Below are 60,948 nucleotides of genomic sequence, written 5' to 3'. Positions count from 1 at the left end.
GGTCATATCCAGAGGGTAGTGGTCAACAGCTCAAAGTCCAGATGGAGATCAGTGTCTCTCAGGGGTCAATATGGGGACCAGTCCTGTTTTGTATCTTCATCAGTGACATAGACAGTGGGATCAAGTGCACCCTCAGCAAGTTTGCCAATGACACCAAGCTGTGTGGTGCAGTCAACATGCCTGAGGGATGAGATGGCATCCAGAGGGACCTAGACAAGCTTGAGCTGGGCCTATGTGAACGTCCTTAATTTCAACACAGTCAAGTGCAAGATCCTGTATGTGGGTCAGGGCAAACCCTGGTATCAATACAGGCTGGGGGATGAAGGGACTGAGAGCAGCCCTGAGAAGGACTTGGGGGTACTGGTGGATGAGAAGCTCAACATATGCCAGCAATGTGCAATCACAGCCCATACAGCCAACCGGATCCTGGGCTGCATCAAGGGAAGCGTGACCAGCAGGTTAAGGGCGGTGATTCTGCCTCTCTAATGAGATCCCACCTGGAGTAATGCATCCAGCTCTGGGGCCCCCAATGCAAGAAAGATATGGAACTGTTGGAGAGGTTTTAGAGGAGGGCCACAAAGATGATTAGAGGGCTGGAGCACCTCCCCTACAAAGAGAGGCTGAAGGAGCCAGGCTTGTTCAGCCTAGAGAAGGCTGTGGGGGGAACTCATTGCAGCCTTCCAGTACCTGAAGGGAGCCTATAAACAGGAGGGGAAACAACTTTTTAAATGTGTAGATAATGGCAGGACAAGGGGGAATGGACTAAAGCTGAAGATGGGAAGTTTTAGATTAGATATTAGAGGGAAGTTCTTTACAGAGAGAGTGGTGAGGTGCTGGAACAGGTTGCCCAGAGAGGCGGTGGATGCCCCATCCTTGGAGGTGTCCAAGGCCATGTTGGATGGGGCCCTGGGCAACCATGTGTGCCTGGAGGTTGGTGGCCCTGTCTGTGTTAGGGGTTTGGAGCTCTATGATCCTTGGGGTCTCTTCCAATCCAGACCATTCTATGGTTCGATGAACCCTGATTTTCAGTTTGAAAATTTTCAGCAGCCAGCACCTTTGGACTTTTCTCCTCCCTGCAGGACAGCAGTGCATGTGCCTTTCAGTTCATTCCCCATTGGATGTTTCTAGTGGCGCAGGACGCTGCGGGAGTGCAGGCCCTTGCATACTGACAGACAACATTTTGGATTCCACTACAGAGAAGGTAAGGAATATTTATCGCAGTTTTCCTCAATTTTGAATTTTACTCATGCCAGTCAGCTGAAGAGTATTTGCACCCACTCTAGTTCTGAGGCCAACTGCCTCACACCAGCAGCCGTACTGTACTACTCAACTTTTTTATCCCCCAAAACCAGCGATCTGCATCATCAGCTGGGGCTGAGCTAATGAATGAACCACGCCAAGGGTTGCTTGGGACAATGCTGCTCAGCCCAGACCAAGTGCAGGGACTCTGCTGATGACAATTTAACAGTGTCAGCTTCAAACCTTCAGCTGTGCACCCTGGCACCTTTTAATTTGCTAGCACAGTCACAGCCTGTGCAACAAACAAAACCACAGACTGCTATTGTGCTTTACTCCTAAAAAATAATGTCTTTGTAGTGAGGTATAGTATATAAAATTCAGAACACATCCAACACAGATGTCCTTTGTTGGGAAGTTCTAGGGGCTGAGATAAATCCTAGCTAGTTTGCAACAAACCCCTATGCATCTCAGGCCATTTTTTGCTCAGCCTCCAAATTATTTGATTCTTCATTCTGTCCAGCAGATAATGAGAAAAATCTGAAATGCTTAAAATGATCATAAAAGCTTCTCAGAGCCACATTAAAGATCACTGCAGGAAGAGTGGATGTGGAAAACAAACCTGAAAAATAGAAAGTATAAAGCTGTGGAGAAGCTGAAAGAAAACAATGTAAGATTACATGGAGGGAAACATAAATTAACAGCTGTCAGGGAGATTCACAGTATATCTCAGACATCTACAGTGTTCTGAACTGGCAACTATCCATTGTTAGAGGTAGGTGAAGAGCTGGTTGCAGTTGTTTGCTATTAATCCATTTAAAAGTGCTTGAGGGATATTGCAATGGAGATGCTAGGTGGTCAGAGACTTTGTCAGACCTTACTAGGAACAGGAAGGCTAGTCGGTACATGAAAAGCACAGAAAAGGATCCGTATTTGGGATTTGAGCACAATCCTTCTTGCTATCTTGTTCTTATCTGGTGAAAATAGGTCCATCAGTGGGAAGGAGGAACACCCAGTTTTGAAAACAGTAATATACAGCAGCGCCCTTCATTCATGGTCCAAGTGTGACGTAAAAGGTATCAATCTGCTAAACGTGGCAGATGCGCTAGTGTAGGGAAACAATACCCAATGCGCTGTCTGGTTGCTTCATGAAATAGAGGGGGGACAGTCGGTACGTTCCATGTTGAGGAGAAAGGAAAAAATTACTATTCTTATTAGTTATAAACCAAATCATCCATTGAATTTTGTAAGAACTTTGTGCTGCAGGCTACTTCCTACGTATATCTTTGTGGGTTTTAGGATCTACAGACCTAAAGCACCACCCCACCACGAAAGGGTGAACCCAGTGCCAATACTGAAGCAGCCATCATACCAGAAGTGTCATTGCTTTCACTTAAAAGATCCAGCACTTCAAAGATGAGCTATGACACCCCTGTGATTGTGCAACTGTGAATGGGACACTGGCTTGACAGAGCCAAAGAGAAGTGTCCTACCACCTGTTACTTACACCTGCTGTGGGAGCGATCCCCCTTGCTGTTTCATCACTGAGGGCAACACCTTGGAAATTCCATTTCATTTTTTGCTGGCTTTCTGGATACCTTTACAACCATACTCAACTGCTGCTGTAACTGGCACTGGCAACTCCACGGTTAAAGTCAGTTTCACACACTTCGCAAACTAACGGCATCTCTACTACCAGAGAATTAACTGTCTCTTGTAATTAATTCCTATTAACATTATCCACATCCACCATCTTCAAATAATTACTGCCAGTTTTCTGTCTCACTGGGATCGTCTAACAGACCCAGCTGCCAAAAAAAAAGCCACAACCAAATCTGTTCTTATGCAACCTCTTGGAAGCGTGCCCTTTGCTGCTCGGTATCAGAATGATCTGCAGCAGCCACACTGTTCCTTCGAACTACCACACTGCAAATTCATGGCCCACACCTCCCACCTTGGCTGCTGAGGCCAAGTAACAGCCAGTGCATGGCCCCTCTATAAAGAAGCCTCAAAGCAGTAGCAGAGGTGCTAAGCTCACCAGGTCTTATCCTGACTCTCTTACCTTAATTTGCAACCTTCCACCTCACCTCAAAGGCTGGTATCTGTCGCCACTGATGTAGCTAGCAGACTTCTCAGTAACCTCTCAACGCCGCACAGACTTATCCTGTATGATCACTTCCATGACTAAAAAAAGGGCATCAGAATTTTCATCTTCTGCCCTCAGTTTCAGATGAGCCAAAACGAGACCTCCATTCGCATCGGAGAGGATGTTCTCCTGCTGGCTTTGGGAGTCTGAGCTCACTGAACCCTCTCACCATGAATGCCATGCTTGGCTGGAGACTCCCAAAAAATGCTTTCAAATTTGAGTGTAATGCATTCATAAGTCTGTGTATGTGATGTGGTAACCTTTAACAAACAGGCTTTGGATGCTGTCTCTCAGAACTACCTATAACTTCCACATACCTAGTGCCCTTAGCAGGTGAAGCAGGCAGAGCTTCCTGAAAGGCTCCACAAGTTCATCAGCACCCCCAGAAGTTATCTTACAGGTGGAAATCTGACATGGATACCCAAATCACACTTAAGTGCACAAGTGCCCTCAAGGAAGTAGAAAAAATGAAGTTTCACTCTACCAGAACTGTATCCTAGCAGGAACAAAACCAACAAAGTACCCACAGTAACTGCACTGTTGAGAAAAGACCCGAGGGGGACACTCAAGGCTTGATTAAACATGCAAAGCATTTTGCTGTTTCTCTCCTGCGCTGGTTCCCAGGAAACTCAGTTTCCCAGGTGCTGCATGAGATCTCTTCCTCCGCACCCAGCCAGCCAGATGACAGGGTCAGACTTCTTCCCCTCCACCATTCCGCCGGCCTCCCCACCTTGCCTTCCACAGAACACTGCTTTGCCATCGCTGCAGGGACCTTGCACATCTCCTCTCCCACATCCACAGGAGGGAACTTTCTTCCATCCTCACCATGGGACAACCCCCGGGTAGCAGCACTCCTCCCTCTCGGGAGTAACACACAGCCTGTGAACAGAGCCACTGAAACCCAACCCGCTCCTCCTCCATTCTCATTTACTCCTGGTGCAACTGCTATACTTGCATCAGTTGCTTAGTCTCCAATGGTTATGAATCCCTTGGTGTTATTTTAAAAGCTCACATCATCTTCAACCTTCTTTCCTTACAGAGGGTTATCAGAGGTTAGGAGGGCTTTAGTTTTAAGAAATTAGATTCTCGTGATACTTTATTGAGATTCTTTTAAAGCGAGCTTAGAAGGGCCTTCCAGCTTAGTCCCAGGGTAAGGACTAAGGCTGCTGCTTCCACAGTCTGTATTTTGTGAGGAGCTGCAGTAACATTTTATATTGATTTCAGAGACAGACTGAGGACTTTGACAAGATCCCTGCTTCCAGCCTCTGTATTATGATCTTAAATTATATTGCTTTCCATTAAGTTGTCCATTATTAGAAGATTCACACCAGACAGCTTAGCACCTGAAATTATCCGTCAGAAATTCCTTTTTTATGGGCCTAGTCTGAATGAGAATCAAAACAGTGATAAAACTGCTACTACAAGTTATACTACTGTAACTTAAATGCTGTAGTAAAATTAAGCACAATGGCCTCACGTTTCAGCATGACTCCACATTGCTAGCGTTATCCTCATCATAGCAGGTATGCAAATATGCCTCACCATTCCCATTTGGAAAAAAAAAAAATTAGACTAATTACTATCAATAGGCAAATCTGAAATGTGCTGTTAGTTAAATCCTTTTGCATTGAGAACTCATTTATAGCCACTCTGAAGGTGTTTACAAGAGCATTTTGCTGTACTAGTCAAACACACCATAGTGTCTGCATGTTCTGGATGAAATGCTTTGATGCCGATACTGTGGTGGTTCATCACAAAGGGATTAATATATCAAAATAGTCATTATTTGATTTATTATAAATGCAGAATTGGACATTCCAGCGGGCAACCTGTGGCAAGGCAATTTAGCTACAGCCAGCCAAATAACAGCCTTACAGTAAGTTCAACGTTTCTGAATAAAGCAGAAAGTGTGTTGATTACTGAGAACAGCAGTAAAAAAAGTCTTGCTTTTACAAAAAATAAATAAATAAAATATTGGCACTGAAGATTCCAGTGCTTCTCCTGAGCGTTATGCATGCAGCAATTTAACCAGCAGTGAAAACATCAGCCAAGCTTTCCTACAAATACAAAAACGATGATAAACCTTGAACCAGGAGGGTGACAGAATTCTTGCCACTGAACTTGTTTATAATCAGTCTCCTGCATCTTTTTTGTGCTTTGACTCAAATGTAGAAGTTTACTGGCTTATTTAATACGAGTTGACACAGTGGGCCAAATTGTTGCTTAAAATCTGATACCAATCAGCTGCCCAGCAGGATTCCACGAGTGATGACACAAGTGAAAATACAGGTCCAATAAAGCAGCCAGGTCAAAAGCAATTTATTCAGAAGAGGCAGACTCCTTCACATCTCAGATTATTTTGCCCTTTCTCATCTGATGACATCTGACCTTTACAGAATACAGGATGGTCACGTTTCTCAGTTGCATCTTTTTAGGGTTATAAATATAATTTTCATATATTTCCAGTAGGAATTCAATCAAAATCGTGGCTGTTGAAGTTTGATATCGTGATGTATACCTTCGGATTGTAGAACTGGTTTGATTTAAAAACCATGTTCTCCCTCGAGTCTCCATGAACACTTAAACTGATCTTACTTTCCCTTTCTAAGGCTACATTAAAAAAAAAAAAAAGCCAAACAAACCACAGAACTGAGCATACAAAAAATTACTTTTCCCATTCCACTCGAATTTTAACTTACGTATGTATGTTATTTATTCTAATAAGGGATTTTCTTTTTCATGCTACTCCTTCTCCCTTTGCCTTTTTTCCAGTTCCGAACAGACCCAACAGCTCCCACACTTTTGAGAGCTGTGCAAAACGTAACAAACCCACTTAATTTCACTGCTCTGTAGGGTAAGGATGCATTTTTCCCTAGCACTCCCCTGAAATGCTCGAATTTCATCTGCACAGTTCTGCATTCTGAAAAAGCCACCTTTGCCATCTGAAGAGACAAAATGCCAACTGTAACCTTGTGCTGACATACGCCATCAGCCCAAGGTCAGTCAAGGACAGGGAAGCAGCAGAAAGTAACAATCCAGAGAAATTACATAAAGCTACAGGAAGGGGGACCTTGAACTACTCAAGGGTGACTCCTTTTTTTTTTTTGGCTCATTCATTAAGTCTTGTTTCTGCCTTCTCTGCAGTTAAAACCAGCCCGTACTTACCAATTAACTACTTTTTTTTTTTAAACATACTTTGACCTACCCATCTGTTACATCACCACTTTGGGTGATCCCTCCAAACCTTGTGTTCGAGTAGGAAGCAGCCAGTGATCAGTCGCTGCTCATGCAAGTTCCTTCGTGACAAGATGCAGCACCACACACTTCCAAGTGCCACTTGAAACCCAAAGTACTTACACGCTTCCTGAAGGTGCCCTGAGGATCACCAGCGTCCCGCAGACTCTAGCTACGTATGCTCAAATGTGTGACCGTTCTCATTTCAAAAAATGAGTCCTAGAACTTGATATCCTGCCTCTCTGGAAACTTGACACAGGTGAAAAAGTCAGGAAAGCATCACAATTACAAAGCACTTTTGAACAAAACAGAAACATTAAGTGAAGCAGCAGGACAGTGCGTTTCATTAAACTGCACGCAGGTGGATTTTGTGGCGTCACACGCTTCCAACACAACTTTGCCACTGAACTGAATCTCCTCACCTGGACGAGGTGAGAGGAAGAATTTTGTGCCACAATTACTAGGTTAGGATGTTGTGCAATTAGTTTAAGAACCCAACCTCTGCCCACCTTTTAGGCATTTAGTCAAAGGAGCTCTCCTAAAATGTTTTGTCCAGAGACGTGCTGGTGTCTCGTGGTGCTCATACCTGAGTTACATGTAAATTAAAAGGGTCATTTCAAGAACTTCAGCTCTCTGGTTAGGATTAGGCAACTAATCTCTGTTATCCCCACAAAATGATATGAGTATACAAAACTCCTCCTCGGAGGCACAATAAACCCCTAAATTGACAAATGCTTAGAAACAGCACTTTGATGATTCTGTGAAAAAGTTCAGGCAATTAAACTTCCCATGACCATAGTGTCTAAGTTAACAGACTCTCAACAGGACCCATCAGAAAGCGCATCAGAAGCACTGTGCAGGACTAACAAGTATGTGTCACTGAGTCACAAAATGGGCTTTTCCTTCTCGTTCAGCTGTAGCTTTTAATACAGCCCTGTGCCTTCTATCACTAAAAGCAGGGACTTAGTTTTGGTAGTAAATTTAAACTAAGCTAATTTAAAATATTGGAGAGTGTCCAGAGGAGGGAAATGAGGATGGTGAAAGGTCTGGAGGGGAAGTCTTACAAGGAAAGGCTGAAGCGTTTGTTCAGCCTGGAGAAGAGGAGGCTGAGGGGAGACCTCATCGTGGTCTGTGGCTTCCTGACAAGGGGGAGCAAAGGGGCAAGTGCCAATCTCCTCTTTGGTGACCAGTGATAGAACCTGAGGGAATGGTATGACACTGAGACATGGGAGGTTTAGGTTGGATGCTGGGAAGAGGTTCTTTAGTGAGAGGGTGGTTGGGCACTGGAACAGGCTTTCCAGGGAAGTGGTCACAGCACCGAGCTTGACCGAGTTCAAGAAGAGCCTGGACAATGTACTCAGTGACATGCTCTGACTTGGCTGGCCCTGTGTGGAGCCAGGAGTTGGACTTGATGATCCTTATGAGTCCCTTCCAACTCAGGACATTCTATGATTCCACTGATGCAGAGAAACAGCCTCCTCTTAGTCGGTTATAGTAAGCCTATCACAAAAGCAGCAGTGGCACTTAATGCAGGTGTTAGCTACCATTCTAGTTAGCATACAGGGTTTTGGTAATCAATCCTCAATTTTCTAAGCACAGGGAGACTTGGCTTCTTTTCCGTTTTAATTAAAAAAGGCAACTGGAGATTTCTTCCCATAGAAGATATAGAATGCTAGGTCAGGCGACTGTCATTTATTTATTGACTTAGGCAAGCAAAAGGTATCCTGAGATGTAATGCCCACCACTTGAGCAATACAAATCAATGCTAGTAGAAGACCAGGGAACATATTTTCTCTCACCCCTCCCATCCCAGAAGTAACAACAGAAATACCAGGGGCCCTAGAGAAAAAGGAAGGAGAAAAATTATATGAGGGGCTTAGAATGAGGTGCAGAGTTGAAACCTGGACACTAAAAAAAATCATTAGCTAGCCTACCATATCATCACAATCACCTCAAAAATAACTTTCATAGCTCCATTTCTACCAGGTACCAAATATATAGTGCTGTTTAACAGCAATTTCAATGTATTAACAACTGTCCCTGCTGAAGCAGAACTGCAATTACTATTTATATTAAATTTGAGCCTGCAGATAGAAAGGTTTACATAGAGTATGATGCAAGTTAATGAAAAGAGAGTAGGGGAGATGCCAAGCTACTTTTAAGTTACTGCACGTGCCTATCAATCAAGCAGTTCATTCTGTATCGATAGCTCATTACAGCCTTGAGATCCTGATAGAGCATGGCAACTCTTACTCAGCCTGTGACAATGTATCTGAAGGATGTATCTGTAAATCCCTTGAGTTGTGGGTCACTGAAAACCTCAGCCTGCCACTCCTGGGTGGGTATGTTTTAAATCAGACATCTGCAGAAACGCAAACGAACTATATGCAAAACAACTGCTGCTAAATCACTCGGTCTTCCTTGTAGCAGCTGAAAGTATGAGTAAGGCATTCCTCAGGTTTAGAGAAAACATTAGGAGGCCATAGTTTTGCAGGCAAGGAGACCTTTTATTTTAATCCATTAAAAGAACCCAAAATAGTCAGCAGGTGGCCACATCTATCCATGTTTCATTAAAATCACATAAACCCTAAGTACAAAAGCACCACTGATTATTGCTCTAGAAAAACTGCATGAAAAATTCAAATACGCACAGTAAAAACATCACCATATGCACAAGACTTAATTTTTCAAAGCAAGTGTATGGAATGCTGATCCAATTTTACACATACCTTGCAATATTAAGTTGATATTTATATTACTTGGCAACAATGGGAATTTCTAAAAGCACTGTTATGAGAAGGGTAACGTTCATATACAGTTTAATATGTCAACTATCATTGTCCTAAAAAAATTAGCATTTACAAAATACTTGATAAAAATATCTTTTAAAAGTTGTCCAAGAGGTACATAAAATCAACCCAAAATTTTCATGATATTTCATTCATTCTTGTCACCTACAGATTCAGTTTTCTGAGCCTGCAGAGAAGAAAGACAGACATTAATTACTACAGTAAATTACCATTCCACACCCAAAGACCCAAGCTACCCTTACTCCCTTCGGTCTCTTTCTTGCAGCAGCTCGGTTTCAAACCTATGCCCGTATTACACTTACGCCGACAGAACAGGTACATTCACACAGTTTTCTTTAATTATTGGTCCCAGCTTTGCAAAAGCAATACAGGCCTTACCTGTCAGCTTCCATTGTTCATACTGAAAAGCACCACACTACTACCTGTTTCTATTCACTGCACACATGCTGAATGCTCTACCGTACCCTTAAACTTTCACTGTTTCAATCTGCCCTTTTACTGACAGTGTGCTGGGTGGGGCACCTCTGGATGTTGAAACACTAAGTTGAGCGAGAGATGAGAATCTGCAGTAACATTATGGGCAATAAAAAGAAACATTATGAACATGCTAGCATCGTCTGAAAGGCTGAATAATTAAAAAAACACTGATTCAATCAGCAGGAGGTATGTGTGGCAAGTACCTCTTCAGCTTTATTTTCACCATTTTCAGATGGTGTAGTACCTTCCTTTGCAGCTTCTTGCTTTTCATCCTTCTTCCCTTTAGCACCTTTGCTGGCCTTTGTTCCAGGTTCCTTCTGACAGATTAAAAATATGGGCATAGACATTGGATGAGTAGCCAGCACCCTGCAACTTCATCAAAAAACTTCATACGAACTTAAAAAAGCAAATCCTGGCAAGCTGAATGTGCTGGACTGAAACAGAAAACCAGGGAAAGACTACCTGCAACGTTGATACCCACAAAAGTTACACAGACTCAAAATTTCTAGAAAATGCTGAAGTCTGCTTCTTCATTGTGTCTGCTGTTCACAGGGATACAAAACCCCCTCAAACTAGAGCTGAGGTGTATATACAGAGGTACATACCAGTTACCTGTACAAACAGGTCCAATTACAGTATATTGAAAACTTATTCAGCCAAGAAAAAACAACATGCTGCTTGTGTAACAGCAATACACTTTTGATTAACATGAAATACTAAGTTAGATTTTAAAAATTAAGCATTTTTGTGGGCTGTCCTTTTGTTAGTTTGATAATATCTGTGATGTTCATTCTACGTCAATGAAAGAACCAACCAACAGACTGGGGAAGCAAACACTGATACCATTCCATCTGCAGCAGCACAAAGCAAAGAATTTATCAAAAGGAAATATTCTAACAGCTACAGTTTCATTTGGGGGGGTGGCTCTTAATTCGTGTGCTGAAGTCTACTTTTTTTCCCCCTCTCAATCTTTGCTCTATGTACATATTTATATTTGCGATCAACGGCCAGGAGAGTCAAAAGTTTAGGATTTTAAGTGCAATGGGATAAACATTTAAATGGTATTTAATTGAATATTTTATATTAGCATTTAAAGTAGCTGTTGACAACCACTTCTGAGATCTCCATGCGATCATTTTCTCCAGCAAAATGGCAACAGTAGCTGTGAACAGGGATGCTAAGGTCAGTCTCCCTTTGTTAACTACCTTTCTTCAGCAATCCCCATACAGGAGTGGGCAGTGAAGTGGGGGTGCTGGTAACCCTACTTCCAGGGCAGCCCGAATTATTCCTTTTATCTTTCAACTTCTATGTTACACAGCAGCTGTGGTGCTTAACTGAGAAGTTTAATGCTGGTGTTAAGTACAGTCCTAATTCTGCAGCTATGAAAGAACAACCTAAGGACTTCCCTTAGTAAATCCATCACTTGCAGGCTTTTAATACTAAAAATTATCTCAAATCTGTGCCATGTTTGATTATTTACTAGCAGGTTCAGAGCAACACTTGCTATTTTGTGTTTAAGACACCTAGATTAATATATCCCTTAAAATATGATCCAGTTAAAGAGTTTTTGGGGAAAAAAGATTACAGCATTAAAAAGTTACTTAGAATAATGTCATAAAGGGTTTGAATCACCTGAAATGAGCTCAAAATGTCTCTCATGCAGCTTAAATGACTCCATAACACTGAGCTCATTTTACAACGTGTACATGAAGCTATAGAGGCTGCCATATTCCTTTCTTTATGAATACTCTTTTAAAGAGGGGAGTACGATGGGCTCAGCAAGACTGTGATTTATCAGATGAAATTACCAACGAAGTGTTTGAAGTCACAGAGTTTTACTTTCACACACAGACTCTGTATCCTGATACTTGTCTAACTAAGATGCCAATAAAAGAGCGTGGAAAATGTGTGACAAGTGCTAGACTCAGTTTCCAACATGGGGTTTTTTGGGTGGTTTTTGGTTTTGGTTTTTTTTTCCCCCGGATAAAGCAATTGCTCTTATTTAACATTCCCCTTGGGCACAAATAAATCTACAGTTTCTGAAGTACATGATTTATATGCAGAAACCCTGAAAAGGTATTTCAGACACTAATAAGATTTTAATTTGACTGTAACTGGCCTAGAAAACTCAAACCATTCAATTTAAATATATTTAATTTAACCTTTAATTATAATTGTGCATTCTCAGCAACAGCCAGGCTTCAAGAACAGATAAGAGTTTCTCACTATGAAATGAAGTACTCCCCCTCTAGACAAAGAAACAGGATGGCACAGAGTAATTGCAAATCCTATTGTAGAAATTCCTAGGGCTCAGGTAGAGGTTACTCAACCAAACCTGTACACTTCAGGAAAGGTGTGGGAAAGGTAAAAGATTCTTCTTAAGCTAGGAGTTCTCTACAAACTAACACGGTCTGCATATCAAACAGGCAAGACATTTTGTCTGGGCCAGTAATGAGGCCAGGAAGGGGTGGAACAGAAAGAAAAGAATGATCTAATTTGTTTTTTTTCCGGGGGGGTGGGGGGAAGCTGTGGGAAGGGCAGGGGAGCTGATGCCTCACAAAAACACTGTGAATTGAACTGTTTGCAATGCAAAGGAGTATACTTGCTTACTACTGGCTACAATGATGGCAACTAAAATGAAGAGTATTTACCTTCGTGGTTTTCCTTGGTTTGGGTTCAGGTTTTGGTGGAGCAGGTTTCTATAAAACATTTTTATTTGCACAATGTGTTAGACATATTACCAGAAGCCAGTCAGCCACCTCCACACCCCAGCTTCCCCCCACCCCACACCTTCCCTTACTTCCCTTTCTAGAAAAACCTGAATGCACAAATGCACCTCATCATTGTACACACCCCATCTTCATTAGTTCACTCAGATCTAGGAGTCAAAGCAATTTGGGGGTCAGTCTAAGAGTAAAATGTGGAGATTAGTAGGAAGTATTAAAATAAAAATAGTCAAATACATTCTAAAAGAGACGAGGAACTAAAACCAAATACTAGCAGCGGCATCAAATGAAGTCCTTGAAGGACACCTCTTTCTCCTTCCCAAAGAAGTAGCTGCATTTCCACAACTAACATCAGCCTGCAAAAAGGTACAAAGTCATTACTGCATATAACACAGTGTTGCACTTAGGTGGGGAAATGTGTCCTTTGTCAGAACAACCTGAAAACCCGAAACCAAGAAAACAGATAACTTTAGCTCTAGAGTTCTTAAATATCCCTCAGCAAGAGTAAGAATTCAATCAAACAAAATATAACAAACCTGTTTGGTCTGAGAAACCATATGTGCCTAGAAAAGGATATACCAAAAGGTGCTACATACATACATACTTACAGCTGACAATCTTGCTGATCGTCTTGTGGGCTACAGAAAAAGAAAAAAGGAGAACACATTTTGGTAGGCTTCCAGAAAACAACCTCCAAAGCAATGTAGTATTAGTCATTCCATGGTGACAACATATAATACACCACTATCAAAATACATCTCTACTGGCGAGCACAAGTCCTCATCTTGGAGGATGGAGCACAATTTCCTCATCTTGGACAATCAAAATTTTAAAGTGATGTGAAAAGCAGTAATAAAAATTGTTCAGATACTATGTCTAAGTCTCCATATGGTTAAATATCTTTTGCTCGCCCCCATTTTACAAGTACTTCTGAGTCCCTTGCTACTCTATGAAAGGTTCACAAACACAGCTTGACACTTGCACAGGATCCTGAATCTTTCTCATAAATACTTAGAATGATGTTTCTATAATCTAGCAGATGCTACCTGAAATAGCAGGTAAAATACCATCTGATTAACAGCAGAATCAAGTTAACATCTCTCCCTAGAGAATATCAGACTGCTAAAATTTCAAAACATAAAACTTAAGTCCTTCCACTTCCTCAGTTCCCTGCGCACTCAATCCAAGAGTCCAGGTGCACAACGACAGCTGCAGGATGAGAGGGAGAAATTATTTCTTCTATTTAAGCACAAATCTCAAAAGGAAAGAAGTCAGATATTCTGTTTTCCTCCACCCTTATCACTTCAACACACCTTCCTTAACACATCTTCAATAATAAATTTAAGAAGCCTTAGAAGTAGTTCTAAGCTCATTAGTTTGTTTGCTGTATTTTTTTGTTCATTAAAAGAGATGAATCCAGTTACAAAGAATGGTTATCAAACAGTGGCATAAAAGTGAAATCACACTTGTAGCCAAAATAAAGGGACAACTCAACTTCAACAAGTATCTAATGTAACACAGCTTAAAGAGGGCATCAAAAACATTCTCTTAGTTACATACTAAGCAGTTAAGTTGAGCTGAAAAGAAACAGGGCTTCACACATCTTGCAACAGGAGAAAGCCGTTGTTAACACCTTAAGAATGCGGTGATTTGTATCAATTGGAACCGTTTAAGTATGCTTAATGGAAAGCAGTAGTGATGAGTTCAGATCTGCATCCAGCGGTATGGTTGTCAAAAAGCAACTAAAGGTATTTTCAGTTACCCAATATTTATGCATCATTAAAAAAAAAAAAAAGTAAACCTCTCTTTTCTTGGCAATTCAGAGTATGAACTGCTTGTCAGTCAGCCTAGCACTATTTCACAACAACGAGTTAAATAAAGCATTTCACTTGGTCAGGTACTCAAAGAACTCCCAGCTGAAGGCATCTTCTTTTATTCTTTTAAAAATCTGCTTTCTTAACTATGTTTTCTATCCCTCAGGATTTGGGCGTTGGAATGTTATGTTAGCATCTACTTTTTAAAGGATAGTATGTTGTTTTAGATAAATTATAATTCTCTCCCACATTCCCCAACTGTTCCTATTCCATGACCGAGTTCGTAAAGAACTTGTATTGCCATAAGGAAGTCAGCATAACCCTCAGTTCTTTAAAAATGCCTGATGGGTAAGTAATTTTAATTCTCATTCCAAGTTTGTATATATTTTGTATCTGATTATAAGGAGGGAACTGCAATCAAGTCAGCAAAGTTCACATTTTAATGTGCCTTTGGAACCTTTGTCCCCTTCCAAATATCTGCACTAACCCAGAAAATAGCAGCTCACCTGACAGTGTATTTGACGCTGGCTCACTAGCAAACATCAACAGAAAGAGCCTACCAAACAGAGCAGGCAGAGAACAACACTTTGCACTTTCCTCCCGCACCAGCTTCTGGCAATCTAAAGTTGTAAACTTTCCAACCTGGCTATTATATCCACATCATGTGTTTAATAGTCCCCGAGGGTCATTTTCTCTATAAATTTGTCTAATAACCTAGTGAACCCATTTACACTTTCAGTTTCTGTAACATCCTGTGCAATGAGTTCCCCCACAGGAGTATAAACTGTGTGGAAAAGGAAATGCTAAACCTTCCTCCACTGGTGTCTTGTAACTTATTGCCTCTTGTTTTCAGGTTACAGGAGTAGTAATTCCTTAATTGTCTTTATCTGTGTTACTGATGATTTTATCACACGTCTATTATATAGTAAGTCAAGAATCCTAGAACATCTGGGCTGTTTCTTTTTGTCCTGTTTTGTGGGCTTTGTTTGTGAGTTGGTTTGGTTTTTTAAAGCTGCTTTGCATCCTCTGTTTGTCCGACTGTACTTGGTAGGCTTTTCATGGGATCACAGCCTTTTTAAGGAAAAGTCAGGAAAAATTCATTTTGTAGTTTTACACCTGGGTGCACAACAAATGAATCTGGTGATACACTGATGTTTCACACACTGACCTCTAGTACATAGGAAGAACCTATGTTCCAGTTATGTTTAGAAGAACTGACTTTTCTAGCAAATATTCATTGTAATTTCACAATCTCTTCCTTGATTAAGAGCTAATTTGGCACCCATCATTGTGCCTACTCCCCCAATCTGTGTTATTTGCATTAATGCATAGTGAATTTCTATTTATATGTTATTACCTGGTTGTCAGTGATGTAATGACCTTTAAAGTCTCACTTTTGACCACTACTGATTCTTTCGTAAACTTCAGCAAACTTTCATCACATCTCCAGTACCTCTTCTCCTAGATCACTTATGAATATATTCAGCAGCACAAGACCAAACACAAATCCTCACAATATTCCAGTGACAATTTTCCTCCAATATGAAAATTAACTACTTCTTCCCTACTGTCTTTCCCTATCTTCATCTGCTCCCAGTTCTTGGGAAGATCCTCCCTTTAATCCATGCTAGCATCATTTCTTTAAGAACCTGCTTGAGATGACTTACCAAAAACTGCTCCTTACAAGCAAGTGAACTGCATCAATTGGTATGCTATGGCCCTTATTCCTGCTGACTTCTACAAAGAACTCAACTGCCCTGAGTATGACTTCCCTCTGCAAAATCTATGTTGACCCTCCCATTATATATTTGTCTATGTGTACCTTTTTTTTTTTTAATTTTAACTACTTTTGCAAGTTAGACTCAGGGGGGTTATTTTTCAGAATCCCTGTGAGTATTTCATCACCTTCAGTTACTCTGGTACTGATGCCAACACAAGCAGTAAATTACATACTGCATCTAACAGTTTGGCAATTGCTGGTGAATGCTGGCTAGTTTTTGCTCACACTAAAAGAATGTCCTCCAGACTCCACATCTCTACGTCCATGAGAAAAGGCTCCACTGTGAAAAACCTCTGTGAACAGAGTTCATAGCAGTTGTTTCATTGCTGTTTCTCAGCTTCACATTTGCCATGCCGGAGGGTTTCCTCCTTTTTTTGCTACTTTCCATCAATACAAAACCACCTTTCAAAATAGTAATTTTTTCCTGTTAAGCAGCACTTTTTTTTTTTTTGGGGGGGGGGGGGGGGAGTGCACATGGCACTTTTGAATAATAATATGCATTTCTGCAAACTTCAAGCATGACATACCACAAAACCCCTCAGCATCCTGAAACCATTAAACTTTTTAGCTGCTCCTTTTCATAGGCTCTTATTTTTAATAAAATTCCCTTTCTTGATATTGAATCTTACCATAGCAGAGTTTATTTGGACTTACATTCCTGCAAGGACGATGAACCTGAATATATTATGGTCACAATTACAGAACAGCTCAACAACTGTCTTTTTAACTAGCTCCTACGTACTACTGAGGACCAAATAAAGAGCCGATTATCCTTTTATTGGTACTTTGCTTTGTTCCTCCAGGGAACAAGAATTTATAGTTTTAAGTTTTTTGTCTTAGCAGTGCCATCTTGAGCCTTTTACCAAATGTCTGAAGGGTAAGTGAAGTCTCCATTAACACTATTTCTGTCCTCAGAGCTTCTCTGATCTCCCTTAACATCCCATTGCCACTTTTATTATTGTGGTCAGATGATACCTGGCACAATTCCTAAACCATATACTTCCCACTTACATATGGCTTGGCAATCCACAAAAGATTCTGCTGTACTTATTGATACGATTAATCTAGAGAAACAGTAAAGGCACGAAACACAAAGCCATTTCACCACTAATGCAGCTATGCTCCCAACCCTGTATAATTGTGCCTTGGTATCAGAGTGTCCCAACAAGCCTGAGTTGCCTGTTATATCAATGTTCTCATTCAAGGGCAGATAGTCCACGTCGCCCACATTTAGATTTGCAGCTTTTTGATTTTGGCTTGACTGCCTGTTTTCATAGGCATGAATTAAACAGGGCTTTATTTCTGAAGACTTTTTGTTACCTTTTCAAATGCAAACTTTTCTGCCTTCTGTGCTAGCCCCTGCTTTCCATCCCAACAGGGAGCTCTTGACTTCATCCTATGTGGTCTCAAGAACTTGCCAGTCTCCCCTGAGTTGTCTAGTTTAAAATAATTCTCAGTGCCACCCACACAGGTCTGTTTTTATTGAGACTGAAGCCACCCTTCCCACATAAGTTCCACCTATTTCAAAAGCTCCCATAGTTTCTAATGTAATCCCATAAATATTTGCCTCAGCCACATACTACAAGCTACAGGTGTATCTAACTGAGACTATCTTAACTTATTTTTTCTGTAGCATCTGCCACCACTGTTATCTCACCTTGACTATAGAGCTCTCATATTTCAGAGTCAGCAGGTTCTCTCCAGAGAGCCTGTGTATTTCTGTAAGCTCCTTGGTCTTCCTTTTTTATTCTAGCAATCAGGCCTCAAATTTTTAGGGAAGGAATTTTTACTTTTCTGGATCTTGAAGAAATAACTTTTAAACTTAGACAGAGAAGCACATTCATTCAGAGCAAATAAGATTATATTTTTACTACTGTGTTGTCAGCCTTTTTATATGCCATGAAAAAAGAAACGAATTTTTTTCCGAGAAATTTCATAGGAAGATACTGAGGTATCAAGATCTATTCCTCTCAGGTCTCATTTTCCACTTACCTGTTTTTTTTCCTCAGGACTTTATAATAAACACTACTATCGTTTGAAATAGTTTCACTTTTTCACTGTACCATCTTTTTCAGCCAGACTGACCAACAAACAACTTCCCATTCAAAAGGTGTAAAGCTTCATTAGACTATTTTTCCTCCTCAAATATGCTCAAAGATTTACTAGATGAGCAATTAATTGTTAATGCATTTTAATATTCACCCATTCTTTCCAAGGTCCTGATTTAGCTTTGCCTGCCACGAAAGATGACAACCTAAGGAAATGAATCCTTGCATTTCAGGAGCTGGGCTCAGTGGTCCTTATGGGTCCCTTCCAACTCAGGATATTCTATGAATTCTCTGCCTGTTTTTTAATTTCACCTTAAGGGCTGTGACAAACAACCTAACAAACTTTACTGTAGAGGCCAAAGTATCACCAGCTGTCTCCTTGCTTTCTCTGACAGAAGTTACTGTGCCCTTGAAAGAAATTCAGGCAAAGAAAACACACAAATGTGTCAGCTGCTCCAGTTAGAGCCTGGTATCTTAATTCAAGACACCCTTCCATCAGACACTTAAGCTAAGAATAGTTTTGAAGTAGACTGGCTGAGGTGTGCGCATTAACTCTCTTCTGCCAACAGCTACAGACACAGCAACAGTTCCAGGCAGTAAGATCCTACACTGTTGCCATAAGATCTACAAAAGCTTTGCCTTGTCAAAGCCCTAAGTGCTTCTGAAATTTGTATACTAATAAATCACACAAATCCTTAGGGCACCAAACCCAAATCACACCGAATAAGCTACAGGTGTGGTTTACTGTCACTATTCCCACTGACAACACCTCACTAGAAGTGGCAGAGCCACGCAAGACTGCATATCTCCAGCTAATTACATGCCAAAATAAATTAAAAAGGAACAAAAAAAAGAAATATACTTGCCTCTTGTTTAGTTACTTTTGCTGCATCCTTGCCTTCAGCACCCTCTGGAGACTGAAAGAAAATATTAAGTCAGTGCTTTTATTATAGCCTTAAAAGCATCCAGGCAACAGCAAAACAAAGATTACAGTGAAGATCCTTCTTTCCACACACTCTGAAACAACCTCAAGAAGCCTGGCAAATTTTCGTTAGTATTTACAGCAGCACTGTACCAAAAGCATCCTACAAGATGATAAGGACTCATCATCACCAGGTAGATACGTATCCCTCAGTGGTCCTTCCAGCCAATTACCTGAAGCATTTGCAGGCTCCAACTGGAACTCCATCTCATCGGCAGTTGGTAGGCACAACAGTTCGAGTTTGCTTTACTGGGGCTTCTGAAATCCCTAAGACATTTAACACCTTTCCTCCCAAACATGAGCTTAACTAGTAATCTGATTTGGTGTGATAAGATGAACCAAAAAAGCACATTACTGAAATGAGTGATTTTTTTTAACCTCATTTACTCTTTTATGCCTCAGGCTCACTCAGCTAGAAGCTTTAACAATATCTTTCCCTCATCTCATCTATCAGAACAGCAAAAATTAGTAAAACACCAATCACTAACAGGAAAGCTAGGGACAAACATGTTTCTCCACAAAAATAAAGTATTAACTTTATCATACTAACACTGGTCTTCCAGTGGTACTACAAAAACATTAGTTTAATTACAGGAGCAAGGCAGAAAAAGCCCTAAAAATTAATCAAGCTTCTGTGTGTTGTTTACAACTCGAGATGTATTGCTTCACATTTTGCAAATGACTATGTTTCCACCTAGGAGCAAGCAATTCACAGTGAGCAGCAGCAGTTAGAGGACAACTACAAGACTGGCACGTGTTTCAAAACTGCGTTTAACAGGCAACAGAGAAGGCAATTTGTTTGCTGTTTTGTTTTTCAATCAATAAAACAGCAGGCTAGTTATCTTTTCCCTTGTCTTTCCATTTCAATCCTAACCCAGGTCTCCCCCCAGATCGTGACATTGTTACAGCATTATGGCTTAGAGCAGGGGAAAAGACAGGCGAGTTTGTAGCAGTGGACCACCACCTTCTCCTGGCACTGGGCTCTAACAGGCTTACAGAAAGACATCGCCCCACCACAGAATAAAATGTGGCTTTGTTACTGTGCACTCTCCTGACAGAAAGGAAGCATGCCACAAAAGCTGCTGGGTTTAAAAAAGCTGAGGAGCGATCATTTAAGCAGCTAGAAAACAGCAGGAAGTTAAGCAGCACCGCGCAGCGTAGAGCGACTCAGAATAGCAACAGTCAGGCATCCAAAATGGAGCCTGACTGCTCCCCACGCTGCCGCAGCCTCACCAGCCGCCTGCCTGCGGGATCACTTCAGGTTTGCATTCCTAAAAGCCCTGCAGTTTGGTTACTAAAGAGTTGCTAAAGCTTAACGGTGTGATGCTGGGAGCATCAAATGCCATAAGGAAAACAAAACCAAGCAGTTCCATGATCCCTGTCAGGCTGGCAGTCACTGTCAGGAAAGTTGTCTCCCACATTCCTCTCCAGCTCACGCTGTGGTACAAGCTCTGGGTGCAGCTTCTCTGCAGCGCATGAATTCCTAATGTGTTTCTCCTACATGAGTTTTCTCCAGTCTAACAAACTTGCACTGCACCCTGTCCCTGGGAGGGAACTCAAACAGCACCCTTGCTATCCTGAGCACCTATTTATATGGGTGTTCTCTCCGACTTTAAAATCTTTCTGTCACGGTGGCCTAGAGGGCTAAGATTTGCAGGAGTAGGGACAGAAAGACAGCACGATGCAGTTCCTTCAGAAGCCAAGCTAAAAAAAACCTCACCATAAACTAAACAAAGTTGAGACTCCACAATCAGGCTCTTTTTTCCTGGTTGACTTTTAGGGACAGGGCTTTGAAACAGGGCTAGGTCATCACAAGATGGCACTGCCACATGCCAAGAGCCGTGCCATAATTGCCCAGGAGCAAACACTCACCCTGCAACGCTGCACAGTTAACACACAGGAATTCACCCCACTCTCTTTAGCCCAAGTGAAAGGCCAATCTTCTACACTCTGCCAGACAGGGCAGCCTGATTTTAGACGCCAATATTACTGCTTGACAACAGATTTAAAAAACTGTTCATGAGGCTAACTGCAGGGGGGAGAATTAGATTAAAATACTCTTAATGCAACCACAACCACTGTATACTTCCATGATAAATTACACAATATACTTCAATTAAATTTGCTAATTAGCCCAGCATTCCCTCTCAAGTTAGAAAAATCCAACAGCAATTCTGAAGGCCACGTAACTTTCTCCACAGAGGTACATGTGTGGTAATAATCTCAGAGGTGTCAATAAACAGCAAGGGGTTCTGACACGTTCTGATTTCCATTTCAGACCTGCTCCCTCCTCTCTGCAATCACTACAAGTCCAGGTGTTTGGATGCTGCAGGCTGTGATCATCCTCCCAGGGCCTTGCCTCTCCAGTACACTGGCAGAGCTGCGTGGGAAGCCGTGTCACGAATAAGGTAATTGATCCAGCTGAACAACAGCCTGCTGCTTAAAGAAATTTATAAATATTATAAATATATATACACACACACACACAAATTATAAACATATAGCCTTACTTGCTCCATCAGGATAATTTTATTGCACATCTACACAAACAATTGAGCCAGTACAGTAAACAAGAAGGAAGTGGCACAGGGCAGCTGCAAGCAAGCTGGGACTCTAAGCTAAGATACACACCTGTGGTGGTTTAGCCCTGGCTGGAGGCCAGATGCCCACCAAAGTCAGTCTCTTACTCCCCTTCTTAGTTGGACAGGGGAGAAAAATATATATTAAGAGGCTCAGAAGTCAAAATAAGGACAGGGAGAGATCATTCTGTTATCAACGACCTGGGCAAAACAGACCCAACACAGAGTGAAGAAGAGAGAAACTACCTAATTTATTACACTACACTACAAAGAACAGTGAAAACCAGAGTTGGGAGCACAACCAGATCTTAAAACACTTTCCCCCCACCACTAACTTCTTAGCAGACTCTAGTCAGAATTTTACTCCCTTCTTCTCCCCCCCATTTGCAGCACAGGGGGGGGCAGGGACTGGGGAAAATGGGGTTCTTGGTAGCACCTTCCCCCTACCCCTCCATTCTAAGCAGACTTCCCTTTAGCCATGACTTTGCTCCCTCCTTCCCCCTGCTCACAGCACAGGGGGGCAGGGACTGGGAAAAAATGGTTGCAAAATGCAACCACCTCCAGGTTGTTTTCTCCCATATGTGATCCCAGAGGCGCTGTGACTATCTCTCGGCTGCAACTCTGGCCTTGAATTGCCCAAAGTTTACACTGAGGCTGGCAGAAAACTAACTGCTGCTTACAAAAACCATCTCAGCAGCACAGCCTCACAAAACTGCACCAACACCAAAAAGAGTGTGTATGTCTCTCATGACTACAGTGTATTTGTGAGTGGAATGGAAACTTACTTTCCCCTCTCCGGGTCCTGCTTAGACATTCTAGTGAGTCCCAACTGATGTGGATCTTCATGCTGATTTTTTCTGAAGGTTCCCCTCTCCCTAGGGACCAGAGAGGTTTGTACACAAATGGATTTCAGAGAAGCCTAGTTCCCAAGGAACATGGCATGCCGCAAGCAGTGACCATCTGCACTTGTACCTAGAAGCCACGAGACTTTCATGCAGATACCCCCAAACACTTAAAGCCATCTTCCACAAGAACTGTTCCCCCATCTTTTGTCCTAGTGACAAACTGCTGAAGGACCTCTGGTCTCAAAGTGACCAAACTAAGTACGAGGTAACCCACCCCTTTGGCACGTTTTCCCACATGACGTAATGCCACGGCTCACCGTATTTCACATGACACCCCAGTCACATTAAAATGCACCCTGGATACCGTGCCTTACATCATAAACTAGTCAGGAAGAGGGACTGTCCACCCTGCAAGTTTTGTGCAGCAAAAATCAAAGACCAGTGCAAGCACTGTCTCCCTTCACAAGGGCAGCGCTCCAAGCTCAGTAATTCTTGAGCTATACCCTGTCATATGGCTGTATTATACCCATAAAGTAGCACCTATAGACCTGCTGTGCCTGATACTGTATGGATGCCTACAAGAGACAACCCAGATAAAATAAAAAAGCAAGTAAGGGCACAGATAATAGTAATTTTGTTTGGGTTTTCTTCCTAATCAGAGGTACACAGTAGGAAAGAAGCTGACCAGGTAACTCTAAATACGCTTTCAAGATTTAAATTTACAAGTTTTAGGTTCAGATGACCACACATTGTGTCATACCTCAATTACCACTACATATCAGAACAAAGACTGTAAATTACACAGAAGCTAAGGTCTGTAAGATCTGTCAGAGCTGCATAACTTTTACATCACAAGATTAACCTGAAATGCTTCATGGAAGATTCCCTGTGTCTATCACCAATCTGCCCATTTTTTTGCTTTTCCCATCCCTTTTTAAGGATAACCTAGAAAATTATTTTGAGAGGATTAGAAAAGAACAAATAAATATTAACAGATGACAGAGAACATTCAAAAACTTTCAGAGAAATATTAAAATAGAGCTTGTGTGCATACACAGTTCTTGCTTTTCACCACTGTAAAGTATACCTAAAAACCACTCATCAGGACAACACTGCGCTATCTGCAATGCCAATATTACGTCAAAACTGTCAAAAAACCAGAAAACTGGATAATCATTTTAAGGAAACATTTAATAGAACATACAAGTAAATTTCCTTTTTTTTTTTTTTTTTTAAATTAAGCTGTGTTACCTGATAGAGATGCACTGCAAAACAATCAAAAAAGGTTTCATTTTTCTAATCAAAACCCTGCAATACAAGCAGGATGCAATGAGAGACACAGTGACACAAAGTAGTGAAGTTATTGATCTCTGAGATCCAAAGGCACAAGTTTAAACTTGCAGTGACCAGCTTCTGGGTATTTTGTTTGTACTTAAATGAATGTACTGCTATAAAGGAGGAGTACATTAAAAAGCACAAAGTGACAATACAAGTATGTGAGAAGCAACAGTCGGCACAGAAGACTGCTTACAAAATGAAATAGATCATTCATTCTCTGAAGGATCCGATTACCAGCTGAAACTCAACACCTTGGCTCTGAGGGGACAGAAATTAGCCCTTTCATAACCAGGTGGGGGGAAAAAAAAAAAACAAACGACCATCAAAAACCAAAACTGAAAAAGCAGATACCAATTTTATTCAAACTACCACATTAAGAAGTGAGAAAGGTGGAAAGCCTTAACTGTCCCAGCACTTGAGTGCTGTCTGTAGCATTTCCTCCCTTACGTGCAAGCCATTTTGTTCAGGCCCATCAGTACACGCTGCCTGCATTGCTATTTGCCTCTGGATACTTTACACTTGGCTGTTCTAGCAATGCTTTGGTCATTCCTCCAACAGCTTTTTTCACCAGTCAAAATACAGTAAAATCTTGCAACAAAACCTTAGCAGCAAGAAAAGGCAAGGTATCAAGCCCTGAGCCTTTTTCAGGGTTTACTGCACTACTTTCCTAAGTTTTCTCCTCTTATTTCCTTGTGAGTAGTGCTGTGCATTACATTGAATTTAATTAAATTGTTTCCCCACACGTGCTAGATCTTCTAATTATTTGTATTCAGCTCTGAATTTTGTGCCAGTTCATAAATGTAATTGAAATGCTGTTTACTTCTTGGTTTAGATTAATGAAGACTATATGTTGACTAATTTAACACCAACTCCTGCAACACCCTTCTAACCACTGTTTCCTCATTTAGCTCTTCCAGCACCTTATCTTTAACCTTTGTTTATAGCTAGTTCTTTGATCTGTTTTCAGTGGATAGAACAGTACTTAGTGCCAAGCAAATGTGAATTAACTTTGCAAGTAAAATTAATTCTCCCTAACAAATACTTTAAGAAATCAGATGTTCTTCCTACTGCACCTCTTCATTTCTTTTTCCTACCAAGAATCTGTTCCTGGAAGGGAAAAAAAAGATTAAAACGCACACCACTATTTATAAAACCCCAAATAATTCTGCCAGAACAAGTGAACTACACAATAAATTTGGTTAGTGGCTGGATTTTTAAGATTTATCCAAAACCATATCTACCTTGTTCTCTTCCAAAATCCCAGAGTAGTTTATGTAGGTACATATATTCTTCTCTTAATGAAGTCCCAATAAAAAACCTGCTTAAAGAATAAATATTTAAGTACATAATATTTTAATCTTCTCTGTTAAGTAGTATTACGAAGAACCATTATACAATGTACATTTTTTAGAACTTAAACCCCTCCATTTTATATCTATTAGGAGCAGCATATTTAATTTTATAATTCTTCAGGGGAGAATGTCAAGACTATAAAGTTCTAAAAAAGACAAAGAGTACTTAAAAGTTTAAATATGAGGGAGGTCATTAATATCCCTTGGTATTAATAAGCAATTGGGGAGGGGGTAAGAAGGGAACTCAGGGAAAACTTCTCCTGATTTAAGTCTCCCTTCTTGATTAGGAATACAAACCAGGGTGACTGATTACTGTGCACTGCATTTTTGAATAATATACAAGAAAATAAGAATGCAAATAGCCTAGTTATAAATAAAGTCAGTAGGTTCAGAAAACGTATTGTATTAAATTCCTAAATTCTTAACAAGTAACTTCTGAGAGTTTTATGCTCTTCCAGATGACAGAAGAAAGAGTAGTCAAGTTAGGCCTGGGGTGTTTCTAGATATCCAAAACAAGCCAGAATAATGCTTTTCAAAAGAGGAAATTCCTTCATTGTAAATTGAGGATTTCTAATCCCACTGAAAAGAGGTCAAAGATTGACCAATGTAATTTAAAATGCCTTTAAATTTGATGGGACACTTTAGAAGTCTCACAACTGGTTTGGTTTTTCTTTTTCCTTCCAAGTTTTCTTCCCTATAGCCAGTTTTTTTAACTACGGTATCTTCTACCTATAGCACAGTGAAAAAGCATGGGCAATTTCTAAAAATTCAGATTTTAAAAAAAGAGCATTGTAATTTAAAATTAGACACCCAGTTCCTTCTTCAGACAGTGAGGTAGTCAGCTGCATCTTGCAAAATATGGATCAGCTACGGGAGCAGTGAGCACAGTGCATTTGAAATTGTTGTTTCCCCTGAACACCAAACATAAGAATTCTGCTAAGTAGTAAGTAAATTCTTGTCTCAGTATCTGCTTCACCATTTTACTGCCACCATAAATTAAAAAGGCAGATTCAAAGAATATGACTGATGAAATCCAATCTCTAATAATATTATTTCTCTGACCTTTCAAAGCCAATGCCAGTTCTGCAAGTGAGATGAAACTGATTGACTCATGCAAGTCTACATACAGAGCCAGAGTTTTTAAAACCTTGAAAATTAGGTTCCAAAATGTGCATCTAACTAGAACTGATCAGACTTGCAAAGCAGAACTAGTGCAGAGTATTTATTTTAAAGAGTACTTTAAAAAAGTCTGCTTAACGATAGAAATTAAATTTGGACAATTTTGTTTCAATAACAGCAGATTCCTGAAAACAGCCACCTCTGACAAAGAAAAACACTCTGAATGCCTAAAAATGGGTGCATAGTTCCCCCCCTCCGGGAGGGCATAAATTTGATAAACCCACGGTAATCTAGAAAAGAGACATTGTTCTTTCAACCAATTGGTACCACAGAATATGAAACCTCCGAGATGACGATAGCAGGCCCACTAGTAAGAGGTAGGTATCAAAGGCACAACTCATATAATGCCTTAGATACACCAACCTCTTGCATCCCAGTACTAATTCCAGCTGGGGTTAACACGAATGTCGCTCTACTACAGCAGCCAGGGTTGAGAGCTTCTTCAACACCTCTCCTCAACTCAACTTCAAAGGAATAAGACACCACAAGAGGTAAAAATGTCATTAGACACTTGGTTTCCAACTGTGGAGGTATGAAGGCACTCTGCTACTACTAACTCAGGCAGCATTAAGACAACAGAGAAAGCTAGGTGGGAAAGAGGAAACATACCCAACAATCCCAATAAAAGTAGTATTGATGGGAACATAGAGCAATTTTTCTGGTGCAGACAGGTCCCAGTCTTCAGGAACACTGCATTTCATATTTGCAGTTTTCACTGTTACCAAGTACACCCACTCTTTACTAGAGGAAGACAGGAGCTGTATCTCCAAGTTACAGGAGTAATTAACTGAAAATTGCTTCTTTCCAAAGACAAGGGGAAAAACAGAAAAAAAACCACAACCAAAACAAAAGCACACACACAACCCCAAAAAAAAACCCCACAAACAAGCCCAATCCCCTGACCCCAGTGGTGTAAAGACACAATCTGGCCACTGATTTGTTCTGATTATTCTAATGAATTAAAGAATACTTCTCTATGCACTCTAAACTAAGGACAACTGAAGAAAAAGCAGCTAAGTCTGCCATCTGATTAACGCCTGGCTGCTGCTAAGAGTTCTGCCCTTCCCCACCTAACCATTCCTGCCAATAAATCAGCTTAACTCTTTGTGCCAAGGTATGGGAAACTAGATCAGCAAACAGGCCTGGCCAAAAACTACCTCAGGCACATACGATATCACACAGGTTAAATCAAGAGTAAGGACAGGAATGAGGTATCTGGAATTGCTTCTTCTGGCCTCTACACACAGGCTTGAAATACCTGTTGAACTATGGTTAAAACTCTCAAGTCCCACACTTTCAATTATTTCCAACGACAATATTACAGTAGGAGCATCTTACTTCTGCAGCCAGTTGCTCGTTTCCAGTCCTACTCCCTTCTAACAGGTTACCACATATTCGTTGTGCCACTGTGCAGCATTTCTAAATTGGATCAGTAAAATGATCTGGGATAAAAAAATAAAAAATACTCAAAAGCACATTCAAACCTGTTTAAGTAAACAGGCATTAGTAGGATCATGGCCAGAAATTTAAGTCCAGCACCTGAAAACACCTTATTATTGGCTACTGGACCATGGGATAAAGCACTATGCTAGCTCAGTGCAGTAAAAAAAACAGAGAAGAGATGGTGGCCATTATGATCCTACAAAGTGCTAATTTCCAAGAGAGATCTCTGGATCTGATTTACTTACACTCTGCACAAAAGGATGCACACTGGAACATATCAGGCCTTTATACAACTACTGCTTGGATATAAAACAGCAGAGAAAGTGAGGATTTGCAAGTAAGACAAAAGAAAACCAGCCTTAACCTAAACTGTACATACCAGCTACATTCCATTTACACACAGGACTTTATTTTTGTTAAAACTTGATGATACTTATAATCTAGAACACAAAATAATATCATGCCCATTGGTATGTTGAACTACTGTGCATTAAAAAATTACCTGCACCTGATTGATTAGTGTTTAATCAAAGATGATGACTTACAAAGCAGACTTTAGTAGTGGCTACATCTCATCAGGTATGATGTCTTAATGCCCCAAGGAGCATTCCAAATCATTTTTTTAATTGACAATTCAGCCTAACCCTAAGAATTTTTAGGTTGCCCATTCATAAGGCCAATTGTATTTCAGTGTAGTCTAAGAAGAAAATTTAGAAGCATTTATCAATTGCTGATAAATGGGTCAGATTTTTACAGACCTGTATAAAATGATCAGAAACATTTTAGATCTATAAATCCTTGGCCACTGGAGCTTTTAGTCTCCATAACACTAAAAAAATGTCATTGCTAAAAGTATATAAATAGTTCTGTACTAGTTAAAGTTTATTTTGAATATAAAATGTGGACAAATATTTGTTGCATGTATTTAATAACCCTGTAAATATGATTTATTGCAACATGGCATAGCAGCATTATTCAGTGCCACTCAACACTGCTACACTGTACTATATCTAAGCGCACTAAAGCAGATCATCTGTCATCTTTTCTGCTTAATTTTTCTATGAAAATCGTATATCCTCCGATTCAGTCTGCTCAACAAATACTTGGAGTAGTCCAACTAAGCTGTTTTCAACTGCCTTAAACACATCAAGGTTTAAAAACCCCAACAGTTACAAATTTAGTACAAATTTCTAAAATTTCCAAGTGACAAAACATCCTATTCACTTGTTTTAGAAGGCTCCTTCCATCTTCTAAGATGCCCTGGCACCTCTATTCTGTTTGCCTGGATTGAATGTTAAACACACCTCTGCATAGCAATTGTTTTGCCTGTCCCTGGCAAAGGATGCCAAAGGTAGAAGCCCACCTGAGGACTCTGCTGGCATGTGTCTGGTTTTACCCCCGCTGGGAGCCGAGATCCATGCAGCTGCCTGCTCTTTAAAGGAAAAGAGCAGGGGAAGAGGAGGGGGGTGTGAGGCAAGGGAAGGGGCAAATAACAACCCCAAAACCAAGAGACCAAAAGGCCCGTGGGGTTGGGATAAGGACAGTTTACTAAAATAGCAGAAAGGTAAAATACAACAATGCTAACAGGACTTTAGAGCAAAAAATATATGAAGCTGTTGATACACAATGCAGTTTCTCACCGAACCCACAACTCAGGCCGTGCCACCCAGAGCCGTCCCGGAACCCAACCGTTCCCCAAAAACTGCGCGTCCTGGAGCCGCCCTGGCTCCTCCTCCCATCAGCCCCCCCCTATACTGAGCAGGACCTAATTGACATGGAATACTCTCTTTGACCCGTTTGGGTCACCTGTCCTGGCTTCGCCCCTCCTTTCTCATGAATAGAGAAATATGAAGAACTGAGAAAATCCTTGACTGTCTGACAGTAACTAAAAACATCAGGGTGCTATCAGCACTGCTTTCATTTTAACTCTCAAACACAGCATTCCATACACTGCTACAAATGAATTTAACTCCATCCTGACCGAAACCAGGACAGCATGTTAGGGAAGAGTTTGTCAGTCACAGGTTCCTCAGAGACACAAATGCAAAGGTGGTTATCTTCTGCTGTTTGCCTAGCCTGTTCCCAGTAGTTGCTGAATGGTCTAGGATTGATCTAACAGGCAAAGTGGAAATAGAAACTACCTTGTCAGAGCTCTGACTTCTGCTCTCAGTCCTCATGTAGCACATGAAGGAAGAAGAAAGCTGTCATCATGAAACATAGGGAGAGTTCAAGACAGTTTGGAGAGAGAAGTGGGACAGAACGGGAATGGGGAGAGGACAGCAGCCAAGACACCTGGATCCCATACTGACCCCCTTTTCCCTCCTAATCCATAATCACCTCCAGAGCAAGAAATAAAATACAGTCCTCCCACACTGCTACATCCCACTGCTAATGGAATGTGTCCTGATAGTTATCTTCTAGGACAAACTGAAGAGTGTATCCACTACAGATCAGGAGCTTCCAACCCTAGTGATGAAACAAGTTGTTGGCAAGGTGCGAATCCCCACAACAGCACTACAGCTTCTTTCATGCCAAGTAGTCTCAAAATGAAGATACCCTTAGCATAAAAAACACCATGCTACACTGATGCTGGTATGCTGAGCCAACATGAAATGATACACAGCTGAAGTACCAAACATGGACAGGGACATGAACTGGAGCCGAACAGCACTTGCACATACTTCATATTGCTGCATTATGAACACAAATTCACCTGCTTGTCTTTGCACAACACTTATACCTCATTCCATGGACCAGGGTGTCAGCAGGATCATTCAGAGCCACAGCAAAAAGAGAAGTATCTATAGAACTCTCAGCTTCATTAGTTGAATGGTGTTTGATCACATACAAGTTGCTTGAACAAAATTTTAGAGAACCAGTTACTATTGCAAGCTCCTCAGTTTCTAAGCGCACACCACCAAGCAAGAAGACAATTTTGGAGAAGTAACAACAGCAACAAATGCACCACACAGAGTGCAGGAAGTGTTTATTACAAAGAATAATAATAATAATAATAAAAAAAATCAGGATATCTTGACCTGAGAATCCAAGATGAAGGAATCATTTCAACGACTCAGGCATTTACTTCTGTGCCTCAGTGGATGAGGAATAATACTCATGACACTTCAGAAATGCAAAGTCAAGCACACAGAAAGATTTAACTAAGTAAACTGAGTTTAGGTCTAGACAAAAAAAAAAAAAAAAAATTCAAATGCTCTAGATTAGTACAGGTGAGAACATGCATTTAACCCCAAGGATTGGAAAATACATCGATTACAGGTTGGCAAAACAACCAGTAAGGTAAGAGTCCCACAAAAAAATTATCATGTTATCACTACAATAGGACAACCTTGGAATATGGCACCAACTTCCACTAAAGCAGCAGTGTTCCAAGCAAAATATTCAGAAGATTTGGTTTTCTTTAGTAAATAGAACCAACTAGTCTTTCTGACTTGAAAAAAAGGTGGATTTGCATAGCAGAACAGGAACTTGCCACAGATGTTCTCTATGGCATTTTCAAAGTATCAACTCCATTGCAGGAAACTAACATCTCTGACTGCAAGAAGGTGACAAATAGTCTAACAAAGTAGCAAATTAGACCACGATATTTATTTGCTCTGAAACAATATTCAAAACTGTTATAGTAAAAAAAAAAAAAACAAAAACCCCTAAATAAGAAAAACTTGCATCTAGTCCTGATATACGATTCAACTCCAAGTGTCTTCAAATCAACACATGAGGCACTGGTTGTGCTGTACAGTCTGACTAAATAACAAGTGGGGTGATTACAGAGTGCAACCCCAACTGGTAGGCTCCCAATTCAATACCCGACAAGTCATCCCTCAGAGATGGTGCACATTCTACATGAAGGGACAATTGTTCACCTTCATGATGACCACATCAAAGCCTGTATATGTATGCTTATGCATGTGGGTGTATGTGACCATACCATCTTTGCCATCAGGTGCAGAATGGTTCTTCATCCTTTCATGGCTAGCACTGAGACATTTTTACTGGGGATGTTTCAAGGTCAAGATTTCCGATATGAGCCAAGAGCTCATTCCAGCAAGACAAGCAACAAAACAAAACACCCCAAACCATTTCAAAGTGTTCTTTGCTATCAATACCACAACAGGCGTTCTGGCTTATCCCACACCGGCATGCCATTCTTCTCTGGAAAGGCCATGTTCACACCACAACATGCTATTAAAACACACAAACGATACAGAAATCTGACAGGAAGAGTCCGGAGTTTAACATCTTTCTGTTTCAGCACAGTATTTAACACCACATGAAGTTTTTCCTTTTCCCTGTGACCCTCAAGCAACAACTAATGATACCGCAATACATTAGGCCACAGCCCCCTAGAGAGGGGAGACAGCCTAGACTTTTTGTTTTCATAACGAACATTAGGCCAGGGACTCCGCAACTGACTCCAGTTTACACTAAGATAAAACAACAACAAAAAAAAATAATCAGATATGAAAAGAAAAGCAACTAAAAAGGAACAGCCTGTTTAGATAACTAAGGTATACACAAAACCCCCTCAACAGGTACTGGTGGATTCATGCCCTTTCTGCCGTATTATTTACTGACCCCCAAAACCGCAAAAATTTCTCATTTTGACTTTTGGTATTTATTTCCTTATAAAACTTTCAATGTTAGTCTCTTTATAAATTAGATATTTTAATAAAAGAGTTGACTGTTAGCTGCACATGATGGTTTTGTTTTGTCTCTCCTTGTGGAAGCTGGCTGGTGTAATTATCCAGCTACTGCTGCATCACTAGCTTCTCACTCTGTGGATGTTATTCTGGAATAAAATTGACTATTGTGGAATATTTACGGCAATTTCATTTTCCTCAAAAAGCAAAGCCATTAGTCACATACTTCTCGTGGAACCCGTTCTTCCCAAACCCCATATTTAACAAAAAATTTTAAAATTTAAGTGTTGACCCATAAGATGCTAAGTAAATTAAAATTTCTTGCATCATTAAAATTAATCCCTGTTGCTCTGATCCCAAATGTAATGTGGTTATTTTTTAAAGATCTTATAGAAAGACACATTCTTGTGGGCTTAAAAATCAAAGATAGTTTCTCTTACTAAACATTTCACAACAGACCACAAAATCCTACATGAGTGACTTTAACTCCACCCTCTCTTAGGAAGGACAGCCTGGAACATTATCCATAGTGTAAGAACACAGAAGACAAAGGAAAGCGGGTGGGAAGTCTGCAAGGTCTCCAAAGCTGGGGAAAGCTCTATGGACACAGACTAATTTTCAGCTATTTGTTGATGACAAGCAGCAGCCCGTGAGGCAAACGGAAGGACGCGCTGACAGAAGAGCAAGAGGAAAAAGTGCGCAACATTCACTAACTTCAAGCCCAGTTATCCCAACAGAGGCAATCAACCCCACAGTTGTGTCCGTTTTCAGACCGGAATTGGGTTCACAACTATGAATTAAATAATTCAGTAGCGTACTCAACAATTTGTTATTTTGATGCTGCCCGTAAGGGAAGGACGAGCACTTAACACGGAGCTACCTGCGCATCACCTGCAACTTCATTAAAACTGATTTCAGCCCCAGCCCAGAAACAGCCTATCAGGTACCTGGGGACATTTGGGAAATACCCCAAATCACAAATTGCTTTCCCTCGGGTGACCTAGTTAAAATTAAAGGACCGCAGCTACTCTTTTTTTTAATCGCAGCATGTATTACTGCCAAGCCCCCCCCCCCCCCCCCCCCCTACACCCCATCAGCGCCTGCAGAAGGCGGGCAGCGAGTTCTCGACCAGGGCCGGCCGGCCTGCCTTCCGGCCTCCCTCCCTCGCCCGCCCACCCACCCCCGGGGGCCGGGCGGGCACCTCCTCCGCCCCGCAGCGTGCAGGGGAGTGGGGGCGGCTGCCCCCGTCCGCCCTCAGCCTGCTTTCTGCCAGCGCCGCAAGCGCTCCCGCCGTCCGGTACGCCGCGCAGGGAAGGCAGAGAAGGCTCCGGGTTCAAGCAGGAAAAAAAGAGGGTTAAGCCCTCCTTCCCCAACACCGAGCCCGGCCGCCGATGGGCGGCTTAAGTTTCTCTCCCTTCGGGAACGCGGTCTCCCGAAGGGTTGTTCCCTCTCCCTCCCCGGGGAGGCTGCCCGCCCCGAGGTGCCCGGGGAGCAAAAAAAAAAAACATGGACCGCGGCGGGGGCCGGCCGGGCCCCCTCAGCCCCGCCATGGTTTCCCCGGCCCGGCGGGGGCCGGCCGCGCTCCCTCAGGATGCGCCTCCCCTCCCCTCTTCTCCCCGCCCCGGCGGCCGCCCCCCGCCCCCGGGGGCCCTGCCCGGATGGGCGCCGGAGTTGGTACATACGGGTCTGCCGCGGGAGGCGAGGAGAAGGGTGTAGTTTGTTTTAAACATGGCTTGCCTCTCCCCTCCTCCCTTCTACCTCGGAGCCATCACCCGGGCACGGCGGGAGGCGGCGGCGGGGGGATCCGGCCGCCCCGGTTGGGCAGAGGGGGGGGGGGCTGCCCCCTCCCTGCCGCTCCCCCCGCGGCGGCGCCGGCTGCCGGAGTTTGCAAGGAGGAAACTCCTCCCGCCGGGGACCAGGGGCGAAGCCGCAGCTGCTGCGGCGCTTCTCTCCGGCGGCGGAGGGAGGAGAGGAGAGAAGAGAAGGGAGGACCGGAGTTGTGATAGCGAGTTCACCCCCCGGGGACAGGGGCGACACCGCCCCGCGCGGCGCCGGGAAAGTAAACAGCGGGCGGCGGCGGCGAGGGGAGCGGCAGGGAGGGGTGGAGGGGGCTTGCAACAGGCAGCAAAATACCCGGGATCAGGAGCGATCCGCGGGCTCCGCAACGGAACGACGGCGGGAGAGCAGCGGGCGCCCCCGGCCTCTAACGCGCGTCTCACCGACCAGCCGCCGCTCGGCCCCTCGCCCCCGCCCGGAGGGGGCGCGGAGGCAGGACCCGCCGCACGCCCGAGGCGCCTTACCTTTCTCTTCGGCATAATGTCCCTGCTCCGGGCCGCGAAAGTAAAGCGACGAAAGAAGCTCCGGCAGAAGCGCGGATCCGCCCGGTGGTGGTAGTGGTGGCGGCGGCAGCAGCGGCGGCGGCGGCGACACCGGCGTCGCTGGTGCCCGCAGCTCTGCCCGCGCCTGGTGCCCGCCGCGCCGCCCCCGGCGCCCCGGCAGCCCCCACCGCCAGCGCCCGCCTCGCCGACGGGGCGGGCAGAGCGGGGCAGCTCCGGCTCCTGATTGGCTCCCCAATTGCGTCGCGCCCCTCTCTCTGGCGGGAGCGGGCTAATCAGGGGCAGCCCGCGCGGGTCAGAGGCCGGGCGCGCGGGGACCGTTGGGGCCGGCCGCCGGGCCCAGGCCCTGTGGGGAGCGGGGGTAGGGCTGGGCGCCCTCGGGGGGTGGCACGCCCGCGGCCTGGAGGCGGCCCGCCAGGTACCGCGGCCCGCTGCGCCGAGATTTCTTCGTTCAGGCTTAGGGAAGGAGAGCCGGAGGTCTGGGCGCAGCGGGCAAGTTGCGAGCGGCGCCCAGCATCCGCTCGGGAAGACCGGAGTGCGCGCTACACGGCCCGTTTAAATTCCCCTTCGTTTTCACCCCCCGCTGGTTCCGGTTTCCCCTCCCCGGCCGAAATACGCTGCGGTCTTTGCCTCTCGCACCCCGGGGTTTATTTTGCCGTGTAAATCCACCCATCCGCCGGCCCTTCAAGCCTAAGGAAGCCGTTCCCGAGTCCCCTCGCTACATACCCTGCTAAGCCCCCAGCCAGGCGAGCCCGTGCTGCTGAGATGCTCCATTACGAGGTGGTGTGATCAATTCTTCTGTGAAGTTCAAATGCAAGCAAATACCTTCTTTTTTTTTTTTAAATAAATTTTAATGAGAAAATTAGAGGTGATTAAGCATTGTAAGCTTGAAGCCAAGCAATCCCTCTTGAGCACCTGCACTAAGAAGCAAAACTGAAAACAGGAGTTTGGCCGCCTGCCTTTTAGCCAGGAGCTAAGCAGTTAGGATGCACACAAGAAGAATGTGGCAGCCATAGGCCTGATTTTCCTCTTTACCTGAAGGCATTTGAACTCATACCTCTCGTTCTCCCACAGCATTTATTTTGACAACAAGCTGCAGCATCTCTGGAGTAGGAGAGCTCTGATTTTCCCGTTGATACCATTTCAACAGCTTTGTTGAATTTATATTAATTAACATGTACTAATAATTCACCACAGCAGGAACCCAGCTGGGTTTGCTCCCAGTTAAGTGTGTAAGCCACCACACTAGGGAGTCACACCCACTGGTTTGCATGCTACTTCCGTACATTTAAGTTGTTTAAACAAAGTGCTGTAGTTCCACACAGAAAGACTGAGAAACAATTACTTCAGCAAGCGGTGCACAGGCTAATCAAAGATTTACATAGTGTAACAACTAGAAATTGATTAACGTTGGAAGGAAATAAGTCAGAATTACTCTATAGCTTAACCTTTCCCTATTTCTTTTTTCACCTGTTCTCCAGCATTTTTCTCCATGTGTCCATAATCTTTTATGGATGATGGAAGCGACCCAGCATCATTGTGAGCTGTCCATTCAGAAAGAGAAACAGGAGCTAGACTGCCACTGACACAGACAAATACTATTGAGAGGAGAAAGAAACCACACAACTGCAGTGGTTTCTTCCAATGCCACACAACATTTGGATTAGGCCCTTAACTAATTCCAAACCTAAGTAACTTGTGGGAGAGACATATTAATTCTTATTAGCTTTATGACTGCCTTACCATCTTCCTCATTCTATTTTATTGCTGTTTCATCTTGACCCTCTACTTTTAGACTTGTAGGATAGTCCAGGTTGAGAGGGACTTCAGGAGGTTACCAGATAGAACCCTCTGTTCCTTAGACCAGGCAGCTGTGGGCCTCAACAAGTTCAGAATATCTCTAGAAAAAGAGATTCTACAATCCCCTCAGGCACCCCATGCCAACTCTCTGGTTCTTTCCTTGCTTATGCATAAACTCAGTTATAAAACTGAACTCACCTTCTTTCTACAGTCATTTAGTCCAGCTTCTTTAAACTTTGAGCTAGAAGATGAAGACATCAATACAGAAATGTTCCTAGTCACTTCCTGTCACCACAAGTCTTATCGGGTCCCTAGACAGCGGCGGGTTGTGCAGGAGATTCACTGAGACATGAGCAACAAGTTGTTTTTCTACTACCTGTATACGTGGCCCATCTGCACCTATGTTACACTCTCTCCCTAACAGAACTTATGTTGGGACTGGCTAGCCTGCTGATGCAGCCTGCAGTTAAAAAGCAACTGAATTGTTTGGTAGTTTCTTCTTTCTGCAGCTGTTGTCTTTTTCCACCATACCTGGCCCACTAGTGTCGAAAGGTGCTTCTTACCTGAAGAACTCTGCCACTAACAACAAGAAAAATGCTGATCTGTAGGTTTTCAAAGGGAAAATGCAAAAAGTGCTCTCTTCCAATATGTGATGATGATGTCTATACCACAGATGTAGGCCATGCTAGGAAAGCCATATCTTTGGTTGTGATAGAAACTAGTTTATAACTTATTTTAACATCACAACTATTTATAAGTAAATAAGGGATAGAACTCTGAACACAGTGCCGTTTTTTAATAATAACATTTAGGAAGTACACAGATCAAAGTAACTGTAACTCTACATCACCTTTCATGCCCTAGGGATGACACCTGTATTGCAGAGCCACCCAGATAGCCAGCCTTGGAACTGCCAGAGGAGACATTATTGTGATCAATTCCTTAGAAGTGACTGTGTGGCTGTAGGCCAGTAATTCAAAATGGCATCAGTAAGGGGTTATGGATATACAAACTAAGCATCACTACACTTCTAGTCAGTTCCTCTGTTTCAAACATAGGCAATCTGAAGTCTGGTCATTATGTTCTTTTATTATCACAGTTAATATCTGTGCTCTTCAGAAATTTCTGTTACTTCAGAATTGTTACTTGTAAGCAAAAATAAATCATGCTAGTTACTTTTGAAAAAAACCCCTGTGGAACAGTTCAATTGATATGAAGGAACTCCCACAAGCCATTTAAAATTAGTTTCAGAGCAGCCTTTTGGTTGATACCAATAGAAGTTCTGGCACTCCACATTCACCATACTACTATCACAATGGTTTCCAAGCTATCAAGCTTTTGAAACATGTCACAGTTCTCAGAAAAGCCCCTTCTATGTTTCAGGGACATCTCTACCACCCTGAGCTACTGCAATCACACTTTAAACCTCTTGAACTTTCAGTCAATCATGCTTTGCACAAGCACTGCAGGGAATTGCAGAAAACAGACATTTAGTAGCTAGTTACTGCAAAATAGAAAGCAACACCAGCTTTTCTACCATACTAATCAATAAAAGTGCAATCTCTTCCACACAAATATTAGAAAAGCAGATGAATTTGGAAATCTAGGAAAACTGTCCTTTTTTTTTTTCCCACAGTTTTCTCCTGAATATTTGGAGATACATAGCAGTTGGTCCACAACATTCCCATACAAGTCAATAGGAACTACATCAATGAAGTTTGGAGCAGAATTTGGCTCCAAATTACATTTTAGTTACATTTTAGTTACATTTTAGTTACATTTTAGTTACAGTTTAGCATGTAACTCAGGGAACTTGAACTATTTTGGACACCTTCATGCTGTGGAAATTACTGTACTCAGCCTATGAGTTACTAACATTTAAGATGACAGAAAGAAAGAAGTGGGAAGGGACCTCTACAGATTGTGTAGTCCAACCATCTGTTCAGAGCAGGGTCAAATACAGCAGGTTGCTGTGTTCCATTGGATTTTGGATGTCTCTGAGGATAGAGACTCTACAACCTCCTTAAGCAACCTATTCCAGTGTCTGACCACCCTCACAGTGAGTGTTTTCCTACATTCAGATGGAATTGCATATAGTTTGGTTTGTGCCCATTGCCTCTCGTCCAGACATTGAATATCACTGAAAAGACCCTAGGTCCAATTTCTTTCCTCCTTCCCATCAGGTATTTGTACTTATGAATAAGATCACCCTGAACCTTCTGTTCTCCAGACTGAACTGTCCCGGCTCTCTCAACCTCACCTTGTACATATTAGACCCCAATCCCTTCGTCATCTTCATGGACCTTTACTGGACTCTCTGATATCTCCATGTCCGTACTGAGTAGCCCAGAAATGGATGTGGCACTCTAGGTATGTGTCACCAGGGCTGAGCAGAGAAAAGTTGCCCCACTTTTGGCAACACTCTTCCTAATGCAGCCCTGGACACTGTTGGCCACAAGGACACAATGCTGTTCATGTCTGATTTGAGTAACAGGATTCCAAGGACTTTTCCTGCCAAGATGCTTTCTAGTCCATCAGCTTCCAGTTGCTCTGGCATTGACCCCTGGGGTAAGTCAGGAGTGACTAGCCTCCAGAAGGACTTCATGCCACTTATCACAACCGTGATCACACATCACCAGGCTTTGGCCTGGCCATTCTGCTAGTTTTTAGTCTGTCTTATTGTCCACCTCTCCAGCCTATACTTCATCAGTCTGTCAAAAAGGCTGTCATGGGAGTGCATCAAAAGCCTTGCTAAAGTCAGGATAAACAACATTCACCACTCTCCCCATCAGTCTTTCTCATCACAGAAGACTATGAAGTTGAAGAGGAATGACTTCCCCGTCATAAATTCATGCTGACTACTCCCACTCACCTTCTTGTCCTTAATACATATGGAAACATTTCCAGAGTTATTTACCTCATTACATTCCTAAGGATCAAGGCAAGGATGAGCAATCTGCAATTCCTCCTTCCTGACAAGAGGAATGACATGTGCTCTCTTCCAGTCCCCAGGAACCTCTCCTGATCATCATGGCCTTTCAGAGGTAACCATGAATTGCCTCACAAGGATATCGGCCAGTGCCATCAGCACTTGCCAGTATCTCCCATCAGGTCGTGTTCGAGTTTTAGGTTGTGTTTGAGCTCCTTGCTTAGCTATGCAGGCCTCCTGCCAAGTTTGCTTGCCTTCCTGCACATGAGGATGGACGATTCTTCAGTCTGAAAGAGACTATCCCTAAAAAACCAGCCAGTTCCCCTGGACCCCTCCTCTCTCCCCAACACTATATCCCACAGGATTCTTCCAAGCAGATCCCCAGACAGTTCAAAGTCTTCTCCTCTGAAGTCCAGGGTTATGACCCTGCTTTTTACCTCGTTCCTTCTTCTGAGCTCCATCACCTCTTGTTCACTGCAGCGAAGACTCCCCTGACATTCACAACCCCAAGTCTGTACGTTTTCCTTGTTTGTATTTGTTGTGGGTTAACCCCAGTAGGCGGCTAAGCACCACGCAGCTGCTTCATCACTCCATCAACCCCAGTTGGATGGGAGAAGAGGAAAGAAAGAGTAAAAGCAAGAAAGCTTGTGGGTCGAGATGCAAATTGTTTAACCAGCAAAAGAGAAGTGGAAGAAGAGAGAAAGAAAACAAGTGATGCAAAGGCATTATCCCTTTGCACAGGCAGGCTGATACCCAGTCAGTTACCAAGCAAAATATGTCTAACTTCCCTAAACCCCTTCCTCTCCCTTTCTGTTGCTGAGACTAACATTACATGGTAAGGAATAGCTCTTTGGTTAGTCTGGGTCATCTGCCTGGTTCTGTCCCCTCCTAATCTATTTGGGGAGGCAAGAAGGGAAAAGCAGAGTAAGAAAAAAGAGCTTGATTCTACAAAAACTGGTCAGCAATAGCTAAAACAGCTATTGCTGTTATCAATAGCATTGTTTTGTCACAAATCTTAAAGCACAGCACCATATGAGCTGCTATGAGGAAAGATAACTCCATCCCAAACAGACCCAGTACAGGAACTGTCAGATCCAGCTAAGCACCTGTTGTTGTCAGCTCCCCAATGGCCTGTGTCAGGAAGTTGTCATCAATGTGTTGCAGAAATCTCCAGGATTGCTTGCACTCTGCTGTGTTACCCCTCTAGCAGATATCAGGGTGGTTCAAATCTTCCAGGAGTATCACGACCTGCAAACATGGCTTCTTCCCGTTGTCCAAAGATTTGGTTTCCTTGCTCAACAAGCCCTAAAGAATTACATTTTTAAAAGCTTTTTATTTCTTTTTTTTCCCCTCATTATTTTATTTATTCTTGATTCTCTAGAACCAAAGCGATTAATGTGAGAAAAAGTTTACCAGTTAGGTATCTCCAACATATACTGTGACTTATTAAAAAAACTCCCAAACCAAACCAAACCAAACCAAACAACAAACTGCAGGAAAATAAATTATAAAAAGCTGAGGAGAACCACAGTTCCATAACTAACAAGTCTGTTGAGTCTTGATGCATTAGTACAATAGAAACCTTCACCTTGGGGAGGCAACTACGTATTGAAGTTGAGAAGCATACTACCACATGGTTGTCCAGCCCATTGTCAAAGTAAGGCAACTGCCTGCCATTCTAGCTTTTCTACTGTATTATATAAATCAATGAGGCAACTTATGACCTATTTATACAAGCGCGTGACTTGGTGAAGCAAGAGCAAAGGCCTTCACCTGTCTCAGGTTCAGCAACACTTCCAGCCCGGTACCTTCTAAACACTAACATAGATACTACATTGCCACAACTAACCATGTTATTACAGTATCTTTTTCTCTCTTTGTCTCGCTTCTTAACTTCTAATCTCCTTGCATACAGAAATAGGACCAAGAAAGATGCCACCTTTTGAGGTGAAGTAATATTAAAATAATAAATCTTGAATTAATCTGCAGGGGAAAAGCCTTCCTGAGCTGTTTGACAAGGTTTCTAGAGAAGCAGTTCTATAACCTTATACCTTCTATTGAGTCTTTTAGTTGCAGTAGCCCTGTCTTCCAAACTCTGTCTTTAATTCTATACCAGCCCTTTACTAAAAGCACCCACATGCACATACCTGTAAAAATATATATTTCATATGTATATATATCTATATACATATTTCACAGTTCCAATGTGATATTAAGATTTGTTTTCTGAATAGAGGAGACTTACCATGAATACACCATTTTCCATGTTTATTCTTAACACATCAAAGCCCTTCTAAAATAAAGTAACTACTAAATGAGCACAGAGACATATCCTGAAGAGCTGTCCACATTGTGGTATACAACAAACAAGGAAAAATCGACCTGGCTCTTCTTCAGAAGGCCTTAACAAAAGATTTAAGTGTTGCTCTATTTACCACTGAACCAGATTAAGCTAGAGATTCCTTTTGGGCCTGTCAATATGCCAATTTATGTAGCCACACCCTAGTTCACTACTTATCAAAGAGGTTGGATTAGAAACACAAGTATTTAAGTAATTGAACCCTGTGATAGACCTGATTCTGAAAGCAAGCACAGGTATAGGTGGTTGATGAAAAGCTCAATGTGAGGCAGCATTGTGTGCCCACAGTCCATAAAGCTGCCTCCTGGACTGCCTCAAAAGAGGTGTGACCAGCAGGTTGAGGAAGGTGATTGTTCCACTCTACTCTATACCTTATGTAGAGCACTATGTCCAACTGTGGGGCCCCCAACCTAAGAATGGTATGGAGCTGTTGGACCATGTCTAGGGGAGGGCTGCAAAGATGCTCATAAGGCTGAAACACCTCTCCTGTGAAGACAGGCTGAGAGACCCGGGCTTGTTCAGCCTGGAGAAGAGAAGGCTCCAGGGAGACCCTATAGCAGTCTTCAAGTACCTGAAGATGTTTACAGGAAAGATGAAGAGGAACAGTTTACAAGGGTATAGAGTGATAGGATAACAGGTAAAGGTTTTTGACATGAAAGTGGGGAGATTTAGATTAGAAATTTAGGAAGAAATTCTTCCCTGTGAAGGTGGTGAGGTACTGTCACGGGCTGCCCAGAGAAGCTGTGGCTGCCCCCTCCCTGGCAGTGTTCAAGGCCAGGTTGGATGGGCCTTTGAGCAGCCTGGTCTAGTGGAAAGTGTCCCCTGTCTATGGTAGGGGGTTGGAACTAGGTGGTCTTTGAGGTCCCTTCCAACCCAAACCAGTCTGTAATTCTATACAGTGTAGGTTTTGGGCAAATGCACTAACCATTTATGAGGCAGGGAAATAATCTATAGCTGGGGTCAACAGACTTTAGCTGCTGCTGGGACAGCGTGTCTGCCTGCAGTTGTCCTGCAACATTTTTCCTGCCTTCTACCCTTCAGACTTTTAAGTGCAGTGATGCCCCATTTCAGTTGCAGTTTTTCTAGGTCAAGTGAACCCTTCAACCCCTTGACTATAAAAATCCTCTGAAAGCCGCTGCCCTCAATTCTGCTGGCCCAGTCTTTCAAACAGTCCCTCTCTATTTCAGTTTGGGCAAACCAAATTGGACCTGCAAAGACCTGTTATTGAAAGTGAGTAGGCCTGGCTCATTTCAACACAGGTTGGGGAGCAATCAGACAAGTTACACTGGCAGAACCTGGGAGGTGGAAATCTATCGTGGGGGTGGTAATAAGCAGCTGGGGGTGCCACAAGGATTCTTCACTTGGCCTGGCTACAGTCAGAACTAGCTGTGTGAACACAAAAAAACACCTGCCTTTAGCATCCTCTTTAATTGATGGAGAGAGCTGGGTAGCTACAAGAGGTACTTCATCCTGGTACGGTTCTGAATCACACTTTGTGTAGTGGTTTCACCCTGGCTGGAGGCCAGATGTCCACAAAAGTCACTCTGTCAACTCCCCTTTTCAGCTGGACAGGGGAGAAAATATATCTTGAGAGATTTAGGAGTCGAGAGAAGGACAGGGAAAGATCATTCAGCAATTAATGTTACAGGCAAAACAGACTCAATATGGAATTAAAAAAACACATCTAATTTATCACACACACAAAGAGTGAAACCAGAGTAGAATAATGAGAGGTAAAGCTAAATCTTAAAACACCTCCCCAAACCCCTCCCTTCTTTGTGGACTCAACTTTATTCCGGAATTCTCTCCTTTCCTCCTGTTGCCAGGTGTCACAGGGGAAGATGGGGATGGGGGTTCCTCACAAGTTGTTTTTCTTCTTAGCTGGTGGGGAAATTCCTCACACTCTTGCCCTGCTCCAGCACGAGGTCCCACCCATGGGACACAGTCCTCCACAAACTCCCATGGGGCTTTATCTCTTCACCAACTGCCCCAGTGTGGGTCATTTCTATGGGGTGAAGTCTCTCAGGCCCAGACTGCTCCAACCTGGTGCCCCATGGAGCCACAAGTCTCCCCCAGCAAACCTGCTTAAGCATAGGCCTCTCTCTCCATGGGCTGCAGGCCCTGCCAGGAGCTTGCTCCAACATGGGGTTCCCATGGGGTCACAGGATCCTTCGAGTGGCTCCACATGCTCTGGCATGGGGTTCTCATGGGCTGTAGATGGGATCTCTGCTCCCTGTCTTCATCCATGGGCTGCAGGGGGACAGCCTGCTCCACCATGGTCTGCTCTACGGGCTGCAGGGGAATCTCTGGTGCCTGGAGCGCCTCAGAGCCCTCCCTCTTCTTCACTGACCTTGGTGCCTCCACAGTTTCTTACATCTTCTCACTCCCTTCTCTGGTGGCAAAATGCATCTGCTTGCATTTTTTTTCTCCTAAATTTGATTCCCAGAGGCTGTGACCATCGCTGATGGGGTTGGCCTTGGTAAACAACGACTCTGACCTTGAGCCAGCTGCTGTTTGCTCTGTCAGGTCTGCAGAGAGCTTCTGGCTGCTTCTTGCAGAAGCCACCCCTGCAGCCCCCCCCCCTTCTCCACCAGAACCCAGCCACATAAACCCACAACACATTGAAATTGCAAAAAGACACATACGTATTAGGAGGTGATTCATAAATGTAGATGAATATTTTCTTGATAACATGGAGTACTGCTTCCATCTCTATCATGCTTCTCTGAAATACCACAGCTGATTGACAAAATTTAGGGAACAGCTTCTTTTAAACTTTACATTTTAATACTAAGTAAAGTTTATGTAAGTGGTAGGTCCTTTGTTAACATACAATGAAAAAAAAATCCCCCAAACTACTGATTCCTGTTCCACAGCATTAAGCTTTGCTGTCAGTAAATAAGAATTTGACTGGGGGGAACAGTATAAAGAGCCTAACTTGATCAGATAAAGTTTAATACTTGCTTAAAAAAAACTTCTAAATGTGCTATGTTTATTTACTTTGGTAAAAGGCAAGTGGTTTTTTTTGGTCCACACTCTATAAAGTTCATCTTAGTTGAAGGTACGATGAGTCCACCTTGACTAATGCCAAAATGCTTGCCATTATTTCTGAACTTGTCATTTAATGACACTTTAAACAACTCAAGCCAGTGCTTTTAATGTTCTGTTGAAATTCTGGACCAGCTAAACAAAACAAGCACTCCCTCCCCTGTTACAAGCTTCTTTTAATCTTTGCTTAGAGTTTCTCTGCAATCAATTCATCTTCCTCAAACTGGAAAGGTAGCAAGAGAGAACACAGACTGTGGCTGCAGTGGTCTGGCACAGAATTCTTGAGATTACAGCAATGAGATTGTTCTCATCTCTCCTTTATGGTGAGGTTGCTTCCGCTTCTAGGTAAGACTTTGCTGTTTAGATGTTAAATATGAAACAGTCTTCTGTAAGTTTGCCCTAGGGATGCAGAGGTTAGTTTATTAGCTATTTTGTAGCAAAATAGTGTAAATACGTATTAATTCTTTCCATCTTCCTTGCATATGTTTTCCTGGGCTAACTGTGTTTTTCCCTTTTTGTGTTTATTTCATGACAAATAAGTCAATAATTAATTGATTGAGCTGACAGGAAGAAACACTACAATAGAAACCTTGTCAAATAAAGCCTTTAAACAGCCAGTGTAATTTAAATGGGAAATCCTAAATCAACCGCTAGATAATGTTTTAAGTAAACATATTAACCAGTAAGTAAACATATTAACCAGCCACAAAGTCATAAATTATGTTTGTTGATATATCAAAGTCTAGTCATAGCAGTCAACAAAGGCATAAGGAGCAGTTAATGAAACTCAAGAAATAAAGATAGTGTATCGCTATATGGACTTTATAAATTACGGCTTCTAAACATGTTTAAAAAATGTTTCTAGAGAGCTGTTTTGGAATCATTGTTGAAAAATATGTTTTCTTCTCAATTAGATCTAACCATTTAGGAGATTCAGAGGCAGTAACACTCAAAGAAAGCTTAAAGTTCAGAAATTCATGATAGAACTGTTCTTAGAAGAGTTTCTGGGTTTGTACAGTAAACGGTATATAATCATTGTACTAAAATAGCATTTGTTGGTGAAATTTTGTCACTATTAAAAAAAAACCCCACAAACAAAATGTGTATATGCATGTAGGCATGGTATATTCTAAGAAGATACGTTTATAAATTTTTTGGTGAGTTAGATATGTCTGTGTTGACAAAAATTGTCTTTTTTTTTAATTTACAGAATACTTGCACCCATTCTCTCTTTTTTTTCTTTTAATAGACCATTTTTTTCTTCTGTATTAATCTTATAATTATCCAATCTAATAAAAAGAGATATGAGAATATAAGTCTTCCACCCACTTCTGCTACAAGGTGGGTCCTAACACAATGTCTTTATCACAATGTCTCTCAGTCCCAGTCCTCCACGGGGTTATAAGCTTCCCCCCTGCAAACCTATTCCAGCGCAAAACTCTCTCTCTCTCATCTCTGTGTCTCTGATTCTCCTCATGGCTGCAAGTGCTGGCGGGGGCTTATCCCAACGTAGGGTCACAGCATCTTCTCTATGTCTCCACCTGGTCCATCCAGTGTGGAGCCCCTCCACGGGCTGCAGGTGGGGGCTCGGCCTTTTCCATGGGTTTCTCCATGGGCTGCAGGGGCATCTTTCTCTCTGGAACCTGGACCACCTCCTCCCCCACCCTGTTGTGGCCTTGGTGTCTGCACAGCTCGTTACATCTTCTCGCTCCCTTCTCTGGTTGTTTTCTCCTATATGTGATCTCAGAGGCGCTGTGACTATCTCTTAGGCTGCGACTCTGGCCTTGAATTTCCTGATATTTACACTGAGGCTGGCAGAAAACTAACTGCTGCTTACAAAAACCATCTCAGCAGCACAGCCTCGCAAAACTGCAACACATCCCTACCCCCAAACCTACAAAACCTTACATCACGAGTCCTTTTCAAACTGAGGAGACATCGTTAGTGGGATTTCCCAAAGATTTGCTGTCAGCTCTCTGCTGTCACTGAAAGCAGTGAAACCTTTGTCTCTGTCAGAAGTCTGGCCAAAGCTGAGCACTTCTATGAACTCTTTCCCTGTCAACTGCAAAGAAAAAATTAAAAAGTATTATACTTAAGATGTTTACAAACCTGTATAAACAGGCTACTGTGTAAACACCTTATCACAAACTGAACTAAAAAGAAACTGATCTTCCTGGAATTTCATATCACTGCTTCTAATCCCCAAATGATAAACTATTGGATATTGCATGTGTTGTTATCTTAGGGGAACCTGTACAGTGGGTGAACAGTGGAAGTCAGCAAATGCAGCAACAAATGTTTTCAGGGGGGAGCTGAAGGGATCCCATAGTTGCCAATTTAGGCATTTGGAATTTAAACAGTGGAGTTTAGTGAGAAGAGAGTTAGCTGGAGTTGACTGAAGATCTCTGTTCATTTTTGTTTAACAAAAAGGTATCCACAGCTCAGCCTATGTAGCTGGTATGGACTTTACTGATGTAGGAATGCCAAAGTCAGAGCATTCTGACTGAAGCTTCAGAGGTCTACAACATCTATCAAACATGCTGCCACTTTATAGAGTAATTTTTTTTCTGGTATGGAGATGATGTAAAGTGTTAAGAGATGTTTCTGGTACACTCTAGTAGGTGAGGCAATTGCCCCCACGGGTATCAGCTTTGTATGTACAACTAGTGTATCTCTCGGGTTTAATTTTCTTCACACTAATTGCAGCAGAAGTTGTGATGATTGTTTTTTGAGGATTCACAGTACTATCTCAAAGACATGTGTTGATAATATTAAAAAAATTTGGTAAGCTGAGCCTAAATGTACTGATTGAGTTTCTTCTTCAGTCCTGTGAGAAGAAATCAAAGCTGCTGAAGCACAGTATGTTGAGGTACTCTGAAAGTACTTCTACATCCTACTTTCTAAGTTTTAACTGTCTCAGTGTTTTGCTACAATATATTTAATGACAGAGACAGACAGACATGTCTTTGCAGGGCGGGGGGGAGAGGTGAGGTTCTGCTGTACCATGAATGCCATTTATTTTTAAATCTTGCCTTAAATTAAGACCTAAACTCAATTTTATAATTATGTATATACACACACAAACATATAAGATGTATAAATACACATGTAATATAACATAATAAAAGTAAGATTATATACATTACCTCATATATAGTAAAATATTATTGTAATGCATGTTGCATATGATGTGTTGTATTTTATGTACAGAATAATATATACATGTAAAGGGTACATTGTTGGTTTAAGATTTCTCTGGCTGCTTCACTGGAAGTTTCTCTTGATCCTTAAAGAGGAAATGAAAGGGGTCACAGTCTCAAGCCCACCTCTGCAGTTTGATGCATCTGCTGATCATTTGTTTATTTGCTTCCCTTTAAATACCTTATCTAAAACTGTGTATGCAGCTATATTAAATGACTGTTACTTCGTAGTGCAGATGTAATACCTCTCTTGTGGAATCAGTGTGCTGGAGTGATGCTGTAGCACACAGCATATACTTTATGCTTCATCATGAAGCAACCAGCTTTCAGTTAGCTCTGTTTGGTAGCCCTCTGACTAAGAACATTTCCATTGTGACCATAGTGCTGTGAGACACAGAGAAAAGATGTATGTGAAGAATGGAATCCTACCCTTATTGAAACTAGGGGAAAAAACCACCCCAAACCTCTCATTGAATTACTGGGGCTCCAGTATTATCCTTTTGTCCTCAGAGAATGTTGTTGCAGTGTAGAGTTCAGGCACATTCATAGGACACATTAAGGCATGGAAAGACCTGGAGTGGTTGCCCTTGAAATGCTAACCTCAGGATAAACACAGTACAACCACCACAGCTCAAAATTGGTATCTTTGCTGGGAGCTTGCACCTATACCTAAAAGTGAACATCACAGCATTAAAAGTTGCAATCCCTTTGATCTTGTGCAGGATTTATGAAATTTCTGCACACAGACAGGTCCCTGCACTATGCTTGAGGAAGAGGAAGGTAGCACTGAAAATGCTCTAAGGTTTTGCCTTTACTACACTTAGCCAATGCTGACTGTAATTCCAGCTCTGCACTGGGGCTGAGGCATTCACCTCTATGAGGGGGGTCTCTCCTCTCCTCAGGTCATGTGGCAGCAATGTCTTTTTAAGAACAGGAACAGATCTACAAACTTGAGATCAGTGGTCTTTTGGTTAGGGTTTCTGGACATCTGCAGCCTGTTGGAGCTACAACTGCCAATAATTTATCAGCAGCAGAGGAATGAAAAAAGTCCTTGAGTTCCACCCAGTGGAAAAGAGGCTGGGATCCTAGGCTTCTCAGCTTTAGGGCCTTTACCCAGGAGGGGGAAGATTTAGTTTTTAGGTTTTGCTCCAAGCACTGTTAAGGAATTTTCTTCATTGACTGTTTCTTATAAAATGCAGAAATTGTCAAAGCAGAGCTCAGATCCCAGATGTGTCCTTAAGGCCAACCAGGATTCCTGACTATATTCCCTGTTTCTTCTCAGGGATATAGAGGAACATCATGGTTTTTCTACCTCCTCTGGTGCAGGTGTGAGATAGGTGCTGAGATGCTTCACATCCATCTTTTAGAGAAAGCTGAGATTTGTAGCGGTATGTGCAGAATGAGCAGAGGTTTTCAGATTGTCATTTTGGACTTGGGCATTTCTTAGGCAGGTTTGGGGCCTGAAATCATTGATCTCTCTTTGTTTTCCATGCGTACCAATATTTGTTTTGATGCATATCAGCTGGATTTAGCCGATGTCACACAATATGGGCAAGAGGACAGAGAACAGAAAAGTGAGACAAACACAATTCTGCGGGCAAAAACTGAAGTCAGCAACAGTTTCAAGAGCAGTAAGGATTAGCTCAGTTATGCAGCAGGTAACTGAACAGCATCCTCCACTTTCAAATTCAAGAGCAGAAGTTTTGTCACAAAGCCCACTGCTAAGCCACTGGGTTGGAGCACAAGAACTGTGAGATGAATTCCCATGTCTCTGTGCTAATATCAATGTAGACTTTTGTGGGCAGTGCCCTGCTGCGAGTCAAAGACCTATATACTTTTCTGAGGAGACACAACATGCTTGTTCTGCCTGTGTCTGGAACTGTTTTTCTGGTCCCTTCTGGTTTTAACTGCACAGTTGTGAGCCTTCACTCTGGATGGGCATGAGTCAGCTCTGAACCATAAACAGTGTAGCCATGGTTAGTAAGCCGGAGCTACTAAGCCTTCGCTGGTAGCGTGGGCACAACAAGTTGTGTCTGCTTGGAGCACAACCAAAGCAAGCTCACATCTGCTTGAAAAAAAAAAAATAAAAAAAAAAAAGAAAAAGGAAAAAAAAAAGTGTAAAAGTGTAAACATATCCTCTGTTCTTTTCCTGCTTCTTCCCCCTGATGTTCTCTTTCCCTCTCCCTTTATCTTGCTCCATCCCACCCACACGCATCCAGAAGAGCACTCACAGAAACTCCACCTACCTGAGCCCTCCACCCAGATAGTTCGAATTCCTGAGTGGGATCTCACAGGGCACACATTTGTTTGGAGTGGCAACAAGTGGCTGTGTTTTGGTATGATGCCCCTTGCACAGATCCTTACAATGAACTTAAGCAAAGAACAGTTGTTATATTAATCTGTTTCAACGAGGTTTTACTCAACCCAAGAAGTGTTCATTTTTTGCCTGCAGAACCTAGAAAAAGATAATAGAGATCATGGGGGGAGGAGAAGCTGCAATGTTGAGCTCTGAACACTTTTTGGGGAGTTCCCCATTCAGAGGGGACAGACTCACCTCAAATTTCACTAAATCCACTGTGGCAGGACATCAGTGCCCTGCAGCTCACAGCACAGGCTTGCTCCAGAAATGTCAATAGCAGCCCTGCTTTCCTGTTGACTGTGGCCGCTGATGACATGAGATTTGAGAGACTTCATGTGGCTACAGGATTCAGGCTTCATGGGGTTTTCTCATGCACAAGATAAGAAACAAGTTACTCTTTCCCTACATTTTCTTCTGATCTGTCTTTTCTTCCACTAGCTAGTCACTAATTATGTTGTACATCATCTTCTGCTATTTTTCTGGCACAAGCAGCGTGCTGGCACAAGTCGGTGGAAATTCAACATTCATTAAGGTTTGATGGTATTTCCTGTGCATCTCCCCTCTCCTTTTTATTTATTTCTTTTTTTTTCCTAAGATGATCTCTTACAAGAATGAGACTAAAACTTAATTTTACAACAGGAAGCCCTCCCTCCATTTTAGACTGCAAAGCTACAGAGGCTGCATTTTGGCTATCATTATCTTGTTGCCTGGGATTTAGTTTTTCTGAGATTGGTGGATTTTTACCAGTAGGTTTTGAAAAGCATCAACAATCTTAGTCACCTACACAATTGCACTAGGACTGTGTTCTCAACGAAGCAGTACTTTTTGAGAGAACAGCTATGAGAAATGCTGAGAAGGAAAAGGATCATCACAGAATCCATCCCTTTCTCTTTTTAAAATGTATAATCCTTGCAGGAGATTACTGATGGGTGGATATTAGAACTGGTCTGCCTTCTAGTTTGAAAGCTTGTTTCTCAGGGAAAGCTGTCTTCTGGCAAATTAAAGGAAATGGAGCTTCTCCGGGTTCCATTTGCCCCTGCACAGGAGAAACATGAAAGAAAGGAGGCTTGCTTATTTCTGTGAATTCTTCCTCTAAGTATATGTGTGTGTGTTTCCAAGTTATATTTTTAGTCAAGTGGCAAAACTCCAACCACATCAGGTGCAGACCCTATTATTTTATTTGCTCATATTGTCTACATCTTAAGGAAACATTAGCAAGATAAATACAGCTCTCCCTCTGTCACTTATTCCTGCTACCTGCTGGATGCTACAGGTTCTGCAGGCTCATCCACATGGTCGATACTTTGGTTAAATGTGGGAGAAATATTAGCATCACCTGATCTAGTTGGAAAATACTTGCATAGCTCTCACATTGAAGCGTAGTCAAAAGCTTTAACATATGTCTTCCATAAATCCATTGCAGTCAGACTAGTGCTGGTATTCCCATTTCAAAAAAAGGCAACAGAGAAAGAAAGTGCAAATGACTTACTCAACATTACATATTATCCATGGTCACATAAAATCACATTTCTTCCCTGGCAGGACAAAGCTTGATTTGTTTCACAAGCCAAAATAGCTTCTTAATTTTTTTAACAAGACCAAAGTAGTGCCTTAACCCTTTCATCTCTAGATCAGTGTCTTTTTAGGGTGAAATTAAGTATCATATAGTACCTTACACAAATATAGATCTTTCATATCTGCCAAGTATATGCAGAAATTTAACAGTATTTGGGCTAAATGGGATAGTCAGAGATAGCAGATGGAATGCAGAGCTCCTCACTTTTACAACAGGTTTTGGGGCTTGGAAAGGTCAATCTAAAAAAAAAAAAAAACAAGTCCCACATGATGTTACCTGCTGGAGAAGGTGAAAATTCCATTCCTATAGTTCCTGCTCAACATCCTAAACCTTCACAGCCTGCACTCTAGTGCTATGCTATGCTGTGAGGACGGAGAATCCAATTAATTATGTTCTACCTCACATTCAGCTTTCAGCAAGCAATTATTAGACAAAACCTGGTCGAGGCCCTTATTTGATTTAGGAGGCTTGTGTGTCTTGGCATTCATCAGGATTTCCTGATGTTGATAAATTGCTCTTCTCTGCCATGACTCTAAATAAATACATCAGGTTTGTCCAAGGCTCCTTGCCGAGCCTTGATCTGAATGTTTTTTTCATCTAGGAGTACGGAGCAGCTGTTCTTTTATCTGGAACTATGATACAGAGGTCAGAAGTAATGAAACTGGCATTTGTCTAATTACAGATTCCATTATTATTTTCTATCCTCAAACAGCTCAGGTAAATCTACACGAGTCTGCTTCAGGAAAGCTCTCCTGAACTAGCATAGTGAGATAAATTAAAAGTAGCACGAGCCAAGTGTGTCCTAGCTTATCTTTACATGCAATACCCCAGACAGCCTAGGTTGCAATCTGCAGGCAGGCTGTTGCTAGATCCCATGTGACAGAATTGGAGGAGGTGGGTCGGGAATATATTCTCTACAAAGACTCTGAGGTGCTGCATCCTTCCTCCCTTCCAGCACCTGTTCATGGTAGCTGCTTTTTGGAGAGTGACTGGAGAAGGAACACACAGACAGATGATCAGGGAAGTATGTGTAGAGGTACCTGGTAGTAGTACAGCATGAATTTAGTGTACTGAGTTTGGTTTAGTTGAATTTCAAGATAATTTACAGGGCCCTCAGTGCCCTGGGGCACTTCAGAGATGTTTTAAGTCAAATGAAAACCAGAGAAAAAGGAAAAAAACCCAATCATAAAAAATAGTTTATTTTTCCTTCATCTCAGCATCCTGTGTTCTTAACCAGGAGCTCTGTAAAGTACTTTTAACTTGTTTTTCAGATTAGCTCTTGAGATCATAGCCACAAAGGGCAGGAGTCTGCTTTTTCTCACATATGTACTGAACTGGAATTACCTGGGTTTTTTTCCTCCTAAATTCATTCGAAGTTCTTGTGAGTCACTACATTACTTGACAGCTGAATTGAATGCATCTGATTGTTAAATTCCCTAACTGAACATGTTCAAAGATCACTTTCTGGCAAATACCATGTAATGTCTGTAATAGAATTGCCACATGTCTATATTAAACAGCTTCTGAGTTTTGTTTGTTAATGTCAGGAAATTCAGTCTAGACTCTTTTTTGATATAACCAAATATAATGTCTAATCTATTTTGACTACCTCCATCCCATGTAATATTCAAATTTGTGCTAGTGTTACACCAAATGCTGCAGAAAGGTACATTTATAAGCTTTCAAAAGAACTGCCTGGTACAACTATGCTTGTAGCCCAACTGTCTTTTTATGTAATGGGTCTTAAATGCTCACTACAACCATTAGATTATTCCTCATTGATGTAGCTGTGTGTTTATAAAAAGAAAGTCTGTTTTTCCACAAATAGGACTTGCTATCCATTGTTTACTACCTAAATGATGTAAAAATTTGCTCTCTGATTGTGGTGGCTTAGCCTTGGCTGGAGGCCAGAGGCCCACTAAAGTCAGTCTATTACAGAATCACAGAATCACAAGATCATCAAGTCCAACCATTCCCATCCTATGCTAAACCATATCCCTAAGTACCTCATTAACCCTTTTTTTGAATACATCCAGGGATGGTGACTCAACCACTTCCCTGGGCAGCCTGTTCCAGGCCCTGACAACTCTTCCAGTAAAAATTTTTTTCTAAAATCTAATCTAAACCTGCCCTGGCACAGCTTCATGCCATTTCCCCTTGTTCTATCTTCTGTCACCTGGCTGAAGAGACCATCGCCCACCTCTCCACAACCTCCCTTCACGTAGTTGTAGGTGGTGATAAGGTCTCCCCTCAGCCTCCTCTTCTCCCCTTCTTAGTTGGACAGGGGAGAAAATATATTCTAAGAGGCTCAGGAGTCAAAATAAGGACAGGGAGAGATCATCCTGTCATCGAATGACATGGCCAAAACAGACTCCACACAGAGTGAAGAAAGAGAACTATTTAATTTATTACACTACACTACAAAGAACAGTGAAACCGGAGTCAGGAGCATGACCAGATCTTAAAACCAACACAGATCTTAAAACACTTTCCCCCCCCCACAATCCCTTCTTAGCAGACTTTAGTCAGAATTTTGGTCCCTTCTTCCCCCCTATTCACGGCATAGGGTGGGCAGGGACTGGGGAAAATGGGGTTCTTGGTAGCACCTTCCCCCCACCCCTCCATTCTAAGTAGACTTCCCTTTAGCCATGATCTCACTCCCTTCTTCCCCCTGCTCACAGCACAGGGGGACAGGGACTGGGAGATGGGGGCTTCGGTCAGTCCCTTGCAAGTTGGTTTCCTTCTCGGCCGGGGCGGGGGACATTCATTCCACACCCTCCCCCTGCTGCACCGTGGCATCCCACCCACAGGAGACAGTCCTCCACGAACTTCTCCAACATGAGTCTTTTCCCACAGGGCTTTATCTCTTCCATCAGCTGCCCCGCTGTGGATCACTGCTATGGTGGGCAGTAATAAATCACAATGTCTCTCAGTCCCAGTCCTCCACGGGGTTACAAGCCTCCCCCATCAAACCTGTTCTGACACAAAACTCTCTCTCATCTCTGTGTCTCTGATTCTCCTCATGGCTGCAAGTGCTGGCAGGGGCTTATCCCAACGTAGGGTCACAGCATCTTCTCTATGTCTCCACCTGCTCCCTCCAGTGTGGAGCCCCTCCATGACCTGCAGGTGGGGGCTTGGCCTTTTCCATGGGTTTCTCCATGGGCTGCAGGGGCATCTTTCTCTCTGGCACCTGGGCCGCCTCCTCCCCCGCCCTTTCCTGGCCTTGGTGTCTGCACAGCTTGTTACATCTTCTCACTCTCTTCTCCAGTGGCAAAATGCAGCTACTTCCAGGTTTTTCTCCTATATGTGATTCTCAGAGGTGTTATAACTCTCAGCTGCAACCGTGGCCTTGAATTGCCCGAAGTTTACACTTTGAGACTGGCAGAAAACTGTAACTGCTGCTTACAAGAACCATCTCAGCAGCACAGCCTCGCAAAACTGCAACACTGATCAATAAGTAGGAAAGACGCAGAGTTACCCATTGCAACAGAAAATGAGGGAATAGCCAAGCTTATAATATTGTGGAAAAACACAGACACAATTTTGATGCAAATATAAACCCAATAAGTATAATAAAACAAGTACCCCCTGCAAGTAGTACAACCTACATACTGTCATGAATATTGCAGAAATATTCACAAGGACACGAAGGGCTTAAGCTGATGAAATGCGATTACCTGGAGAATGCCATGGCTGTACAGCTCCACAGTCCGTGAGCAACTTTCCTGCTGCAGAAGTTCCTACTGCTGAAAGGGAAAGAGTACTCTTTCCTTCCATCACCGCACACCACCTTCCAGGGGAAATTCACCTCCACCTCACCAGACTATCTTCTCAGTTGAGCTTGTAGAAATCAGGTAATCTTTTGGCACCTGGTGTCAATATATCACCGTAAGCTTTCTTATGTCAAAATGTCAGCAGTGCTAGATATTTTTATACTGCTTAATACCGGTATTATTGTTCTTTTATATGTCAGCCTGAAGATATAATAGTATCATAAAGTGGTCTAGATGTCAAGGTATTTCATTATTATCTAATAGTCAGTGCAGTTTGCTCTGCTCTCTGTAGCCTCACAGTAAAAGTTGACACATTTCTTTAGAAAGAATTTATTGCCTTACATATCTGATGAATATAATAACAATCAAGGACATACATTTACATAGAAGGTAGGTTGGGGCTAACAATTAAATAACCAAACAAAAGTAAATGCCAAATTGCATTATTTGATGTTATAATATCATTTTCAGTAGTAAATTTTCATATGGACAGGGAGAGAAAAGCCACTGCTGGCTTGGCAGAAGACATGTGAAATTTGTAATCTTTTATTTGCTGCTTAACTAAGAATATAGGGAAAGTAAGGTTAATCAGGACAAGTCAGTATGAAGAAAGCAATTGTATACTCATTTTTTGCAATGCAAATTTAAATGAACCTTATGGTTTTAGATGAATAGGTGGATGTTTATTAGCACATAGTGTGAAAATATTTAGTAGATAACCTTGTGTAAGCATACACCAGCTTATATGTATTACCTGATGTAGGGTTCTCCAGAAACTATAGCATTCTGTACAACACCTAATATATTTAGACTATATAAAGTTCAGACCAGCACTTCATTTTGAGCAAACATTGTATTTTGTACTTAATACATACAAGACTATTGAGGGGTAATACTAATTATTATCTGGCAAGTGAATCTCCCTACTCTTAATTATCAGTGAACTAAAATCAAAGTGACATAATTATCTTGAGAAATACCTACAATAAAAACATGCCCCACAGTAGCTTGTCAAAGGTCCCAGTAACCTAGTATCCTGTCTCCAGCAGTGGTAATAAGTAGCAGAGAGAATGCACAACCTCAGCAGCACTGAAACGGGTGCAATAGTTTGTTTCAGAAACAATTGGTGAAAGCACAGCAGGAGCTTGATTCATCTCCTTTGACATTAGTTATCTGCAGTGTAGATGCCTACGTCTCAGCTAACTGTCTAGTCTCCCTATCCAAAATTAGTCACGAGAAGGACTAGAATTATTCATTTCTGATCTGCAACCTTAAAATGTCTGCTTTTCTTCAGGGACTCTAAGAGGATCTTGCAGTGACTCTCTCAGACATAGACATTTACATGACTCCCTCCGCAGGACCTTGTATTTTAAAACACTCAAATGTTTATCCATGCAGGTAGGACAGGAAAGCCAGGGGCACTGCATTCATCTTCTCTGCAAACAAATGCAAGGGAGATGCCTCAGGTAAAACAACTTCATTCAAACTCATTCATCTGGATATGTAAACTATAGCCAAAACTAACAGAGCTCCTAAGCTTTTTAGACCAGGAGAATTCACCAAGGAGCTTGTTGTTGTCTGGCAAAGAACGGTGGTGAAATGGAAGGATTAATTAAAGTGATCTGCACCTACCTTGAAGATTTTCAATGGGCAAACTTTGATAAGCTGGCAAAACTATACAGTGAGGTGGGCTGGACTGAAGGACTGAAGTTCTTAGGGGACAGAATGCTTGAACTGTTTTTTTTTTTAAGTGAAAGCTGCAAAAAGTAGTATGGAATTTTTATCCAGAGGCTGGTATCAAAAGCTTCAGAATCGAACTGGACAAATAACCACCTCAAAAGGTTATTAAAAATAAGTGGACACCCTTAGTGAGATACAAAAAAGGGACTGAACAGTTTCCTGGAGGGCAAAAAGCGTAGAGCTAAACTAAGGATGACTGAAAGCTAAGATGAATTAGGTCCTATAAAGGCAATTTTAAATGTAGGTTTTAATTTTATTTAGATTTAAACAAAAAGAGAACCAGAAATGATGAAGGATGGGGGGTGTCTTATGTAGGAAAGCTGAGCTTACTTCCTTTTTTTTGTCATTATGTCTGGGATAAGTGGAACAAAATCTGGTTTATGCTCACCAAAAGTAAATTATATGATAACAACACTTTTTATTTTTTCAAGACAAAACTATTTTCTCTGTGTTATCTTTCCCTTGAAGAGCAATAGCTTTAATCAGGTTCAATGTTGCTTACTCACTTTCTGTTCCACACAGAGAATCATCAGCGTATGAAGAAGGGGATGTTTATAAGAACTAAAAAGAGTATAGTTAGAACACAGGTGATGGGAGTTTGTGCTGAAAACACAGTCACAATAGTAGGGTAAAGTATGTAGTGAAATTCCTGCAGGACCAGTTTTGGTCTGTCTTGATCTCTAATTTAGTATTTTCACATAGTATGTATTGTCATGGGAAGATGTGCATACCCTAAGGAAATATGATGACGATGCAAAATCGAAATGCAACATTAACATAAAGGAGGATTTAAATATCAAGGTATAAAAGAGGATTAGAGGGTGTAAAAGAGGATTGGAGAAGAGTTTGAGGATGGAATGGCATTTAATAATGCCAAGTGCAAAGTAACAGACTTAGGAACAAAGAAAGGAATCTTTGCTTTTACATAGGTTGTCATCACATGACCACAGAAGAACCATGTGTTGCCAAGATGACATGACTATGAAAGAGGCAAATGTGATTCCAGGACCTGTTAGGAAAGGCCAGTACCATACACAAAGCTGTCCTTGGACCCTCTTTTGGATGGACTGCCATTCTCTGATGCAGTTCTGGCAATCATTTGTCCCAGGGATTGTTCCCTGCAAACAGAGGTAGTTTCTAGTTTCCAGGTTTTGCTCCCTTGTTCCTTCACATTCCTCCAACACTAGCCCAGAAGGCTTAAGACATCCTTAAACTCCACTGGGCTGCCACCAGGTCCCAGGGTAAGCAATACATACTCTCACCAACATGCTAATAAACTGGTGGGTCCATCCAGCACAGTCCTTACATTCACTTTGATCTCACACCTCCTCCCACCTTACTCAGACACACAGACATAGCTGTTATAATTTAGACCCATGGGGTCCTTGTGCTGTCCCAAGGAAGACCAAGTACTGTGCAGTGTGTACACAAGCCACCTGAGCTTGAGGAGGTTGCATTTTGGGCAGTGTGGATGCTGGCTTCTTTGCACCACCAGGTCTGCATTTGAGCACTCTTAACTTATTCTCTGTGAGATAGAAACCCTTTTGGGAGTAGCTCAATCCAAAAAACAGTTCTAGTAGGCAGTTAGAAAGAGACTATTGGGTTCAAGTCCCTACTCAATCCTCCAGCAAAGTCTCCTAAGGGGCTTTGTACCCTCTTGCTTCCTAGAAAACAAACCCTCCCATTTCAGATGCTAATGAAATGATGGTGATAGGCTGCCACATAGCCCTGAAGTTATTTTCAGTGAATTTGTGATTAAAAAAAAAGACACAAGATAATAATGATGTGTTTAGGATATTGGGAGCAATACACATGATTCAGAAGACACTCAGTGCTAAGTATTCCATAGTGTGGTCATGGTTGATTTCTCTATAGAGGACTAGCCCTAAAGCAGTGGGATCCTCAGCTAGTCCATGCCATTTGGCCTCAGGGCCAAGCATTCATCCCAGATCTCTCATCCTTACCTGCATAGATATACCCATCTCTTCACTGATTCTATCTCCTTGTTTGTCTTTCCTGTTCCACAGTGGAAACCACCTCCTAGTGTAGCATCCTAACCTCTACTGCCAACACTGCTTCTTTAGAGGTTTCTGGGGAATTACCCTCCTCCAAAACTTCCTCTCACTTAGTTAGCCAAGAGATAATTTTCCTCCTGTTGCTTTAAGAACAGACTCACTTTTTTCAGGGATGGAAATGTCACATTGCCAGAGCAGGTGTCTTTGTACTTGGCTGACCTTGACTTAGTGTGGAGTAAAACATCTTCCTCTGTCTTGGCTCTGTGTGTACATTTGGGTGTGAAGTGTCTCCATCTACTGAGCTGCTATTTTATATCAACTTGTAAATAGGAGTTTATACTTACTACAAAAATTGGCATCAGTTTAGTACATGGCATTCATTATAGATTCTTGACTGACACAGAAAAAGATGATGATTTACCACTTTGGATGAAAATTAATTTTAATTTCTCCTTTTTAATGAGAGGAGACAAAAAGTTTTGTCTTGGGTAGCTTAGCAAAATGAGAATTGAGACAAACAGAACTGTAGGATAATTAAAGTTGAAAGGGTTGTCTGGAGCTCGTCCAGTTCAACCTTTTTCTCAGAGCCAGACCAAAATTCAAAGTTAGCTTAGTTTGCTTAGGTCTTTGTCCAGTTGAATTTAGAGTGTCTCCAGGGCCTGAGATTCTACAGACACTTTAGGCAGCTTGGTCCAGTGCTTGGCCATTCTGCTGTGAATTTTTCTTGTTTTATCCAGCAGAATGTCTTTGCAGTAGCAGTTTGTGCCTGTTGCCTCTCATCTTTTTTTATAAGCCCCTAGTAGTCCATGAAGCCTTCTTTTCTGTCTTGACAAACCCACATATCTCAGTCTGTCCTCATGCATCGTGTGCTCCGTGTCGGACTGAAGATATAGGATGCCCCTTTCTCACCTCTGGTTTGATTTTTGTATAACCAGTTTTAGCATTTTTGGCTAGGGCAAATTTTTTCAAGACTATCTTAAAACCAGTTCTTTCCTGCAGTGACCTTACTGCTGTGAACAGAAGTCTGAATATTTAGGGAAGATCTGTGAAATCGTTATTTAGAGTGGTATATTTTAGCGTCGCCCCATTTGTGGTATTCAGAGATCAATTTAAAAAAAAATTATTAATGGATTCTAAAACTGCTGGATGCATGAATGTCTTGC

At 42.2% G+C, this 60,948-nt stretch overlaps 1 protein-coding gene across 2 annotated transcripts; it reads right to left on the bottom strand.

Annotated features, from left to right (window-relative positions):
* Window positions 1-9,418: 9,418 nt before the first annotated feature.
* HMGN3 (high mobility group nucleosomal binding domain 3) lies at window positions 9,419-35,141 on the bottom strand. 2 transcript variants are annotated; one of them, XM_084260999.1, is made up of 6 exons: window positions 34,951-35,141; window positions 19,138-19,188; window positions 13,238-13,267; window positions 12,555-12,602; window positions 10,107-10,220; window positions 9,419-9,592 (listed from the first exon to the last, which is right to left on the bottom strand). In XM_084260999.1, the coding sequence occupies exons 1-6, from the start codon at window positions 34,963-34,965 to the stop codon at window positions 9,554-9,556; spliced, it is 297 nt and encodes a 98-aa protein (XP_084117125.1). In that variant the 5' UTR covers window positions 34,966-35,141; the 3' UTR covers window positions 9,419-9,553. The 2 variants fall into 2 exon arrangements, with proteins under 2 accessions (XP_084117125.1, XP_084117126.1); XM_084261000.1 differs by having other exon boundaries at window positions 10,148-10,220.
* Window positions 35,142-60,948: the final 25,807 nt, after the last annotated feature.

This window comes from Gallinula chloropus, assembly GCF_964237585.1.
Source record: "Gallinula chloropus genome assembly, chromosome: 3".
In the NCBI taxonomy this organism is placed as follows: Eukaryota; Metazoa; Chordata; class Aves; order Gruiformes; family Rallidae; genus Gallinula; species Gallinula chloropus.
This window is presented reverse-complemented; position numbering and strand designations above follow the sequence as displayed.

What these genes read in the sequence shown, in the direction of transcription:
- HMGN3 (XM_084260999.1), bottom strand. An exon ending in CAAAAGTAACTAAACAAGAG is followed by an intron (nt 13,268 to 19,137) that starts GCAAGTATATTT and finishes CTTTTTCTGTAG; the next exon opens with CCCACAAGACGATCAGCAAG. An exon ending in GTGAAAATAAAGCTGAAGAG is followed by an intron (nt 9,593 to 10,106) that starts GTACTTGCCACA and finishes TCTTCTCTGCAG; the next exon opens with GCTCAGAAAACTGAATCTGT.